This window comes from Cariama cristata, unplaced genomic scaffold (genome assembly GCF_000690535.1).
Source record: "Cariama cristata isolate BGI_N322 unplaced genomic scaffold, ASM69053v1 scaffold13383, whole genome shotgun sequence".
Classification (NCBI taxonomy): Eukaryota; Metazoa; Chordata; class Aves; order Cariamiformes; family Cariamidae; genus Cariama; species Cariama cristata.
The window spans coordinates 4,820-76,908 of record NW_009609009.1 but is presented as its reverse complement, the minus strand read 5'-3'; the positions used below and the strand labels follow the sequence as shown (position 1 = coordinate 76,908).

At 38.7% G+C, this 72,089-nt stretch overlaps 2 protein-coding genes across 2 annotated transcripts in view; one reads left to right on the top strand and one right to left on the bottom strand.

The window, feature by feature from the left end:
- Window positions 1–601, top strand: part of LOC104159461 (ras-associated and pleckstrin homology domains-containing protein 1-like) — a gene marked incomplete at its 5' end in the record, with an annotated part of 1,161 nt that extends 560 nt beyond the window's left edge. Inside the window, one exon of the mRNA XM_009697372.1 lies at window positions 1–601. This exon is cut by the window's left edge and continues 560 nt beyond it. Within this exon, the coding sequence (XP_009695674.1) occupies window positions 1–601 (601 nt within the window).
- A 12,691-nt stretch (window positions 602–13,292) lies between these two features.
- Window positions 13,293–49,627, bottom strand: ABI2 (abl-interactor 2). Its single transcript, XM_009697371.1, has 9 exons — window positions 49,466–49,627; window positions 40,999–41,175; window positions 30,001–30,098; window positions 29,090–29,236; window positions 27,931–28,055; window positions 24,035–24,193; window positions 19,546–19,632; window positions 19,047–19,220; window positions 13,293–13,760 (listed from the first exon to the last, which is right to left on the bottom strand). The coding sequence occupies exons 1-9, from the start codon at window positions 49,526–49,528 to the stop codon at window positions 13,585–13,587; spliced, it is 1,206 nt and encodes a 401-aa protein (XP_009695673.1). The 5' UTR covers window positions 49,529–49,627; the 3' UTR covers window positions 13,293–13,584.
- Window positions 49,628–72,089: the final 22,462 nt, after the last annotated feature.

Genomic DNA, 72,089 nt, shown 5'->3' with positions numbered 1-72,089 from the left:
TGTTCCGGGTTTGTCTGGGAAGGAACCTGTGGTCGAATTCCCTTCACCACCATCCGATTCAGACTTTCCACCACCACCGCCTGAAATAGATCTTCCTTTCCCGCCAGTTGAGATCCCATCTGTGTTTTCAGGCAGCACCTCCCCAAAAGTCGCTGTTGTCAATCCCCAGCCTCAGGCATGGTCAAAACCATCTGTGAAAAAAGCCCCACCACCCACACGTCCCAAGCGGAATGACAGCACTCGGCTGACGCAGGCAGAGGTGGCAGAGCCACCAGGGTCAGCTGGTCCTCAAGTGCCCACTTCACCTAAGTCCAGCCTTAGTGTTCAGCCGGGATTCCTGGCAGACCTCAACCGGACGCTGCAGCGGAAATCCATCACCCGGCATGGCTCCCTCTCCTCCGCGCGGATGTCCAGAACAGAGCCCACAGCCACCATGGACGACATGGCCCTGCCTCCGCCTCCGCCAGAGCTGCTGGCTGACCAGCAGAAGACGAGCACCTTTGCGGGCAGTCATATATCCGGCTATGCAACATTACGGAGAGGGCCGCCCCCCGCACCTCCCAAAAGGGATCAGAACACCAAGCTGTCACGGGACTGGTAGTCAGTCCCCAGGGGCCGGTGCTCTCCATGACTCGTGGGCTGCTCCGTGATCAGCTAACCTGTGATCTTGCGCACTTGGAGAGAATGTGGGGATGTGGACGACAACCCCATCAAAAGAGGTGATCTCAAACTGCAGCTAAAGCTAAATGTAAAGACATTCCCCTTTCATGGCTAAGCCAAAAAATTTGGGGGCTTGGGGGTGTTGATATTTTATTGGGAAATGTGGGTAGAGAGGCATTGACTTATCCTTTCAATTCCTTTTACCCTTCATATGGATTGGACCAAACCCCCATTTTCTTACTTTTTCTGCATTTAGGGGAGGGGGGGGAGATAATTTTTTGTAGTGTCTGTCCATGTGAGACATGTTTGTGCATGTATTATAAGTGTAGGTATATAATATATTGTGATTTCATCGCAATTATAGAAGATAACCAGAATGTTTTTGTAGAACCGTATTTATTGTTTCAGTCACTATATTATCTGGAATTGGACTCTGTAACTAGTCAAATCTTACCACAAAGATGAAGATGTAGGGGGCACTTTAAAGAAAGGAAGAAAAAAACAAACCAACCAACCCAGTCAAACAAAAAAACAAAAAAACCTCCACAGACCTCTTGGCAGTTTGTGGTGGGTAAATGGTGCAGAGCTGAGGTGTTCTGCTAGTAACTGTACATTGTTGATTGAGAAGTACAGATGCAGCATACCAAAACATTCTGGTCATAATACTACTGAAAATGAGTATGTTCTGAGGAAGAAAATAGATTTTATATATAATGGGCTGGAGTAAAATATATTTATACTATAAAGAGCCTCCCCCTCCCTTCCAAATACTTTAAAAATATAAACTGCTACAAATTATTTCAAAGTTATTTGTCCATGCAGTAAGTAGGATAAATATGTAGTATTCGAATTCATTATGCATTCTAACTTTATAGTAGGCTCGATAATTTGTTTCTATGACTCAAGATGAATATATTTGTGTTAACTCCTTGTGAAAGCTGCCAGGACTTCTGCCATCGATGCCGACCGACAAGGCTGACCCACACCGATACATCATTTGTACGTGTAATTCATTCCCTGAATGAACAGGTAGGTTTCTGTAGAGAGCACCATGTTCTCACACAAGCATACAGAGCATACAGTCTCACCTTGTCTGTGCCTGATAAGATGTATTACCTTTACAAAAACAAGTGTCTGGAAACATTTAAAGAAAGTATTGGGTATTTAATTCATTAGAAACTGTCAGGAAACTTTCCCTTCTAGAAACAGAGAAGGGAGTAGTGGTTTCAGGCCAAGCACAGTGGGAATTTACTCTCTTTTCTTCGACCCCCTGGAGACTGTGACCAATGCATAAACCTGTTAATTACAAAGTTGCACTTCTAGCAGTGAAGGGAGAAGACTGGAAAAAAAAACCCCAACCTTGAGAGGCAATAACATTTGCTAATAATTTCATTTAAGGGCCCAAACGAGTAGGAAATAGACTATCACATTTGCTTTGTATTTTTTGTTTGCCACCGATTCACAGTCAATCACCAGATCAAGTACTAGAGTCCTTTTTCTTGTACTTTAGTAGCTTGATTGTTCAGTCTTACCCACGTATTCAGATGTTGTGATATGGTAGTGTAGTTAGCTTAAGTGGTCTTAGGTATCATGTGTGTTCATTGCAGGGTAGCGGTACACAACGTTTGTAAAGTAACTAAAATACTTGGACTGTACCTACCCCATCTTCAGTTGTTACAGCTTCCCTGATCACCATGAGGATACTGTCGAGGCAGATGATTTTACTGTTTGTTTACCTCTTCTCCAAAAGCAAATTTTAAATGCTTTCCTTCTCCCAAAGAATGAAATAAAGAAAGTAGCTTGACCTGACAGTATCCTCAAGCATGTAAAAAAAAGATGTAAACTAATCTCTTATTAGAGTAATTCAGGCTGATAGATTTAAGAAATATTGTGACAGTGTCCCCGATCCCTTTTTTTTTATAAAGTGTTTTTAAAAAAATCCAAATTATAAATGTCTTTGTGAATAATTTATGAATAGGAAAAAAGCTTTCCTAATTAGAGGGGGAAAATGACACATCTATAACTATATAGTTTTAAGAAGTGCATCATGAAAAGAGAAAAATTAATGGTGCTGTCTCTGCTGACCTGTTTCATATGATTTTTTTTTTAAATCTGTTTCAGCACCTCTGGAAATGGTTTTAATATTTCAAACTAGTTTTTTTGAGCAATAAGAGTATATACCATTGTGTGCATTTTTAAAGCACTGCTATGGAAAGGCACTTTTTTTGTATCTTTCAAATTGTTCACAAAGTTTTGTTTCTACTATTTTTGTGCTTATAAAGTGTCCTTAAAAGCATTTGCATTGTTGATTTTAAGCATGCTCAGTGTAGCTGGTGAATAACTTCACAGGAAGGTTGTTAAGCTATACTGCAGTTCATGGGTGCTGTAATTCTCAACATTGGTCCTCCTGCTGCTTCGTACTGTATGCAGCTCCTGGGGCTTATACCCACCAGCGGAGCAAAAGGTGCGCAGATACAGTCGTAACTCCCCAGCCGTTACTGATGATGAGTAAGTGGCCATGTTCTCCCACTCCCTGGCAAGATGCATCTGGGCCAACGCAGCCATCTGCTCCCAGATGAGAGCAGTCAGGGAATTCTGCTTGCCCCATCTGTTCTTCTTTTCCCCCCAAGACAGCTCCACTGGTGTGTGTCAGTTCCAGCCCTTTTCTTTTGTTCATTCAGTGCGGGTACCTCTGGGCTTTGGTCTCAGCAGAGCAAGGTTCTGAGTGCAATTTCTTCAGAGGCATTTGAGCTTTGTTCTCATTTTGCTGCGCCCAAGTTCGTTTACCCAGTGTCTCTCCCCAATGAATCCATGCTTACTACTGCAGGCTGCTACACAGCTTGCTGGGAGACAGAAGTTTAACTCTGAAGTTTGCAGCAAAAAGTATGAGCATCAGCGAAGGTGCCACCCTGTATTCCTTCTTGTTACAACTTACTTTCTAAGCTGGTAGTGATACAGAAATATGGTGAGTGGCTGCAGCTTGCTTTCTCTCAGCTGAGCACTGAAATTTGGCTAAAGTGTGGTTCAGGCAACCTGATTGCCTTTTCAGCTCATGAGACCCTCATTGTAACTTGCTTTTCCAGTGTCTTTACTGTTTTTGTGACAGTAAGTATTTATGCCTTATTTGCAAGTAAGTTATTTTTCCCCCTGTGTGTGCACTGGTCTCATAACTGCACCATTATATTTATCTAAATCAGAAAACAAAGGGGCCAGATCTCAGACACACAGCAAGAAGCTTCCTGCTACAAACATGGGCTGTAATCCTTTTGGCACTATTAAAACGAGCCTGTGAGAGCTGAGCTTTCATACTCTGGACACAAAGAATGCAGATGCTTTGATCCTAAAATACTAAGAGAGTACAGCTGTAGTTGTGTTACATGATGAAGCATATGGCCTTTGACACTTGTTATGATGGGTGTTGGGGAAAGCCCTGCTGGGGCAGCTGAGAGCATACAGCTGCATTCATTAATCTGTTCCAGATTTGGTCTTTGTTTCCTCTGTGCTGTGCAGCAGTAGCATCCAACTCTGTGAGCAGCAGGGTCCTGCCAGTTCAGCCAGGTTTCTCTGTGCCTGCAGCACAGGTGTAGAAAGCAGGGAGCTAGTGTCAGACACTTTCATTGTAATTCAGGTCTTGGGGAGTTGCTTTGGAAGGGAAAAACGAGGCTCTTATATCAGCACTAATCTTAGAGGAGAAATTATTTAAAAAAAAAACAACCCAAAACACCAAAAAACCACAGGTTTTAAACAAACCATAGGTAACATGTTTGAGGTGGATATGCTAGGGGTTGTTTAGTCTTTCAAAACCTGTGGTTGGGGAGGAGTTCAGGCACAAGTCTTGCAACATAGTCGGAAAGCTCCTGCTTCACCCTGTGCAGTGGTTTCCCCCTGCGGCAAAACACCACTGCTTGTTCTGACTTGGTATATGACCTCAATGCCAAAGAGCTCCTCTCCTGAACCTATGCTGCAGTTTCCTGCAGGGCAACAGTGACTGACTGACACATCAGGGAAACAAAGTGAAGGTACCCGGATCACTTTGGTTTCAGAGGGAGCAGTTTGTTTTCAACAAGTGCATTTTAAGATTTATTGTTCTGGACTTGCACGTTTAAAGATTTTTCTGATTTCTTCTTTCTGTGCCCTTAAGGCAACCAGATAACTCAACTCAGCTCAGAGACAAAGTGTGGCCAGTTTTCCTCTGAGTTAAAATTATTTTTTCCACAGTTTTAAAGGAACCACAAGTGCCGTTTCAACAGCAGAAGGGCAAAAAAAGAAATTTTCTGCTTATTACAGAAAACTGCATAGAACCTAAATTGTTTTACTTCAGTGGTACCACTGCAGGTAAATTTGTTTCTTAATCAAAATAAGATTATAAGTGGGTCTTACTATGAGTATTACTTCAAATACAGAGTCATGTTAAAATCAGTTGCACTCCAGGAAAGCAATATAAAGTCCTGACAGAAGGTAGTGAGGATGCAGCCAGAACATGGGAGTGGGGTTTTTTTGGTTTGTTGGTATTTTTTTTTTTCCTTTTTTCATTGTTAAGGTGTAGATTATGTACTTGTTCAAACAGTGCTTCTCATTTGGAGATGACACCAGTCTGTCTTTTTTGAGGGAGATGTTTTCCCAAAGCCCATTTGTGGCTCCTGGTGTTCAGCTTTGCATTCCCTTGCAAAATCAAGGCAGGCTCCAAACTGGAGAGGATTTAACACTACAGGGAATAGTGTCTCTTAGATGTTTTTGTAATGTGCTGGTGGGTTTTAAGCTTTTATTTTGGAATTATAAGTTTGTCTAAAGTTGAGTCATTTTCCTTTCTGAATTATTTTTCTCCTTCAATTGAAAAAAAATGCTCATCAAGACTGACAAAACCAGCATTATGTTGCAGGGGTCAGCACTCACTGCTAATGTGATCCAATGAGTCACAGGCTTTGTCTAGTTTTGAAGAGTTTAAGACACTAAACTGCAAATGAGGTTATCCCTCACGATGTAAATTAAAGTAATTGCCACTAACATGGGAAAAACAGTGATTTGGATTGATGGCTATTTGGTGCTCCTAGGCACTCAACAGGGCCAAGGACTGGGTGAGCTCTCTGTTCATCCCAAGAGTGTATCTTTGGCAAGGAGAGCTAGAGGGGCTGGAAGAACAGGAGGAACAGGAACTAGTGCTACATGCACAGTCCTCCATGGCAAGGATTTAGTGAGGGAAATGAGCAAGAGGGAACTTGGGTAACAGATTTTGGAACCCCTCATTATTTAAATGCTTAAAGGCGACTTGTCTTTTAGGAGACTTAGGAATTGAACCAGCTGTTCCCTGCAGTGGAAAATGGTTCCCTCCCACCTTTCCCAAGATGCCAAAGATGCATTCAGAGCTAAATTCCAGGTACACAGATGTGCTTGCACCGGCCTCTCCTGAGGCTAAGTTGCCAGGAGCTAAAATGCTGCCGATTTGCAGCAGCTGTTTGGCAAGAGAACAGGGCTGCCACTGTTAGACGTTCTGCACCTCTTGCCTTTAACTGATGCCGTAACCGGGTACACATCTGCAAGGAGTGAGGGCAAAGGACAGTTTAGCAAATGAACCTGTGCCCAAGGCTCCCTGCTGCTGATCTGGTGCACCACTATAAAGCTTGTACTTCTGAAAGGAAAACTAAATACTTTGTCATGAGTTGTGCTTGCAAATCTTAGATCTCCTGCTAGTGGACTGCAGTGGACCAGAAATTAACTGGAGCAGCAGTTTGTTTTATGGCTTACACTAATTGTTAGCAGCCACTGGTGATGTTCTGTATAATACTGGGGATGCAAATGTAAGAAAAAAGTGTCATTGCAATGATGATTTGTCTGTGCAGCAAACTTGTGCTGAGTGCTGTAAATACATTCATGTTTACTGCTTTAAAAAGAAAATTGCACATTTTCTCTTTCAATGGGATTGCCTCCCCTCTTCTTCCCTTTCCAAAAAGAAAAATCAAAGCTCTTTTAGACTGATAGCTTCAGGCTGGGGGGAGCTTTGCCATATTATAAATATATATAAAAATATATGTATAAATATACTTTTTTAAGCATGGGAGAGGACGAAAGAAATACTACATTATAGAGTACCCATTATAGATCATTATACAATGGAATATGCACAATTCAATAAAGATGTAGTTAAATTTAATAATGTTTTAATCCTCTGTCTTGCCATTTTCCTTTTTAATGACTTCAGAACCCACATTGTGTTCTCAGGGAATCAGTGGTTCCCTTCTGTAGGCATCAGGTATCTGATGGCCTACAGGTTACCGTTTATATGCTCACTCTCAATAAAATTGCTTTTTATTGTTCCTTTGCACAGTTCTTTCCAGTGGGTCAGAGCTGGCTGTACCAGTAACGTGGTGCACCCCAATTACAGGTCTAAAGAGGACCCAGTGTGAAGGCTCACCTTTTCTGTCCGCCTCCTCCCTCAGGCGTGCAGAGTCCTGTACAGCTCTACTCACGCGAGAACAGCTGATGACTGGTAAGTGTTGCTGCGGCCCCTCTCTGGGGGTCTGCTGTAGGGAATTCAGCTCTGTTCACCTCCTCCGGGGGTCCGCTTGCAGGCTGGCCCTGCATCAGTCATCAGCCTTTACAGCCGAGATTCCAGGCATTACATTAGCGGTGGTAACAGGAAATGAGTGCTCATACAGAGGTGGAGAGGGGAGCTGCTGAAGGCAGCAAGCTGGATGCCACTGATCGTACCTTTGCGATGGGAAGTGCTGCATTCACAGTTTCTCTGCAACAGGGCTCCTGCATACACAAGTGACTATCCCTGTCCTCGACGTGTTGGAATGTCTGTAGCCAAAGACAAGGACTGTGACACAGCAGTGGCACACTCACTGAACACGTGGGGTGTGCTTTGTTCTTTTTATTTAGGGCTTGTAACAAGAGGGTTTAGTACACAGCAACAGTTAATTCCAAGTACAATTAAAAAAATTTAAAAATTGGGTTTTGCACTCACTGGAAGGTGGTTCAAATGGCACACACAATAAAACGTTACTGGCGGCATACAGCTCCCCAGAGTCCTGCGGGCTTGGTCATTTACAGTGGGCTCTGCACTCATCCACTGCCTCAGCAGTGCCAAAAGCAAAAGCACAGCGTGCTTCTCCTCTGACTGCAAACCAAAGGGGGGGTGGGAGTATCGGCTTTCAGAAAAAAGTGCATGGACAAAATCCATGTTAGACACTGACATTTCCAGAGAATTCATAGAAACTACTTGTCCATGCAAGTTGCAAAAGACACTTTTTCAAATGTGAAAAGAAGCACTTGTTCTTTACAAAAAAAAGTCAGACGTGTCAGCACTTCACCAAGGCGCTGAGATGGAAATGAATTTGTGCACAGCTCTTCCTCATTAGTCAATAGTGGTAGGATTCTTCTGAGGTTTTAAGAGAAACTGGAACAAATGTACTGCACACATGTCAGCGGAGTCACCACTTCGGCATGCAGCAGGATGCTGAGTATAGGCTTACCTCTGGGCAACAGGCTGCTGCTGACTTTACTGTGTTGTAATACATCTTCTAATAAGCAAAGGTGCTAATAGAATTAGTATGTTTAGAGTACCAAAGGAAAAACACTTCCTGCATGGGCAGGAGATTGCACAAACCACGTGGGTAGCTTTTTTTTTGAATTAAAGCAGCAGAACACCACGGTCTGTGAATTACTCTTTCTAACAGGAGTTGGCAAACCTTGGCTGCATCAAGCTTTCAGCAACCTTCCCATGGACACGAGGTGGGGGTCTCACTATTCTTGCAGTTTCAAAATCAAAAGCAGATCAATAGGACTGTTACTACACACTGACTTCAGCTACTCGGGAGCCGGGAGGAACCAACTACACACACTGTTCCCTTCTTGTACTATTCTGACCTCTGTGTAATACCATTTTATCCATAAAACATGGCAGTGCCTAATACTGGGAGATGCCAAAAGGTGGGAAAGGTGAATATACCTGTGAGTGCAGGAAATTCTTGAAAGTGGCACCTCATAAGCTATAAGACCATCATCTACCTGCTAGTGCTCAGTTTATGCCACCATCTTCTCTAGAGATTAGGGTTGTAAATACTTGCCTTAGTGAATGCAGCAGTGCTGTACATTTCTCACTGCCACTATTGGCAACATAGGAACTGAAGTCTCTGCATGGGGTCTGTAATGCCTCCTGAAATGCTGCAGGGCTCAGTCAGTGACTCCATACTCTCAATGCAAGTACCGCTCCCAGTAGGAGCCACAGTGCCATGGTCTCTCCAACAGCATCCTCCAACAACTTGCCCTGCAGAGAATACAGATGCCACCTGCTTCACAAGAAGTCCTGTCCCACCTCTGGGAGGAGAAGCCCTGTAAATGCCCACCGTTTACTAACCTGCATAAAGCCACATCCTTTCCAGAGAGGAAGGCATGGAAGTTTTGCTTTTAATTTATGCCTGAAGCCCAGAGATAAAACTAATAAAGAGAGTGCTCACCTCCAGCAGAGAGGCACATCTGCAGCGCTTGCTAGGAAGTGGTGGAAGTTGCTGGGAAGAGCACAGCATTAGGTCACCATCAAGCACAGGTGGGAGACACCACAGAAGCACAACGGTTTGTATCGGTGCACAACCCTCCTCCACCTCTAGTCAATGATACACATACCCACACCGGGCAGGCAGCCTACCCTCTGCCAGAAAAGGAGCTGCTGCCTCACTTTCTTTTCATGATCAAGTGAAATGCCCTAGATAAAAGTGCCACATTTCAGAAAGTTCATCACTGCCAAGGTCAACTTTGGCTGTCACCAAGAACCCTCAGCAGCAAAGAAAGAAAATGTCCAGGAGCTATGAAGGGAGAACAAACTGCTCTATCAGGCTCCAAGCCTTCCTGGCACCTAGTAAGCCACCCAGCCACTGACCACTGGGACTGGGGGCAGCTGCAGTTCAAACCAACAGCAGTCTCCAGCCACTTTCAGGAACGCCCACCTCAACTAACCACAAGGACAAGCTGAGTCCGAGGAACGTGGTCAGCCTCTTGGTAACACACGCCAAGCTCTGCCATCTCCCTTGTGGCCATGTCCCACTTCTTGTCCCTCCAGTGAGAGCAATGGCTCTTCAGTGCATTGGTGCATGCCTGGGTCTCACCAGTCAGGCCAGCAAGTCTTCAGGCACTGCTTCAGCGCTCTGGTGCCTATTCCAGCCAGTGGGCATGGACACACCATCAGGATGCTGAAGTGCAAAATTTAATTTGCTGCTTGCCTGTCCTGCCCCTCACAGCCCTCTGTTGCCACAGCCAGTGAGAGAAACAAAGAAAATGACTCCATCACAGGAACAACAACCACCATAAAAAAAAAAGTGGGGAAATGGGTGAGATGATGATGATACATGCAACCTCAGCCAGCTCTCTTTTGGGCTAGAGAAAAGGCACCCTTTGGCACTAGATGGGGACAGACGAGGCCGGACCTCCTCTCATGCAGGCACATGGCAGAGAGGCAGCTGTAGTTAATAGCTTTGTCCCTGGGGCCAAGAGCAAGGAAGAAATCTCTGATACAGCAAAGCAAGGCAAAAATACACCGCTAGAGGATGCTGACCGATTTCTGTGCACAATGGAAACAGCTGACTGGGCTAAGGCAGCGCCCACAAAGGGAGAAACATACTCATTTTGGCTGTACAGCACTCTTTGGGCTAGTCTGAAGCATCTCCTTCCCCCACCTCTCACTCGTGCATAAACACGGCTGATTCAACAGCCTGTGTTGCTGAACACCTTCAGCTGTGGCAGCAGAACTCAGTGAAGAGCTGTTGTGCACCTATTTGAAATACTGAGGTGGTGTCGTGTGTGTCCTCCCCTTTAAAGTAAACATGTAAATTAAAAAGGAGGTGGGGGGGGGGAAGGTTTTTGGGAGGGGAAGAACAAGGGACAAAACTGGAAATACAACCCTCACTGACTTTTTACTAGCATGCAATCTATGTAACATTAATATACAAAGCCTGTTTACCTTGGCCTGGTCTATGACCATTACATCACATCATCCCCAAACAAGCCACAGAATTAAAATCTGTATAAAATAAAAAAAATATGCATAAACCTCAACAAATTTCTTTACATTAGTACTGCATAATAAAGCATAAAACCAGCAGGAGGTGACCCAAAATTCCATCCACAGCAGCTCTTGCAGGATCAATGATTCCATGTGCTATGAGCAGGGACCAAACTCACCCCTGGCCCACCAGACCAAAGCCTGTTCTTTAAGGAGCTTCACACATTCCACTTTCAACGTTTTGCAGCCTCATGTGCTGTGCTGAGCTCAGGCACGCGTCCAGCACTTCCCCAAGTTGATACTGCTCTGCCCTCGCCATACAGGAAACTTGCAAGATGAACAATCAGCTGAATGAAGATGAAGGACATGGGTGTGCATCACACAGAGTGGAAGTACACGCTATCTCCACCCGCCAGACCTATTCATGCGCAAGCTCTTACACAGACTTAAAGACTCATTTCACTAATGCGTGACCTCCCAGCTGGAGCATGGGTGCACAGGGAGAGAGGCTCAGCTCGCATGTAGTAGCTCACTAAGCTGCCATGACTTGGTGCATTTCAGCACCGTGTGCTCAGTCTTCACTGAAAGCCTGCCCAGAGCAGGAGAAACCAGGAAAGCTGATAGTCCTGGAAAACATAAGTCACCCTGTGAGCACCCAAGCCTTGTGCTTTTCTATCACCTGTGCCACCAGCCAGGCTGCAAGCACCACCTCCCTCTGCAAAAAGTGTAGACCTGCCCTATGGCACTAGAAATAGTATTCCAGTGACTGCACAACCAGCGTTTCTAGGCTTGCTCCCAGAGAAACAATGGGCTGAGGGAACTGAACAGGGCTGCTTCTGTTTTAGTCTTGCTGTGAGACAAAAGTTTTCACAGAAGGTAGAAGGGTGTCTGTTCTGGCTAACCTCATCCCAAACAATAATGTGGTCAGCTTCCAGAAAGAAAAGTCTCTCTTGGCTGCACGGCTGTGGATTGAGCAGGGGAGAAAGTAACCTCTATCTTTGCACCAGTTTCTTCAAAGTTGTACTGCCTGTAGGCTTCAACCAAACTCGTTCCTTACGCACTGGCAGAGGAGTTGTTAACACACTCTTCCACAAGCTTACCGCAGGTGATCACATCCATCCATATCCCACAAACACACCTCACCTGTTTGTTTCCTCTTTCTTCCCCCTTGAGCAGCTATGGTGCTGCCCCGCCCAGGTTTGCACCAAACCTGCACCTCCATCCTGACACTGCACTAATTACCAAGGAAGGGGATTGGGTCAGTTACCCACATCGTTGCCAATACCATCACCAACCCAGCGCCGGCAGCACTCTCTTGTGCCCTGCTCAGGCCTCAGAAGACAGGTGCAGCATTGTCTCGCCTTTGACAAGCTGCTGTTGGCCACACAACCGTCAAAAGTTGCCCGGGGGGACGCCCTGGCCGAGGAGGCTCTCGTGATACAGGGGCCAGCTCAATTTGCAGGCTAACAGGACTGCAAGAGGAGATTTAATTGGTTCACTCTGTTAATGCATGACATTTACCCAAAGATAACTTTCAGTCCTTCCTAAGGGCAGACTAGTACAGCCACCACTTTATGCTGATCTGCTAGGCAGAATCACTGAGCAGCATTTTTAACTGAGACTAGGTTAAAAAGCAAACTATCAACACAAGGGGCTACAGAGCCTTCACTTGGTATTACTCCACCCCAGATCCACCAGTACGGCTCAAAATATCTATTTCTTTATAATAAACAATGGAGAGGGCTGGGGGAAGAGCTAGGACTACTACTAGTTACTGCGTGGATTTCCATGGGAAACCAGTACACACAACAGCCCTTTTTACTTCCACTGAAGAGATTTTTTTTGGCAACAGACATGAAGACGACAATTGCCGTTTGTCCTGCCTCTGCACAGGGCTCTCACAGTACATATGCAAATCTAGTTGTCAAGTACAAAATAGCCAATTTACAATACCTGATTGGATTTTTAAGATTATATTGTGCATAAGACTAAAGTTGGGGGTAAGTTTCTGTAGTGCAAGCAGGCATGAGTAGATTTGAACCTCAGATCACAGCCCTAGAGTTTATCCTCAGACCCCAGGAGGACCTGTAAACTTTGTTTCGCCTTCATCACCAACGGCATCTGTGAGTTCTGTTTAAACCAGCAGCACCCATGGTGAGTAGCTCACTGCGGAGAGGAGCACATTTACATCAGTGCAGAACACAAAACAAATCTGTGGCATTCAAAAGATGAGGAAATGGGGGCAGGGGTCCTCTGGGCTGCAGCCATCTTAATTGTCTAAACTGAAAGGTGAGTGAATGAAAGCCAGCTCTGTGTGCCCCCGTGTCAGACTACATGTGCAGAGCAGCTGCAGAAGTGTTTATGCTAAAGATGTATCCAACTATCTGGAAGTCAGTTACAGGAATGGCTCTGTGTAGTGTTTCCTAGCACACGACTGTTCTTGCAGCTGCAGGGGAGTGTAGTGTAGAAACAGGAGGGATGTCCACTGGCCAGTAACCCTTCACCGCAAGTATCCAGGACATCGCAAGCGCCAGGCACTGCTGCCAAGGGTAGTACCACGAGGGCACACAGGATTCCTGAGACAGATCCCAAAGGCTGTCAGAAGAAGTCAGAATTCGAGTGAAGTATCAGCTACTCAACAAGTTCGTTACATCTGAATGGGTCAGCTTAATTCAATGTCAGATGGCCCAGGACAGCCTCTGCTGGCAGCTGGAAGAGCCATTTGTTCATACAACTCAAATCACTATTGTTTTATAATGGGGGGGTGGGGGAGGGAAACAAAACAAAAACCAAAAAAACAAACCCAAAAGAGTGGTTGTTACAATTATCCTTCATTCAGTTATCCTGGATGGGGCCCCAGAGGCTGGTGGAGATCTGGGAAACCCTGACAGCTCCTGCAGCAGGAGATGCAGCGTTCTGTCCTCTAGTCTTCACTCCGAGTAATGCATGATCGACTCCACATAGTTCCCTGGGAAGAGCCCCGTCACTCCATTCATGACCCCCTCATACCAGCCGTCGTCATTTTTCTTGATGACGTAAATGATGGCACCTTCCTGAAATGAGAGCTCATCTTCTTTGTCTTTCGTGTAGTCATAGATCGCCACCACTAGGAAAGAACAGAGCGTGACTGTTAGGAGAGGTACAAGGAGGAGGAAAATCAACTTACCCAGTACAAAGTTCTCCACATTCAAGGCAATCTCAGAGAACTGCACTGCCTCACCTCTGTGTGCAAAATGACCTGCTGAGAGGGGCAGTTTCTTCTCACCCTTTTTGTAAGCGCTCGTGCTTTGAAGCACATGAGCCAGGATTACTTTAACTCTTCTGTTCTTACTCTTTCCAGATCCATCAGAGGAAACATTTACAATTATGTGATAAACTTTTTGTGTGGAATGATAGGAGGAGGTGTATGTAACTCCCCATGGCTATGACTACTCAGACCTACTCCAAGATTCATGTATGTACTACACCAGATCTCTGCACAACAGCAGAAAACCATGGAAGAGGGAGAGTAATAAGAGCTCTCTTCAGATCACAGTTAGAATGAGCCGAGGCTAATGTCCCAGACTTCCATCTATCTTAGCTTCCTCCACATTTAAATGTGTAAAATGTGTATGTGCAGTCCCAGTAGCTAGAAGTCACTCCCAGGTATACAGTGCCAAGGTGAGTGAATCCCAGTTAGGAGCTAGGAAGAAGTAAGGTGGTTCTCTGAAACAAAATGTGTGCCTACTCTATCAGGACATTTTTCTTACAGCTGCAGAATATTTTACAGAAGGCACAAAACACTGTTAGGAAAGTCAAAGAAATTGGACAAAGCACTGGCAAATATTAAAAGAGAGCATTGTCCTGAAATGGCAGAAAATAGACATCAACTTGGTATGTTTTTCCATTCTCAGTTCTATCATTATGTGTTCCATACAGAAAATTAGTGATGCCAGACTCGGAATACTTTAACAAATAGCATCAGTCACTGCTTTGAGCACTTGGCAATGAAACATGCACTGCTGCCATTGAAACAAAATGGATATTGGACAAGGGCCCTAAAATCTTGTACTGGGGACAGAAGGGAAGATACTCTGACCTAAAGCAAGGAGAAAAAAAATACCAACATGTGTTCATGAGCACAGTGTCCAAGAGTCCTACTAAACTCATCGTTCTTTTCAAAAGAAAAGAGGTCATTTCCTTTTGAGGGAGCAGAGGAATCAATACAAATATTTATTAGGGAAACCTGGATCCTGAGGAGATTATAAAGTAAAATATACAAATCAATCCCGGTGGAGAATCAGAGTATGTACAGAGGTTTGGGTTTGGGGGTTTTTGGATTTGGTTTGTTTCTTTGTTTTTTTAAATAAATCTCCCAAACAGGAGATTTGTATCATTTGACCAGAGCATTTTTAAAAAACGCATGTTGCTGGCTCTACACTTAGGCCAGGACAGTTTTTAAGTAACTCATTCTAAATAGTTTTAGGCATATCATTCTAAGGAAACAAAACGCAAATGGAGACCTGAGTACATTTTTAGTTTGAAAAACAGAAGTCACTATATGAACACATGATAGATTCAATTAAAGTCCTTCAAAATTCCTTTTAAACTACTTTCTATACCTTTTAATTTTAAAACGTTTCTTCAGAGTCACTGTGCTGCTGTTCTTTATTCTCTCGATAATAATCCAAGTATCATGGTAACTTCCAATTCCTTTCCTTCTCATTTTTGAGTGTACTCTAGTCCCTTCTGATACTGAATGGATCCATTATTTCATGATCACAAGTAGAAAACTCTTCCCTAAGTCTGTGCTGAAAACTCGCTACTTGTTAAGCCTCTTATAAAACTACCTGAAGCCTGGTTTTGTTTTTACATCACCATTGCTTCCTCCTGCATGTTAACTTTTGTACTGGCAATCTCTCTAAAAGTCTGTTTAATCCTTCTGTCCCACCAGTTCAAGCTGTGAGCTTGTCGCACACCACGAGTTACCAGGAGCCCAGGCCAGCACTGCAAAAAAGGCTCCAGATGAGACAGGATGCAGCAATACTGACTCAGGAGGTGGCATCCTTCCCTGCGAGACTGAGCCAGGACCTCTTTTAGTTTCTATCTGAACACGTTTCAATGCAGATATGAAAAACAGAATTACTCATTTAGGTTGATATTCTTCCAATCGGTGATCTTTGCTGCTTCAACAATTACACAGAGTTTGGCTGAACTCTGGTACATCAAACTGACCACAACGTAGGCCAAATTGATTATCCAACTGAAATCTGATAGATGTGACCACACACTTTCTCTTTGTGGTATGAGGGCAATTTTTCTGTCTGGATACCCATTTCTGTTCATCTGATTTGCAAAACTGGGACATTTTCTTACCTTTTCATGCCATGCACCCAGACACACAGCTCAACGGAAAACTGCAGCGCGCCTTCCTGGACGTTACAGCCATGGGGTAGCGTCCCGAAGTTCAACATCCCCAGTAACTGTACCCTAACAGTTTCTCCATCTGTTCAAAATGGATCTGGTATTCACTTCCTTCCTCAGCCATAGGTTAGATCATGTCTTAATGTTAAATATACCTCCCACACTGCATGATTCCTTTACAGAACAGGATCACACTGAATCTCATGTCAATATATTGCAACCCTCTGTATTTGACACCTCCTTGGCGTCCCAGCTTCTACATTCTCACTTTTGCAAAGGTTATCTACACTAATCCTATTAGAAATGCTTTCACCTGAACATAAATAAGTGAACAGGCATACCAAAAGAACAAGCACAAGTCCTAGGAATTGCTACTCTATGTGTTGGGGGTAATAGTGTTTGAACAGCCATTTCCTTCCATCAGTTTTGTCTGCTTTGAATCATGTGGCACAGAATACTGTTTATAGGAACTTAAGGAGTTGCCATAGGAATAATTATTTTGCAGAAGATAAAGCATTATTAGTTCACAGCAGGATAAGCATACACATTCTTTGAGTATGAAAGTCCTTTTAGCATGGGGCTTTTCATTAACTTTAAAGCTTGTTTGCTACAGGAAAAAAAAAAAAAAAAAAGGAATCACAGCCAAGCACTTCTCTTCCAACTCCAGCAAAGCAGTCAAATCTCAAGACACGGGCTGAATATAAGCAGAGCTATTCATATAACTACAGCACAATCCACACCTATGTCAATATCTCATTTTTTCTGGTATCCTAAAACTACTGTTGAACAGTTCTTCACACATTGTAAGCACTTTAATTTTTTATTACTTTTATAAGTGTTTCTAAGAACAGACCAAACTTTTAGATGTTTTGGTCATCTAGTTTTCAAAATAAAGATCAAAATTATGTTTTTTCATGGGACTCTACATCAATATGACAGAATGTTTGGGTTCCTATACTTTTGCTTTTCTGCAGGAAAAATGTTCTGACTAAAAGCCTGACTTTCTCCAACTTATCTTTAAAGATTCCCATTACAGTTTTGCTATCCCACATGCTTTTCCCTGTAAATATCAAACTACAAGTGTTTGGACTGCCTGCTGAGATGGAACAGATCTGTGCATATATGCACCTATATAAATTATTTTAGTTCATGAGCTCATAGAACTCACATAGAAAAGTAGATCAGAACAACATACTATAATTCAAATGTCATTATTTCTTCAAATAAAAAGTTGTTTCCCCAGGCCACATACCAGATGATTTTGGGGCTTCTCTTCCCCACAAACACACCACACCACCCCCAACCCCCCGCCTTGTATTAGTATGAAACACCATAAACAGGCAATGCACATCAGGGTCCTCTTTTGTCTCTTTTGCTCCTAGCTGAAATGCCACTGAGAATTTGCTGAGGGCCAGGTGGCAGGAATAACAGAAACATAACAAAGGTAATGATATGAATGTCGAATTAGGCTAAAGAGTGTCTTATGCCTGGAAAAATAGAAAAAAAAAATCTTGAGACTCACACTCCTGTCAAAAAGTAACATGCATGCAATCTCCATCCAGCCCAAAACACATCAACCACAATGAAACTGAGCAGATACTGTGCATTCTCAGACCTGCCTGATAAGGAGGAGTTCATTAAGTAATGTAGCACATCCAGTATTTGCTGAAATGGTCCCAATCTGAAGAAATCTGAAATCCTCCCCCAAAGAAAGAAATGCTACATCAGGAACCCCACCCCACCCACCAGCTCATTTCGTGAAGCCAGGTAACTAACATCAATAATCAGGAATACCCTCCAAACTGCACAGCAAGAAGAGTCCTTTGTATACAAGATCCCTTTTTTCCCTGTCCTCCCTCATGGAAATAAGCTTCCCCAACAAGGATAAGCTGAAGCAACTTTTAATCAAACTAAGAGCCTGTGTGCATCAGCAGAGTAACAGTGATGCTTGCTGTCAGTCAGGGGTGCGGAGAGGTCAACAGATAAAGCAAGTCAGCCACTTTGTCTGACAAATGATCTTCGCTTGTCAGCAAAACCTGGGTACTCCTTGCACTAAACACTTCACACCAGCTACATGGAGGGTGGGGGAATAACAAAAACATTCCCACATGTTCCTCCACCTCCCTCAGGAATAGCAGGATTTTCTTTGAGTTGAGGTTGGCAGAAAGTGCCTTTTCCATCTTCTTTTTCTTTTTTTTTTCCTTCCCTCAAGTCCTGCACTGGGTTTATCTTTGTGGCATTCTTGAATTTTTTTTCCCTGATGCAGACTGAATGTGTCTAACAGTCACTCAGCTAAGACGCTTCGTTGCTTTGCCACATTAGATTTTGTATCACCCTTTACTAAGAGGTACATGACCTTGTTTCACAGGAGAACACCAGGCTGTAGATTTTTTCATATTCAAGTGCCTCTAAGCCATTTACCTACTCAGTTTATTTTACCTGTAGTTTTACTCCAGCATGTTTCCACACACCTATTTCAGAACTGGAAGACATCTAGACGCAGCCATGCAGCAATGCCTCAGTTAGTCAGTCCTACACCGACTCGGCACTTTTTAGCTTAGCATGGCCCCACACTGGTGCAGCATCGCAGCTTCCAGAGCCCCAAACACGCATTGCAGCATTTCTCCGGATGCACCCATACATTCAAAGTTCAAGTGCAATTGCAGCACTGATTCATTCATTTTTGACCTCATCTGAGTTTGATTATTAGGATTAAGCAGACTACTGAAAGGTGAGTCTTAAGTAGATTACAGAGGATTTAAAAAAAATATGTAATTAGCCAGCTAACCATTACCCTCCCTTTGTGGAGAAAAGGGTGAAAGAGTCAGACTGAGTAGCTCAACTTCCGTTAAGTTGCCATTTGGAGGAGTACCTCTACCACAACACCAAATACTGGCTACGAAGCAGTCTTGGCAGACTCCACATCCAAAGCTTATACAAAATGTTGTTACAAACATGACCCTACCATCTCTACCAGCTCTAAACCTACCCTTTTCTAAGTAGGTCCTTGGTGCCCAAGGAGGGTCCTCCTCAGCATATGGATCACTGTACTCCACCACAGCTGCTTCCTCCTCCTCATAATCCTCTGGAGGTGGAGGTGGAGGTGGAGATTCATCAAACGCTGGTTCATCCACAGGCGGTGGCGGGGGAGGAGTATCTGAAACTGAAAATAAGCAGTAGTATAACCACAAAAATGTCTCTAGAACCATGGCAGCAGATTGAAGTAATACTCCCTATCCCAATTAGTCGCACTGGGAGCAGTAGTTAGAACTTGTGGAAATACACTGGAGACAATAAAATTCAGAGAAGGAAGGATCAGGTTCCTCCACTAAAATTATTTCCTTTTCCCTCCCTTCACAATTTCAGACAAACTTGCAGAGGCAGTAGAGAAGTCAGAATTCTGGCTATATACAGGCAAATCTTTCACCCACTCTAAACAAAAGCCACATCCAGTAATAAATCATAGCACAAGGAAGCCGCAAACTTACTGTTTTCTTGAACTCTGGCCACAAATCCCATTAGCGGTAACTGTGGAGTTACCTGTAGGATGGAGGGGGGAGGAGGAGCAAGGGATGCTGCCACAGAAATTAAAAAGAGAGAGGCATTCAGTTAGAAACACAACAAAGCAGCAAACAGGAAAGTAGACATCATCCCCACTCAAGATAGTGCAGCAGTCTGCCAAGAAGCTAAGATAAAAAAGCTGACATTCAAAGAAAAATGGCTCAGGTGGTTTAAGCATATTCCTAATCCTTACCTCAAGGATTTTTAAAATTTCCAACCCAGCTCTTTTTCATAAGATTCAGAATCCATGCTGAAGTATTTTTCTGATCTCACAATGAGATTCCCTTAGTTGAAGTTTATTACTACAGCAATATAGCACTTTATGAACAGACCTAACTAACAAATATATCCAGAGGATTCTCTACCTATAATCCTCCACCTTTCAGACCAAACTGATATTTATAGAGGTGAATTCTGTAACAGCATCCAGGAATCCTTAGTAACAAAAATGGATATAACTAGTTTTCTCCAAAACGTAGGCCAAAAAACCCATCAAATGAGGCAGTTACGTTAGGCAAAACAGAAAAAGACACTTTTGAGAACTGAGCGTACTTGGAAGACACGGGACTTCTGACCTTATTGGTAGAACAGCGCACACTGTGCTGCTGCCAAACAGCAGGGCCTATTCCAGATGTGCTGCCTTGTTTCCTTCCCACCTGATTTTGCAGACCACTGCACTGAACTCTGAACAGCCCTTTTACTGCCACCAAAAGAGCTGTCTTTGTACAAGACGTGAATTCACATTTAAAGAAGATACTCTCAGACAGTTGCAAATGTTATAACGCTGAACTGTGGTTTAAGCCAGGAATGAAAGTTTCAGTTATCTAGTTAAGTTAGAAAAAACAGTTAACTAGTTTTATCTAGTTTTAATATCACTTTGCAAGAGTAATACAGTGATATTCTTTAAGCAAGTTATGAGATTATTTTTCAGAAAGCACACCTCAGGAAAAGCACAACTAAACAATTTTCTTGTTAGTAGTGGAATACAAAAACATTTAGTCATGTCCAAAAGAATGAGTCAAGAAGGTCTACACTTCATGGACCAGTACCTATATTTAGCTTGCAGAATAGAACTAAATAAATTTCAGACTAATTCTAGAGCTGGTTAAAAAATTGCCAGGTATGATGTAGTATTTTTCAGAATTAATTCACATCGTCATAGCAAATGAAAATAACTCCAGGGCATTTAAAATTAATGTGTCAAATTTCTTCTGTTTGCTTATTTCAGTAACTATTATCTAAAGTGCTTTGAATTTCTTCTGTCACTCACATTCACATTCCTTTCACAACCACATACCCCAAACAAAAACAAAAAAACACAACAAAGCAACCATCCTTTTTGTTGCAAAACTATCCTTGTACCTCCATATAAAGCAAGCTCCATTATCTCACCATTTAATTGATGTTTCTTGGGAAAAACTGAAATACATTTCTAATTACAGCTTCTTTGACTTGAATGATGTGACATCTGAGAGTATTTATTCCTTCAAGTGGAACCACAGTACCTGGAAAAACATTCGGTCTTGCATTTTTTCAAAGCAGGAAAAGGGAAGTTGAATTTGAAGTCCTACTGAAATGCAGTAATATTCACAAATTCAGCATTCTTGTGCAACTATGAAGTCCCTGCCTTTTTAACTATATATGCTATAAAAATGTTCAGTTTCAAAATGTTTCCTCTATTCAACGTCATATGGATTCATACAACTCATATCTATCACATGAGACTAGCCTCAGTTTCCTACATCCCTTCAGTGTACTTTGTGTGCTGTATTTATTTTTTTGAAAGAAATAATGAGGCTTTCCACGTAGAAAAATAAATCACTCTAGACAAGCACTCCAAGCAATTACAAAAAAAAAAAAATCCTTAGTTTAGTTTGGGTTGTGTAGTTTAATCAAAATGTTGATGCTAAAACTAGCTGACATCGTTCATTGTTTATCTTAACCATTTGGTTTGTGCTTCAGCCTATGCATAGTGCAGGGACTATCATATTATATGGTCTCTATATGATATAAATGACTAAGCTAGTTTTGACCTTTAGGAGCCTATACAGTAAGTATTTTATTAATAATGTCTTTGTTTATAAAATGCATCAGAAGACCTTTACTGTACCTCTGCTGCCTCAAAAGATGAGACAAACACCAGCTTAAACGTTCCCTCCCAGCTTCCTTCCATATAGACCATTGGTAGATGAAGAGTTAATTTACAGCAACCGTGAAGATAAACTCAGAAATGCTCAAGAGCACCTTCCACTAGATTGCTTCAGCTTGGTAAGAATTCAGTTGTACAAACTGTGTGTAGCACAGACCACCATCTCAATACTTGACCAGTTTCTCCCACAAGGTTTTTAGCCTGTGCTGAGCTCTATACTGCTTAGCTACTGGTATCTAAGGTTGCAAAGTTGAAACACTTGTTAGGTGGCATGGCTGGCAAGAATGGCTTTGGGACAGACATATGCTGAGATCATTTAGGGTCTGCATTTCTTAGTATTTTCTTTTCAGTTGTTAAAAAGGTCTCACCATGAAGTAGAGAAATTATACTGTCTTAGAAGTGGCATTCAAAAGAACAGAGCAATGCAAGTATCTTTCATCCTCCTCCTGAAGTGAATGAACAAAAATGACTACGCCAACATACTAAAAGATGGAAGTGGAAAAAACAGTACTGCTTTGTTGCCAAACAGCCTGCAAAGAACAACAAGCCATAGATGGCACACTCTTCTGCCTCTTTTTCACCTCTTGAATTTGTTTTCTCCCTCTCTTCAAGGAATGCTGAGAAGCAATTGTGGTCCCTGTCTCATCACTACTAACCCTGCTTCTTACAAACACAACAGTCCCTCTGTTCTTAGGGCCTTCATCAATTATGCATGCTTGAGCATCCTCTCCTTTCAAGGTACAGGCAAAAAATTTGGTTTCGTATAATTGCAAAGCTAATAAATTCTGTGTTCTGCTAGGTATAGAAAAAAAGTCTCTTACAACAACTGCTTATTTATGTTGTATCAAGTATGCCAGTATAACTGAAGTATTTTGTTTGCCATTTACAGCTCAAGTGACTATTTACAGCTCAAATGACTAATCACCATAATCACTATATCTTCTTTTGGGGTACACAGACTGAATTGTGATTACGTAACTTATTTAAAGTCTATTTGGAATCTTCTATGATTACCTATTAATAATGCAATGGTAACTTGCCCAGAATTATCCCTTTGCTAAAGCAGAAATGCACAGCAGTTGTCAGAAATTCTCTGGACATAATGGAAACCCTCTTTGCTGCAAAGGTAATCCTGAAAGGTTTCTTTTGTTGCTGTTACTCTTCTTGCCTACTCCCCTTCAGCCTTCACTATGTACATAATGTGCTTAACAAAACCCACATATTTCAGGCAACTGGGTTACAATTTAGTCGTACAACCTCCTCCACCTGCCTGTCCTCACAGCAGGACCATCCATTTCCTTCTCAAGCACACACATCTCTTTGCAGGGTAGCTTACAAGCAGCAATATTTGAACCTGATCAAATCCCTTAAATGCAGATTGCAGCATGTGATCTAATTCCAAGTTCAATGCTTAATTAAAAAAAACCAACAACAACAACAACAAAAACGACACCAAAACCCACCACCACAGTAACCACAAAACACAAACACACTGCAGTGCTTGCAAGTCAACATTCGGTCTTGCTGGTAATAGGGCATTTCCTAACAACGAACCTTCAGTATGTCCCCTGCATCTTTCTGTAGCTTTGTTAAAACAGAAAGTTTCCCTTACTCTGGTATCAAAACCTTCACGTTGCATCCGAAGCACAGTGAAAATGACTCCTTAGATGAAAAGCTACTGCGTTCTTCCTGACACACAGGACATGCTGCTCCTTGTTAATATCTCATCCTGCTTTTAAAGACAGGTCGCCTGTTAAAAGAACATCACCTGTGGTCTTAGCAGATGACACAGCTCCCTTGCATCCCATACCAAACACCACTGATGTCTCTAAGGTGTCTAATGCTTACCCTTGTATAACAAGTGCAATTTCTTGAACTGTCCATTAATCAGAAGGAAAAAGCATACAAGATAAAGACTGATTAATGAAGAATCAGTGTCTTGGTGCAAAATCAATTACTCATCCCACACCAAAGCAGATACATGACACATGGTGTAGTAAGGGACTAAAGCTTGTCTAATAGGGACTGTGAGATCCAAAGTAATTTATTTAGCAATAAAGCCAGTATTGTTTTAAGCTGCTTGCCATAATGGAAGCTGAACCCTCTGTACTTGGATTGCAGCTTTGGCATGGCTACCAGCAACCTACTGGAAGTTACCTGAGACTAACTGCAAGATCTGCAACAGACAGAACAGAAGATTTCAGAGATCTGAAGGCCACTCCATTCACCACTGTGTTGAATTCAACAGAGCAGAAAAACTTTCTTACCTGGGTTCTGGTTATAAAATGGTCCTCCGTTCATCTGGTTCTGCAGGCTTGTCTGTGATGTGATCGAAGGAGGACGCCGATATGGCAAAGATCCCCCTATTGTTGGGGGGGTGTGTCGAGATGCAGGCCTGTTCATGCTGTAGAACTGAACTGGGTGACCTAGGTTAGAAAGAGAAATGTATTAGCAAAAAGAAAAATGATGCCTGCCTTTGTGTATCTGCATTCAAGATTCAAAGGTTTGGAAAAGCTTTGGTTTGTTGTTTTTTTCTTTTTTTCAAGACAGTCTGCATCCTAGGAGCAGTCAGCCAGTTCAGCTGCCAGACTGGCAAGACACTGGATGTCTCAATAGCAACACAAAAAACAACCCTCCCAACTGCCTGTACTCAGCACTGCTTGCAAATGAAAATACAAAGGTATCTAAGCTACAATGCTTCAAAATAAAAGAGAATAATTCCCAGTTATCCATTTTATATAATGTATTAAAGTAACTTCTTTCAAATTTAGTTATTTATAAACCTGCAAAAAAATAACATTTCACAGTCCAGTAATTAAGCAACATATACATACAAACCAACCGTATGCCATTTCCAAGATTCAAAGCTGTTAACTTCTACAAATGAAAAACGCAATACTAACTATCTTAGTGCTGTTCAGAAAAAGCGCAGAGAATCCTCTGGGGAGAAGAAAATGTTAGAAACTTCTTGAAGGATGGAATAAATGAAATCATACTCAAAGACTCTCTTTCAGGAAGCTGTCAATTGAAACAACTCCTTAGAAATTTGCTCTCCATTTCAATCACTTCCTGTACAAAAGTAATTGATCTGGTATCTAAGCAAGCAATAAATGAAGCAAGACCATTAAGCTATCTTCTGTGCTCACATAAAGTTCTCTGCCTTATATACTGTATGTAACAGTAAACTGGATTTATTATACCCATACATGTTATTACCCTCCCTAACTATTCTGCCTCTACCATTCGTGCTAGAGGTAGATTTCAGAGTTTGCAAGAAAACAAGAGAAGAAGGGATGGTCAGTGGCTGAGGAGACATGCACGCAGGGAAGTAAACAGGGAAACAGAACAAATAAATGTGCAGTTTTTTTAAAACCTGCATTGTTCTCCACTACGTTTTGATTGCTTTGCAGAACTTAACATTAGGTCACTAAATAAAACGCAAGTTGCTTGCTCTGTTACTTGCTTCTAAGAGCAAATGCATGAACTAGACATTCACATTTCTCCTGCTTTGTACAGATACATACATCTCAAAAATGCACTTTTTACAGGTGAGGAAGAAGAACAGTTAAGAAGCAATCCACCTAGGATATAGGCTTTTTCATATTTTTCTGAACGTGTCTTCCCAATGTGTCTGTCTCCCTGTTACATAATGCACTGGTAGAAATTGGTGGTGATTGGAGAGAAGGGAAGAGAGAAGGAACAGGGATGAGAGATCCTTAAGGACCAAAAACTACAACCTCATTAATGGTAAACGATCCAGTCTCTTCAAATACTTTGTTTTGGAGAAGCTGTGCAAGCAATCTCATTAATAGCACAGGGAAACAAAAAAATCTTATAGTAAGTAACCTGAAATTTCTCTTATGGAATTCTGAATGTGAATTTATAGCCATTAAAATATTAATCTCTCCTTAATTTTGATTTGTCAAAAATACAGAAGCAATATGACTTAAGAACTGGGATACTGACAGTGCATCAAAAATGGAAAACTGACTGAGACCCCATATGACACAGCTCATCTTCTACACATGAAAGTAGTTTAGACTTCAGGATCATCTTCTGATACCAAAATTCATCAGAGTTCGGAAGCTTCTAGTCATAGTCATGGATTCTAGTGTAAGTATTTTCTAATTTCATATGAGCCACAGCACCTTAAACTAAATAAGATTTCAGGAATACTTCTGGTACCTGGTGAAATTCTTACCAAGAGAGACCAACACTAATAAACACACAAACCAATTCAGACCATTGTGATCAGCTTCCACTATATGAAAAGTAACAAAGCAATGTATGAATTTGGCTGTCTAAAGGAGATCTTTACAATGCAGGTATAACTCCTCATCAAAAGGTGACACAGAACAGTGATATGGTCAGTAAGTACTAAATCCTGCAACTTCAGCATATGAGAAAATGAAAAATGTAGGGTGATTTCATAAGCATAAAAAGCTTTTTTATGCTTTATTATATACACCAGAAGTATCACCTATTAAAAAAAAATGCTTTAGGACTATTCTGCATTATAAAACCTGACTGTTTTCTCTGACATTGAACACAAAAAAACTGCCCTTTTTATCAGTTCATTGAAAGGAGACTTGTCATTTGAAAGCATTGAAGAGATAAGTTATATAAATTATGCTTTGCTAGATGCACATTTTTTTATTCCATTACTGAAAGAGAATCATCAGACCCAGAACTATCAGTGCTGGTTCCCCCCAAACATAATTATTCTATGAGATTCTCAGTAACCAAACCACAATAAAATTATATGTAATAAATAATTAAATAAATGTAAAAATAAGAAAATGGTAAAATTATATGATTGCCGTTTATAAAACTAGCACACCTTGAATTGTCTACTACAACCATTAACTTACAGTTAGGTATTAGCAGACATTTTCTAGTTATAATTGGAAAAAAAAATTAAAAAAATTCGCTGTTTCTGAAGTAACTTTGGAAAGCCTTGGATGGTGATCACCTCTGGGTTCATCTGCCCACCAGCTGGAGCAGAGACTCACCTGTAGAGGGTGTGGAAGAAACAGCAGGGGGAGTTGGAGAGGTGAAGCCATCAGCAAGGGGCTGAGCTCCTGCAGCAGCAGCAGCAGCATCTGGGGCAGCGGAGGAAGGGGCAGGAGCAGGAGCAGGAGGAGTGGGGGTAGGAGCAGAGGTAGCAGGAAGGGGAGAAGTGCCAGCCGAGCCAGCAGGGGCTAAGGGAAGAGAGGAGGAAGAGGTGGAGTTAATAAGGAGATATGTTAGCAAGGATTAGAGAAAGCCTTTGGCTATTCAATGTTAGCTATTTATTAGATGCATAGTATTTTAGAATGCACAAGGAGATGAGAGAAAAATGCAGCTGTTAAACAACGGTTCATTCCTATGTAAACAGTAAATAAGCATCAAGCAAATCCACTTCTTTCCAGGTCTGAAGGGAACAACCCAGAACTTTTCACCAAAAGCCATTACTTTTGAAAGACATCTTTACACCTTGTCATTTACACTTCGATCTGTAGCACGGCTGCCTTCAGCTTTTGTACAAATGAGACAATATAGAGAAGAGGAAAGCCAAAAATTTCCAGTTCTATGGTTCAGAAGCATCATGTATTTCAGATCACACTGCAAGCCACCTACACGCTCTTCTTCACTGAAAGGGGTGAGCAAAGGAAAAAGGAGTACTAGTATCACTTCCTCTTTCTGGAAACACTGGGGCAACTACATTGAACAAGTGTCTTTTTGTGACAACTCAGTTAGGCTTGCATTAATGTACTAAAGATTTACTCTGTGCCTGCCTCTCTTTTCATCTAATTTCCTAAAAACACGCTTCTATGTATCTGCATGAACAGCCAATGAAAAAACATTTATTTGCTTAAAAGGACACGAGAGAAGTTTCCCCCAGCCCACTGAAAAAGGTGTCATGTCTTACGTAGTCACATGCAGGCAGCCAGGCAAAAAATTCTGATAAACAAGTTAATATATAAAAGAAGCATTAGAGCACATGAGACACTCGCAGAAAAGATACTACTCGATTCAAACTCATACTATCAATAGCAAGCAATTTTCAAGGCTTGCATGTTTCTGGATAACAAACTTTGAGACTTCTCTTGGGGTTTAGGAGACTCGCAAATGCTAAAGGTTAATGTTGAGTCAGAAAGAGGAACAGCAAGTTTCCATTTACCTGGATAGACACTGGGAGGAGATGGTGTGGGAACAGCAATAGGAACACCCACACTTCCACTTCCACTGTTCTCTCGACTGCTGCTCCGACTACTTGGGTGGCTTCCTCCACTACTCCCACTGCTGCTGTAAGAAACAAAATAACCCAAGGTATGAATATGCTCCTGTGCATGCTGAAACATAAGCTCTCTTATATAGCACCTTACTAATTCAGAGAAGTAACAGGGAACAACAGAAAAGAAATAAGGATGATATAAACCTGTATAAAGTTTAGTTTTCCTAAAACTCTTCACTTTGACTACAACACAACAGGTTTTTCAGTTAGTCTTAGTGAACTTGCCCAAAAATGAAACACTTTGGGAACCTTATTCCAAAGCACATCATTCCAGTATTGTTAAACCCCTACTGAGCAAATACAGACATTTTTCTTATAACTTATAAAACACGTAGACTGTTTAGACTCTGATTTATATGTTTTCATATGAGACTACTGCAATCTGGAAAGTCAAATTTTCTTATTTTAAGCCCATCAGTTTAGCCATCCTCAAGTACTTACGATGGTTAAAAAGTAAAGATTTCTAAGGAAGTATTTAGACTTGTCACATCATGAAACTCTTATCATCCTAGAGAAAAGGCTAGCCTTCTGCAGAACCTTTGGTAATACAGTTCAGTTTTATTCTGTGTTTGAAGTTATCAGTATCCTCAAAATATAATGCTCTTTTTCAGCTACTCAAACTATAAACATCGAAGACTGTTCAAACAAAAATGTGAACTACAAGTATACTATATAGTCCTTCAACACACAGAAGGCAAGTTGTGTACAAGGTCTTTTCCCAGTTTTGTAAGCATTTCGTAAAATATATCATGATCTACCTACTTGAAAGACTTCACAATTTTAGTAATTCATTAAGTACTGTAACTAAAGCGATAGCACTAAAATTAAGGCAACTAGGGGATTAAGTGAACAATCTTAACATGATTCACTACTCTGGTTTTATTAGAGCGCATTCTTGCCATGCCAAATGACGTTCCCAGTCTGTATCATGAATTAGCAAGCTTCACTGTAGAGCTACAGATGGATTTGATGTTTATCGTACCATTTTTTTGTCCATACGCTTATACAATACTAACCACACTTTGTACAGGACTACACTGAATACCTGTATGTGCGATTCCTCTGATTCACAGAAGCTGTTCTAACTGGGCTCTGTTGAGAGGGAGCCATATTGCGTGTTGGGCTAGGCACATAGTCATTTGGTACCACCGGAGGACGTACCGGCTCCAACGTACGATAGGGGGAGTGACGCCTACACAAGGACAAGCATATTTCAGAAGCAAATTAAGATAATACAGACAAAACCAAAGATTTTTCATTCTTTAAACGATAGCTACATACTAATCACTACTGCGAGCTAAAAAAAAAGTTTTTCTCCAAGTTTGCAGTATCTGCTCCATAGGATGAGAAAAAACAATTAAGGATGTTCGTCACAAACTTCAATCTTCCTACTAATAAACTCTGTGTTGCACACCCTATTCTTGTTTTAAAAGCAATCCACATCTTGTTTTAAGATAAAGCACCACGGTCTGTATATATATATGTGTACATAATCACATATCAACAAACAGCATTCACCCCAGTTATAACACATTTTCCTAAGGTCAATGTCAAGTTTGTAGACTTAACAGAAAAGTACTTTTATCACACACAGCACAACTAATTAATGAACAGTGCCACATACTAATTTTCCAGGTGTTTAGCACCACCTGTCAAAGCCATACAGTTAATGACTTTTTACTCTAAATCATGTAGTTGTAAGTGTTCTGCAACAATAAAGAGGTTCCTGTTGGGAAAGGCTGATGATGCACACTGTCTTATGGCAGAAATGTGCTAACTGATATATAAGACATGATCAGCATAAGAGGATGCAGACATAACACCTCTTGACCTTTGTGAATGGTTAAAACAAAACCAAACCAAAACAAAACCCCTATACTACAGAAAAAGAAAGAATCTTCCCTTTCTTCCCTTTTGCTCACCAAAGTCATTTACACATTCAGTAACTGCACTTACCCAATAGTTCCTTTTCCTGACATTGGTGGACTTGGTGGCTTCTGGGTGGGTGGCGTTGTACGAGGCAGCCCACCCATCTTCATATTCTGTGTGCTGACCTGCACGAAAGAACGGGCAGAAAAACGGCCTTCACTAAGCTAAGCTTCTAGGGGGAGAGACACTGAGATGCCTTTAGCAGTTAACTCTTAAGTAGGGGAAGGTTTAAACAAACAAAAAAACTGAGAGGCCATGCATTTCATATGCAATTTCCACTCTGCTAGAAGTCAAGAGTTGCGCTCAAAGGACTCTTTATTACATAGGGTTTTTAAAAAAATTGTATATACAAAAAGTGAATTTGCCTTTAGGCTATCACATAAACATTAAATCACCGACAGCCTCCCAGTCATCTTGTGAGATAAAGGCAGTTTTATTTCAGCTTGCACTACTGAATGGTAAATTTGCAAAAATGGTTTTGAATACTCTTCAAAAATACTAAAGTTTATCTAATACGGCACAATTTAATGTAATTCATACAAATATGGAGAAGCCAAAGTAATCTCCAAATATGATCCACTAGTGTTTTAATGTTTTCATACTATGATATTAAAACTTTTAAAGATAATATTTATTGTAAATATTATTTATGTCTAGATAAACATAGAGAGAAAGTTATATAGATAAAAACACAAATATGTACTTTTTTCCCCCACCAAATCTATAGCAATTTAATCTCTGTAATATGATGTAATTGCAGTTGTCCTCTCTCCCTCTTTCAAGTTAAAATACTAGTGAAGTCACTTTTATGTAAAAGAATTTACTTTTAACTTCTTTAAGAAAACTCATCTGCATTCCTGACTGATTGATCAATCTAGGAACCATAAACAATTGTTACTAATGTAGGCATTCTGCTTATCTGTATACTGCCAGCCAAGCATAATTCTCTCAATGCATGTACCCTTACAGGAACCAGTACATGGTCTTCTTACAAGTCTCTGTTAAACAGTTTTGATTTATGAATGCTCCAACTATTGCTTAGACACAGAGATATTCAACAAACCTAAATAAGCATGCTTATGTCCTTTTTTCTGTCGTTCCTGTCATGCTCTATTTCACAGTGTTTCTTATTTCCAAAACGTAAGCCTTGCCTACTGCCCTCACCTCCCATATAAAAAAGAAACAGTGATCAAGACATTAAGAGTATTTGCAAACTTCATTAAAGGCAAATTACTCCTTTAAAATTTGATTAAAACAACTCACTTAAAACCCTGGCAATGTTTACATTTGTGAATTGATAAATATTGAGGACAGTGTAAAGAGTAATACATTCAAGTATTCTTATCCACTGAAATTTGATTCCCTGGCTTTAAATAATCCCAATGCTATCACATTTTCAATCTGCTGGGAGGAAAAGAAAACCAAGCGTTGGAAGGTGGGGATTTTTTTGTCAGATTCAAAAACAGATGTTTGGATTTAGTTGTGCAAGAGTACTTTGTAACGTCAATTTAAGACAAAGTTCTTTTGCACAGCATTATGAAGTCCTTTAAGCCAACTCTAAGCAACAAGAAATCTAAAGTTAATTCAAGTGAGGGATGAGGTAAGCACTGAACTACAACTACTTGAAGGGAAGAGGGAAAGTGTAAAATGAAGTATATTTTATTCTATACACGGAATGTTAAAATATAGCACAAAATCTGTTTGTTTTTTTTTTTCTTAAAGTTGCAGCATCCTCTGTATTTCCTATTTCATTAAAAGACACCTGTTTCACCCACCTACCTATTTGAGTTGTCCAAAAAAACCCAAATCCACAAACAAAAAACCCCACCTTAATTAAAGACTCGCTGCATTGTCACTTGCTATACTTCAGACAGCCCATTAAGCCTAGTGGGGCAGGGGTTTTGGATGTCTTTAGATGACAGCAAACTTGGACCAATCTGTCTGCCCCTGAATAGTCCATTTAGGTGTTTTAACTGGCTAAACTATTGTTTCTGACCAGAGGATGTAACCACTAGTTATCACTTTACAGTTAATACACAAATCCATATATTTAACCATAAAGAATCTTACTATTTGTATACAATCGTTGCAGGAACAAAACCAAAGTTTCAGGCTTCCACTGGGCTAGAGTTACATGAAAAGAAAGGACGGTAGAGGTGGGGGATGCAGTGACACCACACAGGATACAGTATAAAGTGGAAGTAATACTTGCCTGACTAATGCAGAACTCCAGTGACTGCTAGTTACTTTCATTAACATATCCTTGACATAGGATGGGAAGAAAGTTTTGGAAAATGTGGCCAAAGAAAAAGTGATCAAGAAACTTTAGTTGCTGTCCTTAAGAAAGACTAAACTGAAAGATGGGGAAATGCACTGACAGCAAGCTTACTTTCAGGCTCTTTGAAATGACTTTTCAACATTGAAATCAAAATGTTTACAGAGCAAGTAATTGAAGCTTACAGGGCTGTCTTCAAATCTGACAGGACTGATGACTTTAAGATCAGCTACAGTTAAGTTAAACAACCCTATTTGAGTAACTTCCCCTTTGACTTACGGCCAAATAATCACAGAAGAGAAATGAATAATATAAAATTATTCCAACGGTTCTGATCAGAACAGACAGATCTGTGTAAATGACATCATGGAAGACCCTAAAAAAGGTTACAGACTGCCTTGAGGAAAGAAAAAAAAAATTTAAGACTATACAAGTTGCAACTTCAGTTGAGATACAAACATTGTAACATTTCCAACTGTGCCCTTCTATGATGACTTGTACTAGGAGAGGGGAAAGAAAAAAAAAAAAAGGAAAGCCATTAATGCCTCCCCCTTGCAAAACTTTGCTCTATTGCCTTTTCTATTTTGCACATATGGTTGTAAAGATAGTTTCCATACACAAATTCTCATCTACACACATCCCTTTTTACAACCTTCTAAAATCCAAAGCAATCACCAGAACTCAAGGTCACATTTGCATTTTCTGTCGTTTCAAAAATCTGTTTTCCGGAGTAAGCTGAAATTTGCCAGAAGTTGCAATGTTTCTGACGACATTTCCCCTAGCTCCGCACAGCTGGAACTATCCAGATGCAACTGGTTTAATGAGAGGGTGAAAGCAGAGGAATGGATCTGTCTGTTGGTGGTTGGTTTGACTGCAGGCTGCAGGCCCCCCCAGATCTGTGGTTGGTTTGTAGTTAAGAGCTTGCAAATTCTTTTAGGAAACTGTGTGGCAAAACAGAGCCTGCAACCGGACACACAAAGGAGTATCTCTGCCTTTGCCCACAACTGCCAAAACAGCTAAGCACTCTGCTAAAAAAAAAGAAAAAACTAAGAGAGGCGGTAATGATTTGGTCACAAAGCTCAGGAAAAAAAATACAAACAACCAACCCCAAACAGCTGACTCTTCTAAAAGCAGGAAGACAACCCCGTGAACAGACAAGTGGTGCACAGGGTCTCTGCAGAATGCATGCAGGGATTTTTCCAATTCTTTTTTTGTCTCTTCCCATAGAAGTAAAAAAAGTAGAAAATATTACCAACTGAAATTACATGGAGGAACACCAAATAATTCTAGGGAGATCTTGGATAAGCTTTTTTTTACTGGATACCTTTGCAGCAGCTTTTTATACATGAACTAGCAAGCACCTGCACTACAGAAGAAAATGTCTTCTACCAAAGCTGTAACTGTCAGCACTGGAGCTGGAATTTGAAGTTTTGCTGAGAGAGAAACTGTATAAACAACTTAAAATAAGCAGGTCCTTGGTAAGCAATACATCCTGGAGGATGCTCTGAGATCTAGCTCCACAGTAACAGCAATAAAATGAACTATAAAGACATAGCCCACTATGGAGCATTCTGTTTAAAAAAGGCGCAATAGCATTTCATCCAATATTTTCTATATTGAGCTACAGTGTCAGTTTTAGAAAGGTAAGATCTGATGACCTCAAGACATGATACAGGACTGACTAGAGCTCTTAGAAAACGATCATTTTAAGTTTATTTTTTTTAATAATTAAGACTTATTTGTCCAATTTCTATTTTTGGCAACTAGTTTTTCATAGATCCCAGTGATTCACAATCACCTTTTTATGGTCCTACAGATGACCGAGTTTCCTTCATAGTTACATTTTTATAAACATTTAACAAATTGAGCTTCTTTAGCACTCTACTGGTTACAACTGAGAAATCTTGCCATTTATTCAATTCTTGGGAATGTTTTCATGAGCAAAAAAATTCAACGAACAGGAAGTGCAGAAATATACAGTTGGTCAGATACAAGAGCTGGTCATCAGACATGCAAAAGCATTTGCACCAAGGCACTGGGTATTTATGCAGTTGTAAGGCATTTATCTGCAACAAAGATTCTAATCCACTTTTTTACTCTTCTGAAGAACAACTCATCATCAGTTCAATTACCAAAACAAAGTGGGGTTTTTTTCCAAAAATCCTGAATACTAGATATTCCACACAATCAAACCTTGGGAGGAGCTACTTTCTAAAGACAAAGTTAGACTCAGCCCAGAAATTTTTAAGTGGTGCTTTATGGTCACACCAGATTTTCCAGAATTTTCAGGATGTCAAATGAATCATCTTTTGCCCAAAATCTAATAAGAAAAAGTGTCCCATCAGTGATGTTCCATGGATTATAATCAGAAACTTCAGGTAGCTACCCAACCTTCTTGAGCAATTTTATACCTGACTCTAGCAAAAACAACCTAGGGCTGAATGAACACTACCTTCCCATGCCTTGCTTCATCTTGTTAATGCTACAGAGAGGATGAGCAGATTTTTGGCCCATCATCTGCTACCTCTAAGTACATTCCTTTTCAGGCTGTGCTCAAATACTTAATCTGCTTGTCTAATTGAACCATATGTTTGTCAGCTGATAAACAGTTGATATGGAAGTGAAATGTCTAAATTTCAACCCTGTCTTGGCAAATGACCACAAGTAGAAGCTTCAGCAAGTGAGTTTACTTGTTTGTACCAGGTCCACCTATGCAAAGTAATTGAAGAACTAAGTTTGGTAAATACAAAAAGGCTTAAACAATGTCATTTTCAATTGATTTGCTGACAGGAGATGCTACAGATACTCCTCTGAGTTGTAACTGGAATTTTCCTCAAAATCTATTTAAATTTAAGCCACCCAGACACAAGCACAGTTAGCCCTGCTACAGTCAGTCAGTTTAATATTGTAACTGTTAGCTAAGACTACGGTTTCTTTGCAGCCATGGAAAATAAATGCAGGCTAAACACTTCATATCCAGTCTCTCATAAGTGAAGTAAAATTATGATTCACACAGAACTAAGGTCAGTAGCCACCTTTTAGTTTTCTTCTTTCAGGCTGATGCACAGTGACTACAGTCTTAAAGACTTAAAGAATAATTTATGTCCACTGAGAGGTGCTGCACTGCTTTTTTACCTTTTTTCTTTTTTTTTTAAGCACACATGTTTTGGCAATGAGAAGTTGATTGACATATTGTATTTCCCAAATCAAATTTCTGATCAGGCTCACTCTAGTAAAAATAAAGAAAAAATTTAACTAGCATTGTAACAAAAAAAATGTTCTTTTCATTCCAAATCTATATATAGAAAAAAATAATTTTCTTTGAAAAGCTGAAGAGACTTATCACTACTGCAGATGATGCACAGACATAGCAGTTCACACATAATCTATAATTATACAATTTTACAAATTTTTTTAGGATGATCATTACTTGCTTATAATGTAACTGCAGAGATCGACAAAGAAAACTGAGTTTGCACATTTTTTTTTTAAGATCACTGAGAAAACCATCATCCAACATGAACTGCACCCAGAATAAGGCATGTTCAGCATCAGAAGTATCCATTTTGTGTGGACAGACAGAGCCAGAGAGGAGATATATTTTGCAATTCTCAAATAAAAAGCCTTTAAAGACTAAGTGACTTGAAATACTGTACCTCACACACTTACGTAAAAATAAATTTGAAATAACATGCGAGAAATCTCTCATTTATTAAATATTTTCCATTGTGATCAGATGTGCTACATATACTTTAATATCTTACTAAAAGTACCATCTGGTCAATTCCATAGGGACATCATTGGGATATCTATAGTAATACCTGGTTTTACAGGCAATCTTTTCAGGAACATGCAGGATTTTCTTTTAGGTTTTTCCAGTCATGAAAAATACTTAGTCATGAAAAATATTTCACATGAACTCAGAACTTCATTTAATTAATATACTCATACTACTATTCTGTGTTCTAAAATAATAGTTCCCTCTTTAAAATTGTGGCGGCTGCTACTAAAAAACCTTTGTTCCCTCTTTCCCCAAACCAGTTGCACTTCAGGAGGATGACGATATCACAATACTCAATAAAGGCTATAACCTGTCTATTCAGCACATAGCTAATGTGCTATGAACTCCAACATAGTATCCTGTAACTTCATTTAACGGCTCGTCTAATTGATTTGATGTTTTTTATTGCTCCTTCTGCAGCCACTAAAGCTAGTAACATTTAAACCTCTTTAAGATCCTTGAGAATTTTACATATTTCAGTCTGAGTTCTTTGATGCACTAGTCATTTAATATTCAACTAAACAGATCACTTAGCTTGTTGTTTAAGGGTTATTAAATATTTTACACAACTATCAAATCTGTGAAAATTTCCATATATGAATGCCTCTCAGTATTTAATTTATTTAATTTAGTATTTAATTTATTATTTACCTCAGTTTCTGAAAAAATTAAGGATACTGCAACTTTAAAAAATAATATACAGATTTGAATTTGTTGCACACCTTTGGAGCCCATTATCTGAGCAATCTCACACTGAAACATTAATCCCAATCAAATCATAATTTACACCGTATATAGGATAAAAAGAGTATTACACAGGGGGAGGCTCATATTCAGCTGCTACCTGTTCACTCTATCTTTTTGACTGCACAAAGTTAGCACAACATTCCTCCCTTGTAAATGATCTGGTAGATATGTTGAAGGCAGTCAATATTTTGCCACAAAGGTTTTAAAATTAACTGTGCTAGCTTCCTTACATAAAAGTATCAATTTATATCACAAAATGTTTATCTGCAATGAAATCATTCAACAGAAGGTCTGATACACAGGAGGGAGAGCAGGTTTTGTTTTAAACAATCAGTAACATTCGTGTTAATCATCTCCCCGTGTGTAATAGTCTCAGAAGAACAAGAATGGAAATCCAGCCCTGGGGTTTCTTACCTTAAATCTAAGCAACCACTTAATGCATAAATGGAGCAAATAAAAGAGGTAAGGAAAAAAAGCATTGAAAGGTTAGTTGGAACTTCAGGATATGAAGAGAAAGGGAAAAGAAAGAAAAAAGTTAAGCATTCAGCAATAACAAAATAATGTATCAGTAGATCGTAGAAAGAGTGGTTAAAGCAGAATGTGTCATGAACAAAAGATTTTCAAGCTGAAACTTTTAATATACATTGACCACAAAGCCTTTACATTAACACCTTAAAATTAATGCTCAAATGCTTGTACACTGTTTACTCAAGTTCTTACAGTGCTAACAAAAAGTTAGGTTCTTTCAGAATGGAGCATGAGAACTAGATGGATTGACCTCAGAGATCAATTTATTTGAGCTGTCAAAGAATAGCCTTATCAATACCTTGAGCTCATTTAAATTGTTACATGCATTAGCACATTTACAACTAGCTGAAACAGAAGCCTCTAGAATATTAAGCTAATATATGTTTTTTCCTAGACAGTGTTGTTATAGTTAACTCTTAACCTGAGGCCCTGTGATATCTCTTGAAAAAAGACCAAGAGCAAATCATTACGTCTTGTAAGAAGCACAGCACTCTATATGGATACTGCACCATGTATCAATATTTTCTAAACTACATATTAAGACATTAACCAACAGCAAAATCTTATTTCAAAGGCTAGCCTAAGTGCTAGCTTTTTGACATTCCTACATCTTACTGGCACAAAACCATGTATCTTCTTTCCCCATAATAATTTCTTCAAAAATACTAGTCTTTGCATTTGAATATCATTTGATCTGTTTTCAGTTCAGCTAATCTAAACATATCATTACATTTCTTACACTTTTTGTAACACCAAACATTGAATACGCAGAATCTCAACAATGGAGCATCCAGAGTGACCACTCTGTTTCATCCATTTAGAAGATACCCTAATGTATTAAAAAAAGAAATACAATCTGATTTACTAGAAAATTTCCTGTATTTGAGTTTAAAGTTCCATGGATCTGTTAACCAAAATGGTCTCTGCTTCATACAGCTACATTGGAAAACCAGGTCTCCCTGTACTGGCCAGAGTGGCCAGTTACATTAGAGTGTCCATGAGCAAAGACCTTTTCCTCAGCAGCATTGCCTGATAATCACAGTGCCTTAATACACACCACTTTCAATGGATCAACCTTTTTTCTTTCAGTCTTCTTGACTAAAGAACTCTTTGGAGGGAAGAAAAAATTGGAAGACTTTGTAACTCCAGAAACATTTGAAAAAAATCAAAAGCAAGTCTCTTTCAGACAAAAGGTTCTTTAGATTTTTGCAGCATTGTAGCTTCAGGGAGGGAAGATGAGGAGGGACTGCTGGAACGATATAGTGGCACATAAATTCTCTCTCGCCTATTAAGAAACCACACTGTACAGCTCCTTTTCCTGAAGACGATATTAACTGATGCTTCGAATTTCTGAATAGAAGGAATAGGTGCTCAAGTGCCTATACTACTTCTCTCAACATGGCATACTGGATTTCATGGCCACGGATGCTCCCTTTTTTCCTGTTTTATTCTCTGTCCAGTTTGCTATCTTTCTCAGGAGCTGCAATGAATGCCTGCTGCATTAGCTCTTTGACTGTCCCAACAATGTATAATTCTGAGCCCAAGTACTAGACCGGAAGCCTATCACAGAAAAAGCAGAAAGAGGACAAAGAACGCAGACTGAGGGACCCTGATGCTAGCTGGACTTTAATGCTATTAATGCAGTAACTCCTGAATACTCACTGAACGGAAAAATGTCACAGCTCAAGCAATAAAGAGCTATAAATAGGCAAATTTAAAGCTCCTAGCCCTTTTCTTTTTTTCTCTTTGTTCTCCAGCCAGAGATCTAGTAAACTAATCTGTAGTTACTCAAGCAGAGCAAAAACAATAGCTTCATAAGCACAACTGGCCACTTTCTTCCCATCAGCAAGAGAGTAGCTCTCTCCTGTGTGCTGAACACAGGGTTAACCTGATTGGAACACATATAAGGATCTTGAGAACAGTACGATTTCAAGTTCTCTGCTTATTGTTTCACAACTGCACAATACTTTTCTATTTTCTAGATAAATACAGAACATTGTAAATACCATTTGTAAGATATTTCAAGCATATCACAAGCATAACAAACGGATGCAAATATACATTTCAGTCATTATCCATTTGATGAGTTATGTTCTTTCAGAAGAATGTAATTCATTGCATTACAGTGAGTATGATTCTGCTACACTGAGGTAGCTGGGACACCAATTATAATGGTTTAGAGCCAGTGTTAATTAAGATTGTGCTGCAGAGCAATTAAAAACTATTCTTTAATGAGTTCTAAAATAATCTCCTTAAAACAAAAGTGATCATTAAAATATTAGCAACAGTAATCCTACAGGTTAATATGCTCCACCCATATCAAGGAGTTCTGTTGACCTACATAAATTCAAAATTTATAAGAAATCCCAGTAGATTTTAACATGACTGATAATAATTTCCTGGTCAAAACTGTAGTTATTAATGCTGGGGTTTTTTTGTTTGGTTTGGTTTGCCAAATCATACTTAAAGACTCACTTCTCTTCTTTAAATCTGTTTAGAGTTACAAACTGAGGATGACTCTTCTGATAGAAACGGGGGAAAAAAAGACTTTCTGTTAACAAACAGGATGTTGAGAAGACCTTGAATAAAATTGTTTGGGAAAGATACTTAAATTGGACTGTTCAGAATTTGAATTTTAAGAGTTTGGTTAAACAACCTATTGCCATTGAAACAGCTATCCAAGCAGACAGTTCAAGATGAACAACAGATAATCTCATGCAGTTAGGTGTCAAGCAAAAGAAATTCTGGTGTACTTTGACTGGAAGAAGCATCTTACCTTACTGCTATTTAGCAGGTTTACAGATTTGTTAGTTTGTCCTGTAAAAATGACACCACTTTGTGTCATTTACCTTTCTTCTCCTGGAACTTTAACACTGTCAGTGTTCTCATTTCCATTTTTGTTTTCCTGGCAGCACAAGTTAACAATGAGCTCTCACCTGCTAAGACCGTGTTTACATTCAGAATGTGCTTTTAAAAATGCATGCCTAATCTCACACGGTATTACTGCTGTTGTGTACACTGATCTAACACCTGCGTACAACAGCCACCAGTTGTGCCTCAGTCTCAGCTTTGCCCTGAAATTCCTCCTTTTTTCCTAGTCTTAAAAGGGAGAACCAGCTGGCTTTGAACTTGGTAGCAATATTGCCCTTCTGAAACCCCATATGGCACAAAAGTTATAGCGAGCTCACTTTAACAAAGCACATTACAGGATACGGGTATAACTGACTCTGACAGAAAGAAGAAAAAGGAGCACATAATACTTCTCATGCAAACCCTTTCTTCAGGTGAGCTTCAAAGTAGACCAGTGGCAATTATAGCTGGATCATACTTTGTGGTGCTAATTCAGGCAGAAAACTGATGGTCACCAGCCTTTCAGTCCCCAAGTATATCCTTGGCAACTGACTCAAACAATAATAGCAGCAACACACAAGTAGGTATTGAGAAGCATTTTAAAAGGTGAGATCCATAGTCCCGAATATCCTCAGAAGTAAGATTCAGTGGGTTGGCAAGGTTTAGAAACACCGGGGCAAGAGAACGGGAAGGGGCAACTACAAACTGGACAGGACTCCTCTTATGTTTATAGACTGGCCAGGCAAGGAGAAACTGGTATATTATCATGAAAAGCATCAGGTTATTTTGAAAATATACAAAGACAATGTATTTGCAGTTTGGCTGTTTTAACAATATCACCTACCTTCACTCCATGTCCAATATCATCTAGAATTGTATAATCAATAGGTTTCCTGATGTAGCGAACTGGTCGCTCCAAGTTAGCTGGTGCAATGATTTTGTGAGTTCTTGAGGTGTTTTTGTTTGTAGTCAAGATACCAATTTCTCTTCTAGCAACTTTCTCTTTGTGAATGTCCACCGTCTACAAAAGACGCAGTGTATTTACTAACAGTGGTATGCATTTGAATACAGAGTCAGTATTAAAAAAAAATAAATTGAATCAGTTCCAACTTTTTGAAGATCTCTGTATACTGTGATAAACATATCACTACATACACTTGATTACATCATCTTTGTTCAATTTACTGTTGAACTTTTAACCTCTAAACCCACACTAATAGCTATGGGTTCTTTGGGTTTTCTGTCACTTCCATTCTTCACAGTTCAGAAAAATTCCTTCTTCTTTCCATTCTTACTAGTTCCCATTAATTTACTGACACTGATTTATATGACTCCTTCAATTATCCTTTTTAATTTTAGAAGTGCTCTCTAAGCTCGTTTTTGAAATAGACTCCAACTGGATGAAGTGCAAAGATACCTTCCCAAACCTTAACTTTTATGACCTGAAAAACAAACCATAAGCAGGTTTTCTTATGCTGTAAAACAGTTTGCTAAACTAGGACTGGTAGTCATATGATAGAAGAAAATTTCACTCAGACAAATCGACAAGGAATTTCAGTCATTACAAACCACTCATCACAAAGCAATGATTAGATTTTAGAAAGTGCTCAGGACTAATTTATCCACAATGAAGCCAGTGGTTAAGCCCAGTGCCTTCACTTAGAATGCCTAAGGCCAACACTGAAAATCCCTCCCTCCACATATGAGTACCACAGAAGAATCTCTAGTGTAAGACAAAGCCCTCCTGAAAATTCATTGCCTAAAAACATGTACTTGAATCTTGTCTGGTAACAAGACTAGAAAAAGTTACCAAAAAGTCTATCTACTCCTTCCAGAAAAATAAAATCTCTTAAATCATGATGCACAGAGTTGCTTGCATCATTTAAAGCAGAAATAATTTCTTGCTCACAAAACACTTTTCCTATAGGAAATTTGCCAGAGTTGTGAACAAACATTTCAGCTGCAGCCTAAAAAAAACATAAGAAAACAGCCAGAATCACCACCATTAGGATTTCTAAACATTCATAGGATTTCTTGTTACCACTTTAGTGATCATGAATGGCACCAGAAAGACTTTTCACAGTTAGCAGAGAGGCTCTGTAGTATGTAAGGAACAGGTACAAATGCGAACTCGTTTTCATAACACACATTTTTTTAATTGTATTTTTCTATGGTCATGGATTGGGGCAGTGGGGTTGGTTACACTGTTTTACACTGTTGTTTGTTACTGATAGCAAAACAAGCAAAATGGACCCTGTATTACCTTCTGCAATCATCACAACCTTTAAAACTACAAAAATTTAGAAAAAACCCACTTCCCAGAAGTTGTTTCTTCACATTCTTTCCAGAGAAGAATTTCCACAAATACCAAGGGCGTTACATGGAAGCTTAAATTACTGTCTATCAAGACTACCCACTATTTCCCAGCAACATATTTTCAAGATCAATGTTTAATTTTAGCAAAGTTGCAAGAATACAGCTTTGTCATGTACATTTCTGCTGTCTCCAGTACCACCTGCCTATAACTGTAAGGTTCCTACTAAAGCTGCACAGTTATTTCTTAAAACAAAGCTACAGAAAAATAGATTATTCAAGGTCAAAATATGTTGGCAACTCTCTCTTTGGAAAGCTCAAGTTCGTTGAGCAATAACTTGAAATTTAATAGAGGTAGTTAAACTATCTGGGACACATCTTCCATCATCCTCATACATCACCCAGATTTGGTCAATATATAAACTCTGCAGAAATTGACGGTTCACACAAGCTTAACGGAAACACATATATTTCTATGACTACTTAACAACTAAACCACTCTCCAACCGATTTTGCCAAAATCCTTCCTGAAGCTCCCTGTGATGACCAGGTCTATACATCATCCCCCAATACAACAGCACAGAACAGATCTTCACAGCTCTTATGATATTATTGACTGTTCAAGCACCAGTGCAAACAGAGCACATAAACACATTCCACGCCAGAGTACCAAAAGTGTGCCATTCTGCATCAGGGTAATGTTCAATATTTTATCTTCCATTACAGGTTTTTGTCCCTTCTCTGTGCCAGACCTTTGCTTTTGCAGCATAGCGGAAGGAGAAGTTCTAGAACAAGTAGCAGTCATACCAAGGAGATCAGCTACAGAATCCTCACCTTATCTGTTGAGGAGTTAGAAAGCACATACTTTCTTGATAAGCTAACAATACGTGATTGCAACAACTTGGAGGACAGTCTCATGTTTAATACCAATGAAGAATTCAATCTCTGCGATTATCTCAGACTTCATCTGTGATCTAGACATGTCACTAGGGAACTGCAGAAACATTACACTGACTCTTGTATGTTCTTTGTTTCACAGGTCACTGATATCATTTGCTAGAATGTTAAACATCCTCAGCTGCAACAGCAGCTGCACCTCAAATGCTATACGATGTTTAAAATGTGCCAAAACATCAAAATCTTCTGGGTCTGAACCTGGTCATTCAAAACTAGTTTATGCCTTAGACACTACACTCTCAGAGTCTTAACTTTGATCTGCAAATAAGAAAGAAAGTAAAGCAACTACTGCAGTGTTGGCAAGATGATTTCTTCCCTTCTCTCCATTTCAAGTGTTTGACCTCTGCAACTTTAAAGATGTTCTTTTAGTATTTTCTTATGCAATTATCTATAAATACAATGCGTGTACAGATATTTAATGCACGTGTTATTGTAGTGATGGTATCTTGGCACTTTGGAAATTTGTTTCCATGAATGAAAAGCACAGTTTTTTAATTATTCATAAGAGTTGTGAGCACAACCGGTTTCCTTAAGGACAATGGTGATCAGTGAGGCATGACTACAGTAACAGACAATGACATGCATAAAACCTAATTAAAGTCTGAAGCTCATCTAATGGGAATTCTCTTGCATGATGACTCAGAACACTTCTTTTACCTTGAATAGCTATGGAATGACTAAGAGTATAAAACCGGCACCTAATTCTGGTACATACTCCTAAAATTGTACTGAAAAGCACTCTGCGGGCAGGTTTTTCAAAAATTTCATTTTCTTGCTTAGTAGACTACTGGAGTCATAAGATCTTAAGACGCCTATAAAACAGCAGAAGGGAACACTGAGCTATTTGACTAGTAGAGAAAGGAACAAAGATTAACCTGCTACTAAAGAAAATGAAAACATTTATCCTCAACACACAGGTAATTATTGCTTCCAGTACCAGCGTAAATCCCTTAAGTGAGACAGAAGAATGCTAGCAGAATGTTTATTCAGCAGTTTAGAAACTTCTATTGAGAAGTTTTGGGGGTTACAGCTGGACTAACAAATCACCTGGCTTGGAAAGTCTGTCAGGAAAAGCAGGTGGAATACACTGTGCCCTTCTATAACTTAAAACACTGTCTTCTAACAAGAAATTTCAGACTCCTGACAGCATTATTATGCTTTCTTCCCCCTATAGCTCCATTACCTCTGGCAAAAACTTTTAAACGACAGTTTGCTAGAGGTTAGGCTCATTACTACCATCTTTTCATATGCTTTCCAAGATGCCTGCAATAAGCCAAAGGATAGCTTAAGGGGAAAAAAAGTATAAACCACTGCATTTTTATTTATTAGGAAGTTTCTGGCCATTTTGAACATCAAGTTTCCATATTGAATTCAATAAACCCAGCCTCAAGATCTGTAAAGATTAAAATAGAAAAAAAACATTAAATCATTTTTAGGATTCCAAAGTTAACACTATTTACCACTCCACTTAAAAGTCACTGAACTCAAGAGTTTTGAGAAATATTCTCTTCTATCTGTAAACGAAATTTCTCAAAGTATTAAGTTAGCTTTTGTGCTGGTTTTGGCTGGGACAGAGTTCATTTTCTTCATAGTAGCTCATATGGGGCTAACTTTTGGAATTGTGCTGAAAACAGGGTTGACAACACAGGGATGTTTTCGTTATTGCTGAGCAGGGCTTACACAGAGTCAAGGTCTTTTCTGCCTCTCACCCCACCCCTCCAGAGAGCGGGCTAGGGGTGCACAAGCAGTTGGGAAGCGACACAGCAGAGACAGCTGACCTCAGCTGACCCAAGGGATATTCCATACCATATGACATCATGGTTAGTATATAAAGCTGTGGGCAGGTTGGCAGAAGGGCCAATGCTTGGGGACTGGCTGGGCATCAGTCAGTTGGTGGTGAGCACTTGTTTTCATTTGCATCATTTCTCTTTCTTGAGTTTTATTTCTCTCTCTCTGTTATCTGCCTTTTCATTACAATTTATCATCATCATCATCATCATTATCATATTTCAATTTTTACACTGCTTTTATCTCAACCCACAAGTTTTCTCACTTTTACCCTTCTGATTCTCTCTCTACCACCTGCTGAGGGGGAGTGAGCGAGCGGCTGGGTGGTGCTTAGTTGTTGGCTGGAGTTAAACCATGGCAGCACTTTGAAAGTCTAAAAGGTAGTGAAATTTCAGAAATAAAAGTCTCCGGAACCCTCTATTTCTTCCTCTTTTCAAAACATTCTAATTTAAATGTATCGTCAGTCTGTTAGTCTGGGCTTTTAAAATTGAGTTTAAAAAAATCTTAGAAGAAAATGTTGCTTAAATAAGTGTTGCTGTTTTGTTTTGGTTTTTTTAATCTACTTTGACAGAATTTAAAAAAACTAATTGCAAATTACCTTGAAAATTGGATTATTACTTTAAAATTAGTAACTGTCTTATTTTGACATGCTAGAAATGGGACATTCGTTGCCTCAACTCAAGTTGTATGTAACTTATACTCGAAGAAAGGGGTCATAATGATACAAAAACGTGGAAAAGTTACTTGCTCCATAAACAGGTAACATATACCGTGGAAAATTTGACTTGCATTACCATTTTTGAAAGAGTTTGGCTATTCTTGAAACTTGCAAGAATAAGATGACTGAAAAAGTTTACAAGTCATTACTGACCTATCAATGGAAGGCCCAAGTGAACTTCCTGCAGAGCCGAACCAGCTCCCACAGTGGTTCAGCTAAGCAACATGTGCTGCCTACAGAGGAGTTCAAGTCTGCAGTCTATTCAATACCTGTTCTCACAGTCAATATCATGGGAGTCAGATTCTGTAAGAAGAGGTTGAAGCAGATTTCTCCATCATGCAGTGCCACTGGAGATAACTCATCACTATCACTCACCTTTGTAACAACATGCTTGTTTATATAATTAGCAGCAGAGTTTTAAAGATGACCTTGCTAACTAAGAGGTCCTTGCTAACTCTATAACTAAACCTGAAAAGTTATTTCTCATACAAATATTAAAACCTGAAAATCTACATTTTAATTTAAAGAATTTAGACATTAGCAACATTTCACCGTGTCTGCTAACTTGAAAACTGTAACACAATTTTTTTAACAAGTGTAAATATTTATACAGATGATCTGTATTTAGGATTTAAATTTTCAGCCGAATATGAAACACTGCATATCATCTAGTTCTGGACAAGGTTCAAGAAGGCAAATAAAAATAGATTCATCAGCTTCCAGACCAAATCAAAGTAATCCTAAATTTTAAACCAATAGGATTTAATCACTTGCACAAAAATAGTTTCAATAGTAATGATTTCCTTATTCAAGACCTATACATAATCTGGAAAACCTCAAATTATTATCAGCTTCCTTTTCAGCTCTTTGATTAAGTTGGCATTTAGAAGATAACATAGAAAGTTATATAAATTGGCATTCTATCAATGAACAGAGAACTATAATATTCAATTTCCTAAAGTTAAACACGTCTCTTCCAGTTTGAGCTACACTTGAATAAAACAAGGCCTTTTCAAGAAGTTTTCTTACTGGGAGCCAAATGATTTTGCTCCCTTCTTTGGAGAATATGTGGAATTTCAAATCAGAATTAAAAGCGGGATTACACATCCAAATACCATAATTTGCATCAGTGTTTTCTAAACATAAATATCAATACCTACTGACCAAAGCATTAGTGCAATAATGCAATGAGCAGATGGTAATTACCAATCTGTTTTCTGTTCTACATTACTGACATCATTTCAAGTCAGACTAATTGAAATCATAACTTGGCAATAAGGTATTATACCATGAGACATTTTAAGTGGTACTAGGAACAGTCCACTAAACTTTACACCCAAAATAAAAAAGACCGAGGAAGTCTTCTGCAGCTTAGGCTTGTACCAGGAGAAGTATAATCAAACTTCCTGAAAAGAAATTATTTATTACACAGAAACTGTGACAAAATACATTCATTTTTTAAAGAAAAATAACCACTAAAATTAAGACAAACAATATAACTATCTACAACATTGGTATCACAGGATGAAGCCATTTCTGAACATACTGAATCCAACTTAATAAGTTCCTTGGATCAACACACTTTGTGTATATAATATCCAAAATTCACATACTGTCTGCTCCTCTGATACCATTTCTTCCATGAAGATTTGGGGAGCACCCTACATATGGATGATGCAGACTCAGAAAAACAAACCAAAACCAAACTCAATTTTCAATTTCACACTGATATTAAAAACAAACAAACAAACAAACAAAAACCAAACACCAACCTTTTTTTGGTTGTTCAGGTGCAGCCTATGAATTTTGGGCAGATACATCTTCACTAGGTGTTGGGGACTGGTAATTTACTGCTCCATTTTAAATAACTAGCCATTTTGTATAAATTCCAAAGACAGTCTAACCTAGCATCTCAATCTGCATAAATCTCAGCTTCTCAGAAGGAAAAAATTTAGAATGCTATGGCCCTTTCCCCAAAATCTACTTTACAGAAACTGTGTGACAAAATGAACTTTCCACATCTATAAAATGCAAAATTCAGTGAACTCTGAATATTTTTATTCATATACTGTCTTTTGCATCAGGCTTTCAAATAGTCAAAATACTTGTCAGCTGGTGCTAGCCTGTCAAGAAGCACATACGTACACACACAAGCACTCACACATATATACATATACAGAGGCACATACACAGCATATATATAGCACATACACATAGACACCCACCCACACAGAGAGTAATTTGTGACATTTTCTATGAAAAAAATGAATTGATTTGTTCACAGATTAACAAGAAGCATGTAGCAGAAGAAATCAAACTTCTCAGCTTATTTTTGAGGATGCAGTTGCATGAGATGAACTGAGGTAATCTAATAGTGTACTACTACCAGAAGGAAAAATCCTCCCCACTCGTTGCTTTGCACCTGCTCTGGAATTCATCTGACCCCTCAGTGAGCCAATTCAGTCTATTAAGCCCGCCTAAAATTATTCACTTCTTTTGCTGGTTCAAACCTCTCCTAATTTAGCAACCCTTTCAGCACCAGCAAGTTAACAGTTTAGCTTGATCTTATTCCCTACTTTACACAGCTCCTACTTTCAAAATGTCTTTCTAAATACCATGATGTTCCTTTTTTTTTTTTTTAATTTATGACATTATCACATGGAGATGAAGAAACCCCAGCAGCCAAAACGCATTGGTCAAATAAGACACAAAATAATCAGTAAGGATGCCAACCAACTCTCCAGTAACAGAAAACCAGAAAGTGCTGTATCATTGCTCTTAACTTCTCTTTTAGTCCATCATTGGCATGTAAATCTCCACTAAAACTATCAACCATGCTCAGCCCCTTCTGGCAGTCAAAATTCTCTCATCAGTGCGGTGATGGGACATGGCTTCCTGATAACAGTAGCTTAGTTTATTGCTGCTCAGATAAACTGTAAACAATGGCAGGAGTTCTGCAGCCATACACAAACTTGAAACATTAATTTTGCCTTTTGTTCATGTCATTGCAAAGCACATTTTACCAAGAAAAGCCAGGAGGAAACTATTTTTGTCATCTATGCTTTTGTCATTAGATGCCAGTATTAAAGCAACAGGAAGAGTAAAAAGATGATAAGTAATGTTTTCCATCGTTCATTTCATATTTCTTTCAATTTCAAGTGCCTGTAGCCAATAAATACCAAGTAAAGTAAGTCACCAAAAGGGAGTTGGAAAGCTTAATCTGTCCCTTAACATAATATTCTGATTTTTCCATTAGCTATTTTTCTGGTTTTTTCAACTTACACAGAATGGCCCCCTCTCCAAACAATAAACCAGCCAAGAATACATTTAATCTCTTATCCTATGTAAAATGCCCACACTAACACAGATATACAATCACATAATGAGACCCGTTCCTAGAATTAATATAAGAAGAAATGCATCCTTCTGTTTTAAATGCGACTATTTTTCTTATTCACAAAATGTCAGGTGAGAGTTTTACTTGCTATGTAATTTCAAGAACAAAGGGGGGGGGAAATCAGGAAAAAAGTCTCACTTGTGAAATATGGTTGATTGAAGATTCCATGCGTCGAAGTTGGGATGCCTGGATATCCAGCATTTGGAGAACATTGTTGGCCAAAGTGTTGATCAGATAGGCTACGCTTGCTAATGACTGGGTTGTGTAGGCTTTGGTTTCTTCCAGGGCTCGCTGCTTATCTGCTGACTAAAAGTAGAAAGAAAAGGTTTATTTAGTAAAGTCTCTCACGCAAAGATTCTTGGAATGAATGCCGTTTGCCAGTCTGTAAAGGATAAAGAATTATACAAGTCAAAATAATTCTACACCAAAGTTATAATTTTTCTTCCTTTCCATTAATTCCACAAAAGATAACTTTGAAGAGTTTCTATACTTTTTATAAAAGGAATTAAGTTAGCATACAACATGCTCATCTTTTCTTTAAATACTTAAAGTGCAACTGTTTATACTGTATTTTAGCAATAAACTTTAAAAGCACTCTGACATACTTATTCTTTGGTTCTTCTGAAGTTAGTACTATTTAGAACTATTTAGTTCCTCTAAACTTTGTATTTTAATTAGATATCATAACAGCCTGCAAGGACCTGCCAAATACCATATTCTTCATCTCCCCAATTATTTAGACCTCATTATTGCCACAAATGGTCATTCACAGTGAATGAACTATAATTACTCCCTTAAAATGGTAGCTGAATAAAATGTGAGGAATCATTTTTAAAAAGCACAAGTCCATGTTTTATTTTTAAACATGTTTTGTGCTTTTTCACATTGTCAGTATTTTCTTCTATGAAGAATTAGTATGATCCATTTCTCTAGAAGTAGAGCACCTGAAAATATTTAAGCTATCAAGCCAGAAGATATCCATTAGGAGTTCAAAAACATACATACATTTCAAACAACATTAAAAATAATAAGCTAATAGTCTAGTTGTCAGGGTTCTGTGCTTCTCCGTGAATAACAGTTAAGATCACTAAGATCCAATTCAGTACAAAGAATACATATGAAAGCACTGGTAAAACATAGAATTAAGATGCTAAGAAACTTTCCAGTTTCCAAGGCTTTGGAATGCACTGAATTTCACTTTTAGGTAATTTTTAGCCACCTCACAGGCTGTGGTGCTGTTTCTAAAGCAACGCTTGACAAATGTTCTCTACTCCCACCTGCCATTCTAATAGTGTATTTCGTAATTTCCTTTCCTTTATATGTTATTCACAGAGGTTGGCTATCAAGATTCAAGAAACATGCCTTTATTAGAGGGGGAATACAAAGTCATTCCATAACTTTCAGCACAAGCTGAATCTACCACCTATTTTATTATATGTGCTTTGAGAAACACTGAAAGTAAGCATATCTCTGTTTCAGGAAAATAATTCTTACATCCCAAGATATTTCCTGAGACCTTGTAGTAAGACTCTTAAAAGAAGATTGCTAGCTTTCAAGAAAAAAACAAACCGAAACAACAACCCACACAGATGAACACAGACACAGGACTTCAATTAAACGCTCATATGAAAGATATTCACTACTTTTTTGTTTCTGGTAATCTCTCCTGTGTCCACACTCAATGGTAACTTGGTTGGCCTGTTAGCATTCCTTCTTCTTGCAGGCCACACTTGGTACCACTTCCCAGTCTGCTTCCAGACAGGACGATAGCAGCAGTTGCTGTTCAGCCATACAAGACCTCCCATGACAGTGCAGGAGGGGAGGAAGGCTGTAGAAGGCAAGCAGTCTCACCTGGCTGTTTCTTTCCCATGAAGCACACAAAACCAGACTCACAGCAGAAGGAACTGAAAATTTTAGGAGGCAGCTTCTCAGGTCACAGTATGCTGATGCTCCCCAATAGAGCACACTTGTAAAGGCTGCCTTATATTTAGCTATAAAGAACAGAGATAAATGCTACCCAGAGACCTCATTTAAGAACTCATGTCTTTTTAGCTGGATGGCATGTCTTTTATATAAAAAAGAGCTCCAAACTCAGCTTAAGGGCTCCCAAATGAAGGAATACAGAGCTCTTTGCCTCTATTCTCACATCGTTGCTTATAAATGCCCTCTTTCTTTCCCTCTCCCTACTCATAACCTCAGCTCAGTCTGCAAATATCACCACAGCAGGCATACATACCACCGGACACTTTCAGAGCTATTCAAACAATTTCTGAATGGCAATAATAAAAATGACCAGAAGCTCGTCAGTTTTGCTCTGCAGCTGCTGACAAAGTCTATTTATAGAAGCAGAAACTGCTGATTTACATTAGCACACTGTACATCCAGAATAGCTGAGTAGAAGCCAGCAAACATAATATTTTTTCATTAATAGCCAAAGTGTTTGAGAACAAAAGGAAAACAAGCTATCATTTCAGAAATTATGAGCCTCTGCTATGGTTTTACTGCTTAAAGAAGCACAAATATGAATACATGTTCAGAGCTAGTCCTTCCACTGACGTAACCTATTAGCTAAATTCAAGTCACCCCCGTTCACACCAGTTCAAACCAACAAGGAACTGTCTTCTCGATGTTCAGACACATTAAAAATTTTATAAAACAACAATCCTATAAACACATTTGAAACTATTATTAGCACAAAAACCCTTCTGATTGAGAGGTCTAGTTTGTGTATTTGGCTGATAACCTGAACAACTACGATTTGCTCTGCATGGTTTTATACAGAGCCCAAAATTCTCTGAAGTAAACTCCACTCATGCTTGGCATAGCAAAATTAAAGTTTGAACTTTCTCCCTGTATACTGAAAGATGCAGAATGTCTTGAATTTTCAAATTAAAATGACTATTTGAACCTACTATTGCTAAGCCATTACACAACAACAACGACAAAAATTAATTAATGACAGCATTTTAAAACAATCAACTTCACCTAAAAACTTTCAAGGGATGAAAACTTGGGTCTCACACAATGACGAGGAAAAACAGTCCAGAATACTTATAGCAAATCTAAAGTTCCCCTGTGGAGATGTAATAATAAATGTCAGTTAAAATTTAACTTGAAATGCTAAGTTGTGTTTAGCATGAAATCTAACTTTTAATTTGGAAGGCATATTTCCAGCAATGGTATCTTATCATATTCTCCTAATGTAACAATCTCCCCATGTATACTCCTGATGGACATCAAATTATATTGCTTATAACTGCTGCCATGCTCAAACCTAGCAACAGATTTAGACAACTAAATGGGTACACTGATAACTACTGGAGTATGTAACTAAAGGGGTATCTGCAAATAAGATAATAATTTCAAGTTATCAGTAAATCAAATTCAAACATAACCTTCATCAGACTAAGATCTGATACTCTGATCTTCAGAACACCAAAATACCAGCCATTATGCTTCGTACCTGACTGTAAGGCAGGCAAAAAGTCATTTCAATATCCATACCTATCAAAATTCTCTAGTGGAAGAGAAAAATACTAACTTGGCCCTAATCAAACTGATAGCCTCCCTACAGTAGTTTCAGTAACCTATGAAATACTGGTTTTACGTAGAATATTAAAAGCAAGAGAAACATATTCTGCTATAACAAAATGAAGACTCATTACTGTGAATACTTAAGGATATTAACCAGAGTCCTCAAAGCCCTTCAGTTCTCAGAAATGCTGCAGTCAGTACGATCAAGAACTAGTAGAAAGTATGTTTTCAGTGCCCTTATCTAAATTAAATGCCATGCAACAGACCGTTGAATATCTCTCCATTTTAAAGTTTTTAAATATCTTTAATCTAGCACTCACATACATAAAATTCTGCATGCCTATGAAAAAAACGGACACCATAACATCTATACACACAGTACTCTTAGGGAAGCAATGCTTCCAACTGTTAGATCAGCTTGATCTGTACTTTTTTTTTAAATGGATATGAAATTTAAGAAATCAAAGCCATTGTTTGACAAATAAGTCTTCTACAACACTGTGCACATAGGCAGCCTTATGAGCTTTCCCTCACCCAAACCACTGCTTAACCACAGAAACACAAGGAAGCAGACAATCAAGAATAAAGAGGGAAGAACTATCCAGAGTCACTCCACTTGCTAGGGAAAAGGAACAAGTGCTGGAAAGCAGACATCACTGCAGTTTTGCCAGCCCTCCACTACCTTTTTTTTTTTCCCCCTTCACAAGACCTGTGCATAGTGCCTCATTTGTTTCCCTTCATATTTTTCCATTAACTGTGTTAAGAATGCTGCTGCGTCTCCACCTCTTACACTTTCAGCTTCAACTTTTCAAACAATGTTAAGAAGATACTTAGGCATCTCAGCTGGATCATCTTCACAGCCTTAAAAAGAGAAAATGTTTGGATCATTGATGTCTTCTGTGCCCACATTATCCAATTTACATGCAGCAGCTTAGCATCTATTCTGTTTATCATTTTTCTCCACACAATGTACACATCAGGTGGTCCACGCTGAGTCACAAAGCAGCATCCTTTTCGCCTGCTCGCAGCAGTACGTAAAAGCATCGTTTTAACTAACCACAGAGAGCTCATCTGATGCTCCTGCCAGCCACATATGGGGTGGGGATGGTGTCAGCTGCTATTGGGAGAGGCTACCTCTGCTGCAGCTTGAGGTGGTACCCCATGCACCTAGACAGAGCAGCAGTCATTGCTCTGCCCAGCTCTCCCCTGGAGAATGCTTTCCATTTGCAGGAAGCAGCCACTACTAAAACAGTTGTTTTACTTCCTCCAGAAAACAAAACAAAACAAAACTATGGACTATAGACTACATGGAAATATTTCACAGCATGGATCCAGTCTGAGAGCGACAACATAGCCTACAGTGACTACTCTATACAAAGCTGGGGCTTTTAGATAACAGAAGATCAAAGTCATTCAAGTCAGCTATGAAAGCACAGACTCCACATTCAGTCAGAAAAGGCATGTATTACATACACAGCGCAATAGTATGTGCTTGCTTTCAGACACTGGAGAATTATTAACAGTTTCCCTCCATATGCCAGTCCAAACAAAGATGGAGACTAAATCTAACACCACTCAGGAATGATGATACAAATGGTCACCTGAAAATATTTCTCATCTTAATATTAGATGGTATAACCCAAATTGCTAGCTTTAGAAAGGATGTGGAACTCAACCCGCAGTAAGTGCAAAGATGACTACTTTTCATGTCAGGATACAGAGCTTAGGCATCACTTTTTCTAGCCACTCTGCAAGTTCCGTTCACACAGCACAATTACATTACCAGATTTGAATAAGAAATGGCCTGGACTGCTGATTATATAAGATATTCTTTCACTTTAGGAATTAAACTTCTCAATGTTTTTTCTCCTGCCTAGGGAAATATAAACTTTTGTATTTATACAAACAATATAAAAATAAATTACAAAGAAGAAAAAACTATATTGAATGGAGGGTGTGGGGCAGATGAGAGAATAAAACATGAAGTAAGGTATGCAAAATGCCAAAATAATTTGGCTATATGAACGGTAAAAGGAAATCTTACATGCATATGGATCACAAAAAGCAGGGCTAGAAAGGAACTGAGAATTTAATGCATACTCCCACCCGAAAGTGAGATCAGCCAGAACATAGTGATAAAGTCTGTTATGCCACTGTTAAGAACTTGAACAATTTGGTACAAAAAGACAGCTACTAATGCAGAAACAAATTCCACAAGGAAACAAATGCTAGAGGCAACATGAGCACTATAATAAGATTTACAGAATATCAAGCCAACTAGATGAAAGAAGAATTGCTACCAAATGGTACCAATGCTACCAGATTAGAAGAAAATAAAAGACTTCAAAGACAGCAACATGTTAAAAAAGAAAAACACAGCTCTTATGAATTGGAAAGAGCTAATTAAGAGAAGTCTGAAAGTGGTGCATGAGAGGAAGTGCTAAACGCTGCTGGCAGTTTAGGTGGTTATTGTAGCTAGGTTTCTTTCCCGCTCTAGTTCTAAAATAGAACTATTATTTAACTAGTAGTCCTCATCAACTTCTAAGTTCAAAGTTTTCAGTTGGGCTAACAAAACTTACACAAAAAAATTCTATTTGATGAGCCAAAAAGTCTGGACCTATGAATTGAAAAAGAAATTGTGTTTCTTACTACAGAAGATTAACACAAGTTGTTGCCTATAATATCAATATTGCAAAAAATAATTCTTCCAAGATTAATACTTAGTGTTGAATTGTGAGCGGAAAAAAAAAGAGAGCTTTTCATTCCTGAGCCTACTATCACACACAACTAGCCTAAACCTAAAAATCTCTTTGAAGAAAGAGTTCGGAATGGAAAAACCTCAATTCATACTCACTCTTCAGCGTACAATACATTTAAGCTGTAATATTTAGGCGTCAAAGTGGAAGCTGAGGTTAAAGTTTGACATGAGACTAACTACACTGAAAGGTGTGTCCAGAATCTAATAATCACTTCCCCAACACATATAGCATCTCTTGCTATTGTTCAAAACAGTACAGTAGTGAAACAAAACTCCTTTTTAGTATGTGACAAAAATGTAACAGTGAAATTTTAAGAATGAGGCAGAAGATTCATTTCATTTAATCAATATAACAGTTGTTTCTTTTGATTGCTGTTAGTACAAAACCAAGCAGGCATTTGTCTTAAGACTAGCAAGCAAAACCCATCAGGTTTCTGCTGAGGTTGCATCAGCTTCAAGAAGCCTCAAGAACAAAAGCTGCATGCCACAGAGTTCAACAAGCTTGCATTATTCAGTATGAAATGTGCCCAACTGCGATACTGACAAAGCACACTTCAGTTTTCCTGTGAAAAATAGAAGATTGAGCTTTTATATCAGCCTTTCCGTTTTAATTGTTGCCGAATTCCTTGAAGTTACTGAAAGCCTCATACATAATTAAATATTTTACACATTTATTCAACTGCACAGATGGTATTTGCTTAGCCCATCCAAGTGCTTTCTGAGGTCCTTTCATAAGCTAGAAAAAATGATTGAGAAGAAAACTGAGCATCATTAATCCAATAATTATGCTAAAATCATGCCAAAAAGTTACATAACTGCCAGTGAGAAATACAATAGCTTTCTGTTTTAACAAACTATCTCATTAAATACTTACTTGCTAAAGAATATCCCTTACTCCTTCTTCACTACCAGAACTGCTCATTCCCTGCATGAAAAACCATCTACCATACAATTCATAAGTAGTTCGTCTACAATATGCAGGTGAAACAAGCATGAAAATGCAGAAGCAATCACTGACATGTTAGAACAGAAGGAAGTGAGCTCTCTCGGAGCTCCTGAGGAAATAAATGCCATAGACCTACCAGAAAACCTCAACATTTCCCTTTCAGATGTGCAGGAGGATCCATGTATTCTATTAGTACATTGAACCCAGGGAGAAACCAAGCCTATCTGTTCTTTGGTATAATGAGATCTCCAAAGTACTTGGAGTTGGGGGTAGAATTTTTTGTTCTCTATCAATTGTAATACTATAATCTCTAAACTATTCATCTCTACATGTAAACATTTTTCTCTACATAATTGCTTATTTGTGTAATTACTGCTGTTATCATTATTTTAGGAAGACGGAGGGCTAGCTTGATCACTTCGTGACCCTACTCAAACGCATACACACTTATTTTAACATTAAGGAGAGCTGGTAGTCATCTTGGCCAATTTCATGTACTCTACACCCTAAACATTATGAATTAATTAAATGTTAAGAAACATAAGCCAACAACATTTCAGATATGAATGGGGAACACTTCTTCATACATACCCTTTCACAAACCCACCAATAAGTCCTCTGACAATTTTCTATTATTCTGTATTCAAAAGAATACACAAGCAGCAAGATACACTGAGACCATGCAACAGGGGAAGCAACAAGATTAATGGGACTGGTAATTTGACACACAACTTAGTAGAAATGGCAGTTCCAGACTTTGGAAATAGAATATTTTTACTTCAGAATAATTTTAACATGACCTTATCTGGACAGCTAACTATAATTAAAGTAACCTGCTTGACAACTCTTTGCCGCATCTGTGAAGAACGGAGCATGTTAGTCTCCTAGTGACATGACTCCTTTTTTTATTAGTAAACTACTCTCAGAAGTGAACACACTGCAAGAATCAGTACTACAATGAAACTTGAGTTGTGGGTGGACCATCCAGGCTCAGACAGAGGTTACAGTCAGGCACCTAAACCATCCCACCTTATAAAATCTGTCAAACTGAAAAGCACATTTCTTCAGAATTGCATCAAAGTCTCTACTCAACACCTAAATGAAAGCATTTAACTTGCTGTTCACACAAGCTGCTTTTAAAATGTAAACTTCTTTAAATGTGAAGTTACTGAAGGAAACTCTTCTGAATACAACTCAAAAGTAATGGGATTAGGAGTCCGCTTATAGTGCTGTGAATTCTGTATATTCGAAATCTAAACAAATACATCACCTTTTGAGCTGAGATCACACAGTAATCTAAGCACAGCAATCAACAAAGTTGTATAAGAACTTTGGCATTTAGGCCAAATATAATCATTACAGAAGATACTAGTTTTAGAATTAAGAAGGCATCAAAACTATTATTAGATTTTATAATTTGAACAACATTCAAAGAGCAAGCAATAAATGTGGTATTTAAAAAAGAAAAGCCATTTCCAAATGCAAGGTTAATTGCATTCACCATATTCCACTGATATGAATATAAATATAAATAAGGTTTTTTCCAATTTTATAATTAAATTATAATTATAGTTTAGCTTAGTTTATCTGTATACTAGTAACAAGCACGCTAGCTGAGGAATATACTCTTAGTATCCATACTTTTGTAAAGTCTTTGACATCAGGTTGTTCTGTTTTTCAGATTATTAAAAAACTGTAATGATGCACTAAATGTCACTAGAATTTCTTGATCGTAAGCGTGACTTCCTAATTTTTAAGCCAGCTGAAACTCAGTATCAAGAATCCACTGCAGTCAATATCAGGTCATTCACATTAAGTTGAAGCCTTCTGCTTTCATTGCAGTTGATTCATTTGATATTTTCATTTCTGTGCTGAGCCTCAAAACGTAGGTTTGATTAACAGCTAGGAAAGCTGCCTTTCAAAGAAATATACACAAAGTCTAATCTCCTAAATGGAAAACCAACTTTTTAAAATACATACTGCATTCAAGGCTGCCAGTGGGGGCAAACATAACTCACTGGTTTGAAATCTATGACAAGAGTATCCATCTACTGCACCCAAAAAAAAAAAGGTAACAAATGACAGCTGTGGACAAGCACAGCTTCCATGACATCTAATCACTTGCACCACTGTTTTCATGCTGCCAGCATCATTGCGACAAATCTGTCATCTGTTTCCCTTAACCATCACCAGGATCAAACTCAGTATTTATTTCCATACATTCACAAGCACAGCCGACCAGTTTTCACATGCAAATGTCCTGCTCTCACCAAAACTGGCAAGTTCCTATTCTTTGAAGGTAGAGCCAAAGTCCTGTTTATGCAAAAAAAAAGGGCATTTCATATAAACCTACTAGACAAGGTTATAATAAAGTTTGTTCAACACATAAGTAGTATAGTTTAAAATGATAGATCACAAGCAACTGAACAGCATGATGGTATCCAAATGTGTTTACATCTAAAATGTAGTCAACATGCAGTTATATTAATAGTTATTCATCACCGCTTTACAGTATGAGATGCGGCTCTTGCTTGAGAGGCAAGCAGCAGTGAGAGCAACCTACTCCCCATGTGCATTTAGGACTCACTGCTCATTCTGTTGATCAATGCAGGCTTCACCTTATTCTGTTAGCTCTTCTGCAATAACACAGCTGAAAGAAGTGGATCATTTTCTACTTCTTATAACAACATAATTATTATTAGAGTGCCAAATACAAGGCTAATTTTAGCTTTAATACCAGTACAAAATCAACACATCTGTGGCCATAAGAGATTAAACCAATACAAATGCATTGAATGAAGAACCTCAGAAACAGCAAAGATCCGCAGGCTTAACTCTACTATCTCATGTATCTGCTGTTCTACAATTCTTCATTCAACAAGGATGCTTTAGTGTGAGGAGTTTTCAACGAGTGTACAAGTAAAAAATCATTGATTAATTCAATTCAACTCAAATTTGAGTTTACAGCTACTTCACAAAAATAAGTCATTGTCACATTTGCAAAAGTTACTTTTCAGATGCAAAATGGCCTTCAGAAGTTAGAATAAACTACAAACATATAGTAATTACATTTTGCTGTACAAAAAAAAACCCGGTATTTGCACCAATTGTTTTCTCCTTAGCAACATCAGATGAACAGGTTTTATCTCTCTCTCTGAAGAAATCTGACAAAATCTACCTTTTCTAAGAAAGGATATCTATCTCAGCTTCCCAAAACACTATCCAGTCACAGGAGTTGATGTAACATCTGAGTTGTTTCCCAACTTTGCCTGTTTCTTTGTTCCACTATAAATTCCCAATTCATTACATAGCAATGACTGAGGCCGACTAACAGCTTTAATTTAGAATCACAGGCAGTTATCTGTGGCAGTTATAAGCAGGTTCTGCTTCCAAGCGTCCACTGCCAGACATAACAATCTCATAGCAAGAAAAGCTAAGTAGGACGCACAGCCATATCATCAGTGATCACAGTTTACAGCCTAATGTACTAGCGTAATCAGCCTGATGGCAGGAGAACTTGTAATTGGCAGAGCGTGATTGCGGCATATAAGGGGAAGATATACACCCTATTCAGCCAATAGCTCCCCAAAGAGATGACACCTGCATCAGTTACCACAGCCACCTCAGGCTGCCATTGAGCTGTGTTGCAGAGTCCCATTTCACTGTAAAAAGGAGTAAGGTAGCCCAAGGAACACGGGCTGCTGGAAAGTCTTTGCTGTCTGTCTGCAACAAATACAATCCTGTCATCCTCAGAACTCTTCCCGGGTTGTCAAGCCAACTAACACAAGTCTTCCAATTGCCATTTGCTGTCTCTACTTCCTCACAAGAGCATGCCCGAAAATTTTATCATTCTAGAAGTTACTGTTTCTTAAATTAGCTACCTTTGACAACTATGGCATTAAAAAAAGCTTTAAGAGCAATAAAGAGGCGTAGCTACCAGGTAACAGGAGTATGCAATTTCAAATATAGTAGATAAAGAAGAGGGCTTAAACTAACTGGGGACAGGAATTTGCATAATCACTCTTACATTTCTAGGAAATAACCACACTTGGATTACACAAATCCCTTCACAGTGATCAGTTAACTCTAGATTTGAAATTACTCTTACTTGGCACTTTTTTAAACTGCTGCCAATTCGGACATACTGAAAGGAACAAACTGTCTTCAGATACATGCCCACAATCCAACAGAACAAACAAACAATCAATCAAATCTTTTATTTCATATAAAAAAGTAGAGATCAAAATAAGAAACCTTCACACAATACTGCTCTAGGAGGCAAAAGAACCATTGGCAGCATACTAGAACTCTAAAACCTAGAGGTCTATTCGTAAATTAGCAGAGCCTGGGAGAGCTACGGTGGCAGTTAATCAGCTCTAAAGCACAGAACTAAAAAAAGTCAGAAGAGCCTTGCCTGCACTTCTCCATGAAAGGTTCTCCAAGCTCTCCTGCTTTCTTTTTTTGCTTTTAAACAAGCAAACAAACAGGACAGCCTTCCTTGCCTATTGCAGCACCATCTAAAGGCCCATGTCTCCAGCTCCTCCAGCCCTACATCATCACGCATGCCAGAGTCCTATCACCCAAAATGCACATTTGCACCCCATTACATGACCACACACAAATACACTTGCCTGACACTGAAAAATCACAACAGTTCACACAACTCACAGGCCCTTTTTCCTTGCCCTTACTGGAAGAGCTTGCCAGAAAGAGAGCAGAAGCAAGCAGATAACAGGTTGATTTGCTCTTGATATCCACATTCAGCCTGCTGAAAGCTGATCTCTGTTGTACTACCCATCTGCTGAGGGTGGTGGTAACACTCAATGGTACCCAGCCATAACTGAACCAAGGATGAGGACAAACTAAACAAACCATCACGATCAACAAAGAGAAGTGAAAGAAAGCCAGTAGAAGTTCACTCTGAAAACTGCTAAGCAAAACCAGTGCCGCCTTATTCAACAGATTTGTTCCCTATGTGCCCCGAGAGCTGTATCTGCTCACTTCTCTGGCAAAGAATGTTTTTACAACCTTTTGCTCCCGTTACCATAGTGCTCGACAAAACACAATATTGGCAGAGTGAGAATGGGACTCCAGCCTCTTATGTAAAGACCGTTAGCCAAACTCTAGATCTCTCTCCTGCACTCCTTGAGTAACTAGTGAACATTTTAGAAATAGAAAAGTCACGTCTTCAAGAGAAGAAGTCCCAGCCTAATTCCAAAGAGTAGACTGCTAGAAACAAGGGTTTGTCAGAAGTTCATCATTTTTGTGTGAGCGGGTAATACAGTTGTCAACACATAAAAAACCAGAAGGTTGCAGGAGGCTTTTCATTTTAACTAGACCCAAACTCTGCTATGCTGCTACAATTTAAGAATCTCAGACAACAAGGGGGAAAAAAAATCCTTTTCTGCAGGCACCGTAATTAGTAGTTATTCCCTTTTTCCCAGTTTAACCAGCAGTTTTGGTCCATTTACTTCAAAATTAGAAGTAAACCTTCTGTCAATTGCTATGTAGCTCAAGATCAGCAAGCAAAGTTATTATAGTCAAGCTGCAGCATATAACTTAACACCACAGCATCAACTTTTCTGTAATTATTTCCAGTGAGATCTGTATTTTATACACACATTTTCCTAAGCATGACCTACTTTCACACTAATTGCAGTGCTTCTTGCCCAGAAAGAGACTGTTCCATGCAAGCGGTAATTCAATTTTTTAAAGCAATATAAGGACATTTTACATGCATAAAAGGAAATGCATTTAATCTCCCATATTAACTATACTGCAACTGTAATGTAGTCATCTCCACGCAATTTAAATACTACTTCTTTCTGCAAATTAGTCAATTACTTATTTTAAGAATTAACAAGTACCACACAGAGGTACAAAAAACAATCTGCTTGATAAACAAATCCAACTTGCACAAAGTTTTTCTCAACATACAACAATTCTTACATTCCCCAGACTGGAAAACACTATGATTATGTTGCAGGTCACAGAGTGATTTCAGAATTTCTCTCTAGCAACATGGAGTTTTCTGTCTGTTACAGAAAAGTCAGAACTTGAAACACATGATCTACCAGCGGCAAAAGTCTTCTTGCTTAGCTACATAGGACCATGGTTCAGAACATCCAGTCAGGATAGAATCATTCTGGTTGGAAGAGATGTCAAAGATCATCAAGTCCAAATGAGATCATCAAGCCCCAAAAAAATCATCAGGTCCAGGATGAGCCTGAAGAGACTATTTTTTTCTGAAAATTCCTTCAGAACGGTATCAGGGATTTCATGCAGTGAACATTTAAGAATGCTGTCTTAAAGCAGATTACCTGATAGCCAAAATAATGGAACTGAACACCTCAGCAGAAGGTCTGTGAATTCTACACGGTTGTTTTCCCTCATTCACCCAAAGAAAGTAGATTACATACCAAATACCTTCTCTGAATCAACAGCACACAGGTTAATAAACTTAAATGAATATGACTAACCCCATGAGAATGACAGCAATGCCAAACGAGTTTCTATTTCTAAAGAGTTTAAGTTCCTTTGTTCTAAATTCAAACATCAGTTGAAGACAGCACTTAACTATAACTCGTGTGAACATCATACAAAATTACATGCTATGACTCTTTGAAAAATACAACTTCAGCAATATCCCAGCCAACATCCAGAAGCAAATCTCGGTGCAGGACCTTGTAGAGGCAGCTGCCAAGGACACAGTTCTATCAGCATACCTTGCAAAGAATCAATCAAGTTATCTGGGATTCAACACAAGGTAGAGCTCCATAAACTTGACAGCAATCATAAAATGAAAGATAAGCAGCACATACAATGGTACAAGTTCTACCAAGTCTGTCCCAAAAAAGTTAGTTATCATGAAAGCTGAAAGGGTGCTTCAGAAAAGGACAGATGAATGAATCAGACAAGGGCTCTGAACGTAGTACAGAGCATCTGCAATGCCCAAAAATTAGCAGCTGTCCATCTTTGCACATGTATTAATGATGTTCCAGACCTCAGTTTCCACTAAATATTATTTTTTTACCACAAAAGCACTTGCAGGGACTATTTTAACATTATTTCCCCAAAACAGGCACATATTTTTTCTTTTCTCTGTTCGTCTAACGTCAGTCAGACTTCCATGAGGCCCTTTTAGATTTGTTCAGATACTGATTTCTGCACATACTGGTGCTGTTCTGCCCAAGACCTGTATAAATATCCCTTAGTCACTCCTATATCAACCAGGTCACATTTTTTTAAAGCTATGGAACACCATTTTTTTTCTCCAATCAATATTTATAGAGTGGTAAGAATTCATATTGGACAGACAAGACACCATCTGTCACAGATATCTTGGCAGAAGCTAAAGATGTACTGCTATTTTTCCCCTACAACAGCCACATCCAGAGTTGTGCAACAAAACTTAAACTCAGAACTTTCATGAAGTTATCCATTATTATCCTCACCTCACAAAATTCCTACTAATGAACTCTTTCAGATACAATAGTCTTAAAAGTCAATTTTTACACATAATTTTCAAAGAAAAGTCATATACAGACTACGGTTGTCTCAAATAGGGAAAACACCTCCTTCCTGCTATACAATCTAAACTAGGTCACGAGTTATTTCAGTAAAAGAGTAACTTTAATCCTGCAGTTAAGAATTATTATGCCGTTCCCCATATAGGCCAAATTTCACCATATCCAGCTACAGCAGCAATACCAGATAGTTTTACACATTCTGGTAACTCTCACAATGGCAAGAGCTCTCAGCCATGAACTACATCACTAAGGATGCAAGTATTACATGCAGTCTGGAAGCCAGCCTACTTGAACTGCACCTACAGCATGCCTGCAACTTACAAGCACACCTGTAAGCACTATACTGTAATGTAGTGACTACTCACATCACTATGATAGCATTAACAGCATTACACTAAAGTTATGGAAATGAAAGATCATAGGAGAAAAATAGAAAGTGACATTGCACACTTGTGAAACAACACAAGATTCATCTCAGAGCAGTTTTGTGTTGCATTACAGGATATGAAGAATCCCCACCTTTGTGTTTACATTCACCATAATTATGACATCGAATGAGTCTCAAACTTTGCTTATTCACCCAATTTCAACAATGTTCTTGTTCTGACAATTCTGAGCTCTGTGCTGTCACAAAAATAGAAACATTAGAGAAATGCAAAACCAAAACGCTGAAAATTCAAATGCTGAATGCCTTTTCTATGTCACAAAAGGTTCTCTTGCCTCGCACTCTTCTTTTTTATGTGAATTAATTTGTTTTCAAGTTGTCCGAACAGATTGTTACAACCATATATTCAGCCAGTTCTACTATCATCAGACAAAAGGGCTTTTCTCTATACCCTAATGGATTAAAGTGCTGCACAGATGACCTTTTCATTTGACAAGACATGTTTAAGTAATATCACCTCTCTACCTATCTAGCTATGGCAATAAATAAAACTATCCTGCAAACGAAAAAAAGAGTTTCACAATATGAACGCCAGAGAGGCTTTAAGATGGAGAGGCACAGAGAAGCACAGAGAAAGCAGGAATTTTCAAGCTGCTTTTTAGACAAGCAATTGCCTCCTCCATTTTGCAGAATGCCCCACCAACTGCATAACCTCTAACCTCCACCTTCCTAGAGACAGGCAATTGGCTTTTTTGTAATACTCACCATCTTCTAGTCATCTTACTCAACAGCTTGTCCCTAAAACACAGGAAATGCCACCCTTTTTCCCTCCTACATTCAGTGGAAGAAACACACGCAAACAATTCTTGAAGGCCTGTGTTCCAACACAGCCTTAAGTGCATATGAAATCCAGACCGAAAGGTCCTTGAAAAAAAACTCCTTCCACTGTTTGTGAACAAAAGCAGTACTTATCCTGACTTGTAAAGTATGAGATCTAGCGAGGAAAAGCATCACATAAGAGCCATGTTACTTAAAACCAAAAGAATCAGGTAGAAGCAGCTGACTGCTCAAGTTGTGATTTGGTTTGTGCAGAGGCATGTAATAAAAAGGATTGCATGTATTTGTTTAGCAAAAGAAAAAAAAAAAAAGGCAGCTTGACAAACTAACATAATACATACAAAATGAAAAAAACCCTGAATAATCCTCACATTTCAATCTCCACAGCTTAATATCCCCATCTCCAACAGAACCTAAACAACAAATACCATTTTCAGAATTTTGGCCTTTCAGAGCTGCCCTGGGAGTTTGATTGAACACAGCATTTATCACAGGGTAATGCCAAGAGGCCTGAAAACTAAGGTGAAATCAGTTCAAAAAATATCACAGAAAGACTATCACTTCTCTCCCTCAGGGGGAAAAAAAAAAAAAAAACAAACACCACAACATTATTTTCATCCCCCTTTATCAGAAGGGGAATTGAAGTCATACCCTTATAGTAACTCTACAGTAGACCCCCAAACCAAACTTCAGATCTAAAATTGATGCTTTCTCTCCAGAACACCCTTCTTCCTCAAACAACAAAACACATGCCAGTGCTTATGTAAAAAGACAGGTCCGCAGAAACTCCTACTGCTGCCAGCATCGTTATGCAGCCTCAAGGGTGGCACAGAAAATAGAAGAAAATGCCACTTGGTTTTAGGATTTGGTTTTGTTGGGGTTTTTGGGGTTTTCTGGTTTGGTTTTGGTTTTTTGGTTTTGTTGGGTTTTTTTGTTGTTGTTGGTTTTTTTATAATTCATTTAAAACCAAAAAGAAAGAATTTCCTTAAGTATGTTTTCCATTTTTAAGATATCATGTCACACAGAAAACCTGATTTGAGATTATGCACCGAATATTAAGAAGTTGAGTATGCTGCTTATAGAAGTTAAATTTAGTAAAATACAACACTTTGAACCTTCAGCAGGGGCAAAGGAACTTCTCATTCTTCTCTGGATCCTTAACACAATATACATTAAAAAAAGGTAAGAAAATTTCATGGAAGGCGAAAACAAGGAAAATATTAACCTTTGTTCACCAAGAGAACATAAGCAAAGGCAAAATCCCCTTCTCTTTATAGTACTTTTAAGCACAGCCTTTCCAGAGGACAAGTTGATCAAGTGAGACAATTCATAAGAGCCTGTCTTGCATAATACATACAATTTATAAACCTTACTTAAATGAGGGGTCTTAATATGCTACAAATGTTTACAACAGGCTCATAGAGTGAAAAATTTTGTTTTCAAGGATCTCTACATTTGGTATATATTATTATAGACTTATGTATACAAATGAGAAAAACAAAATTTAGACTTTTATCTCTCCCTCTTGCTCCAGTCATCAAAACTGGATTTATCCTACTGTATTTGTATATGTATCAAATTATTCACTAAAATAAATTTAAAGATTGCATGCATATTTTAAAAAAATCTAAAATCTAAGTTTTAAGCAGATCACAACATGGCAGTGATTTACAATAGTTCTATTAACTCATCCCATCAAGTGGTTATAGAAGTGTCCTAAATTTGAAGATGGTTTACATTAACTATTATCACCACCAGACAACTATAACAGAGATTGAGAGTTGACAGATAATTTTTTATCTTCTATTATCCAAACTGACTGATTTATACAGATGCACATATAGTCAGAATTTCTTCTTTCTTTTAGGAAAGGACTGCTCTTATGACAATGCCCTGAGAACCTGACAAAAAAGGCTGCAAAACCAAGATACTCACTAGTTTAGGCTGACTACACACTTCTTTCTCATCCAGAGTTTGCTCCTCGGAGCTTCTGCATGCTCAATCATTCTGCCTCTTCTGAGAGACAGTCACTCTATGGGCATCATTTCCCTAAGGACATGAATGCAAACAGGCCTAAATCTTTGATGATCATTTCCGAGATCACCAATAGCTGAACAAAGTGAGAAAACTGAGAAGCATATCAGAAAACACTGAACACTGACTTACCATAAATAACAAATAAATGTAATGTCACAGTTTTATGCTTCTCTACAACTCCATTCACTCCCGTTTTTCTAGTTATTAGAGATGGTGGGAAAACCCATTAATTCCACTAGCACCATTTCAGCACTCACCTATACACTCCACCACATAAAAATCTTTTGTACTCTTCAAATTAAATTAATCTACATCTTACTTAATTGACATGAGCAACTTGACACATTAATTGTCTCTCCTTGGAAGGCCAAACCATCAGTTTGCACAGTGAGCATTTCGAAGGATACAGAAAATATGATATTTAATACAAGTAATATCCCCGACAATCCAGTGAAATGGATTACAGTAGACAATACAAAACACTTCACATAATGGGCATAAAACTCCATCATGGACAAATTCAGAATAAATGCAAGGCAAAAACATATGAAAGAAAAAGATAAAACCGCTTATATTCTCATTATTTACTTAAAAAGTCTAGCCTTTTTTAGAATACCATTGCTATGAGTTAAGGCTCAGGATTCAATAATTCCACAGATTATGTTAAGTAGCATTACCTATCGAACTAAATTTAGTATCCTTGTACTTTACCCAAGAAACGTGGAAAACCAGTGTACACAGTTCATACTCTTCACAACATTATTTGCATATTCTTATAATTTATTATTTCTCTGTCAAAAATATAAGCCCCTTTTTTGAGGTTCTGCTCATATGGGCATTTTTCAATCCCTCTGATTTCTGTCATCCAGCTCGGCCTCCTATTTTGCTGTTAGCAGTATGGGGGATAAGAGGTTGGCTTTTGTTTTTACTATTTCTCCTTTTAAATACATATATAAATATAGTGAAAATTACTGTAAACTTTCCATAATGGCATGGTGTCTTTAGTATTCTATTATATAAGAGGGTTTTTTCCTCCTTTTGACTAAATAATTTGTGCTTGTCCCCACACACGCCCCCTCCAGACAGACAAATATATGCTAACTGATTCAAGAGAGCCATTTAATTTGCGATATTTAACATATTTACATTCCTCACAAGTTGCAGCAGACCTATTTTTTTTACCCAATAAAAAAGTAGGTAGACAACTTCTGCACTCTGCAGCAAACATTCTGCTTCATATAAAGCTATAAACAAGCTCCACTTCTCATGCCAACTTACAAACTTGCCACCCAGTTAAACTACTAAGTGAATCACAAATTTTGCAATATCCAACACCTCTCAAATTTACAGTTTAAAAGGACACACTTTAACATAATTTTGAGAGTTTGCACTGTATGTTCAGTAAACACATACTATTTAATGATTATTATTAAAGCAAATCAAGACAAATTAGCGTGCTTTGAACTTATACTAGACTATTCACTGCAAATGGCTTTGTATACTTTATTTGTTAAACAGACTAAAATTTTCTCTTTGAAAAGATATTGGACTTAAAAATACCATTTCAGCTACGTTTATATATCCCTGTCTGCTAAGAACAGTAGTACCAAGACCAGACTTTGATTGTTCTATGAGACAGACTGTACAGAAAGGCAAGCACTAATCCTGCTTTCAAAAATCACGTGTTACCTAAAGGTTATCTGTCACGACCCTTTCATGTTTAAGAAGTGTCAGCCCCTACTGCTCACAGTTTTCACTTGGGGGGGGAGCAGAAACAACACCTGACATTTTCACTACTAACCTTCAGGCCCAAAGAGCAGCACCGCTGCTGCGCAAAAGCTTGAAATAACCAAGTTTGATGCCTGATCTCTTGAAGAACTTCTCTCTTAACTTAGGATAGTAAATCTAACAGCTTACTGCCCTCAGCAGGGATGGTCCCACTCCTTCCCTGCTTCACTCCCCCCTCCTCCCTCCCTTCACAGGTCCACCATCGCTGAGCAAAGCAACATTGCTTTTCTTGACCTAGTTAGTTTTTGGTTGGTTTAGCTACCTGAACGGGCTCACAAACGATCAGATAAGGACCAGACCCAGGACAAGGACATAGTTAGAATTAAAAGCAGAAAGATGTTAGATCAGCTCAGCAATCTTGCCCCTAAACAGCAGCAAAGCCTAGTATTCTCAGCTTTTGACAGGCACTGCTTTAATTTCTAGCCACTTTACATTCCAAAGGTGTCTAGGTGGGTAACAGGAAGAATTTATGCACTTAGTAATTTTAAATGCACATTTTCAAATCTACAAAAAACAGCCTATTCCAGGATGGTCCAGCAAGCAGCCCATTCAAACTCAACACTTCAACACTGGACAAGCCCGTTAGGGCAGCCCTTTATAAATCTCAATCTGAATGCCTCTTACTATTCCTGCACCCAGCACAAAATTTAGAGCCACTGCCAGAGCCACCCAGCTGGTAATGCACTGGACAAAGAAAATTGCTACCTGCCCTCCATTGCTGGAAAGACTGGGGCAGTCTTCTGAAACCCTCAATCCCATCACTGAAACTTTATATTTAACATTGACAAGCAAGTAGATATGTTTTTCAAACCCTCCTCTCATAAGCCACTCAAAAGCTAAATTCCTATCTTTTATTCTACATAGCTACAATAGAAAGATTTCCTTCAACTCTAAAATCCAAATTTAAACCACTTTCTTCTCCTTCCTTGAACCCAGTGAACCTATTTATATTAAGACTAAAAAACAAAACCTCACAGAAATTCTTGCAAGGTTTATCCTAATCCTTTACCAAAAAGATTCACCAAAAAGAATAACGGAAATCAATATCTGCTTTGTAACAATGTTTATTGATCTCACAATAATTTGCCCATAAAACGCTTCCCATAAAACATCAAAAATCAGGTTCATCAGCCTGTTTTTATCATTTATTTCCAAGAGAATTCATAACCTGACAGACAGTCATACAAACATAAAAGAACAGTAGTTCACAATATAGGTAACAGTTTTTCTGAAGCTAATCTATTTGTTCGTGACAATATCAATTTGAAAATCAAAAAGAATTAAAATAATTTTGATAATGATGGCATGCAGGTTGAAATAAGCATCTTCAAACAAAAGCATCTCAGGCTTCCCTAAAATCTGTTCATAGTATCAGCTGAAAAAGCAATTTAATAGCCATGATCTGCTCATCTAAGAGTATAGTTTTAAAAACCTGATATGAGATATATTATAAATCAACTTTGACAAAACAGCAGCCAGCTTAAAAACAGATAAAAGACCCCAAAGTTATTCCCAATAATTTTGACAGGGCTCATATATACTAAAGCAGTAAATTCGCAACAAAGTTACAAAACACCCTAATAAAAACATTCACATTTACCTAGAAGAGGTAAGTTTTTAAGTATTTTAAGTATTTTTAAGAAAAAATACTAAATTTATGAGTTCAGCACAAAACTAGCTTTGGCTATGTGTATAACCAATACATACAGGCTACCAAAACTCCAAACCAAGTAGTACTTGTTCCTCATCCTGCAATTCACTAAGCATAAAACAATTTCACTATGGTAACACTAAGCCAATAATAATAAAAACAAGCACTCATATTTCAAAATGAAAGATCATTAAGCTTAGATATTACAATGACATCTACTGGGAAATAAGCCACAGAAAAAGTGAATAGCACATATAGTGTCCATAGTTCAGAGCATACCACTACAAATTTGACAGAGCAACTTGTTCATTGCACCTGGGAACCAGAAAAATCAAGATTTCTCACTCAAATAGGCACAACTCATTTGGAAGAACGTATTAGTTCATTCACTTCAAGAAAAAATTGCCAGCCTAATCTGTGAGAACCCTGAAAAGAGGAAAAGCACCTAAATTCAGTGTGAAGTGATTACATGCTTCATCTACTGACATGCAGTTTTGCTTCATAAAGTATGAGTAGCCCAATGACTAAAGTTCCAGGTACAGGTATCCAACCAAATTTACAGAACTTAGATTATGAAGCAAGAGGTTAATTTCAGGTGCATGATATAAATGTGAAAACATAGTATTTGAAAACAAAATCCAAGAAAAACAGGCCAGCAGACTCTAGACACAGACTCTACTGAAAATTTGCTGCAAAACATGGTACTTAAATCAATGTTTTCTTCAAGAAAATATTATGCTGAACATAATAGAGTAAGATTTCACTTGCTTAAAGCGCTGATTGGAGAAGCTCTTGTCTTGCCTGGTGCACCACAGCGGTGCACCACTTCCTGCCTGAAAACCTACAGCACTAAGCCACAAAGATTAATGACTGCAAAGACAAGTAAAACACGAGCAACAGACAACAAATTTTAGAGAGTTTATTAGCTGTAGGATGCAGAAGCTTGCTACTCTGAATTACAATTCTTGATCAATATTATTCAGTAACCACAATTTGAAAATAAACTATAGAAGGGAACAATCAAAATGCCACTTGTAACTAGCATTTAGGGTTACAACACTTACTTTATATTAGCAATCTGCATATTTACAAATTTTATTTTCACATCTATACATACAGTATACTACCAGCTACTCCCATTACCATTAATAAAATGGCTCATACTGTTTTCACATCCACTCAATAGAGAATCAATCCTACTCTTCCTGAACTCCATGATGAACTTGTGACACTACTAAATCCATTAAATTAGCTTTCTTGGCAAAACACAGCACAGTTAATGCAAAGGTTAGCTGAG

Bases quoted from the DNA above. Each gene is read 5' to 3' on its own strand.
- ABI2 (XM_009697371.1), bottom strand. From the start codon at position 49,528: ATGCTGGATATCCAGGCATCCCAACTTCGACGCATGGAATCTTCAATC. The intron at 41,176-49,465 runs GTGAGACTTTTT...CGTCTTTTGTAG, and splicing joins CAATCAACCATATTTCACAA to ACGGTGGACATTCACAAAGA. The intron at 19,633-24,034 runs GTAAGAAAGTTT...TTTCTGTGGCAG, and splicing joins ATTTTATAACCAGAACCCAG to CATCCCTTGCTCCTCCTCCC.